The 72,089-nt window shown below is 32.6% G+C and overlaps 1 protein-coding gene and 1 long non-coding RNA gene across 4 annotated transcripts in view; one reads left to right on the top strand and one right to left on the bottom strand.

Moving 5' to 3' along the window:
- The first annotated feature begins 1,124 nt into the window (after positions 1-1,124).
- On the top strand, positions 1,125-41,892 carry LOC117108985 (PHD finger protein 21A-like). 3 transcript variants are annotated; one of them, XM_033251200.1, is made up of 13 exons: positions 1,127-1,274; positions 4,060-4,092; positions 7,194-7,259; positions 13,309-13,365; positions 14,561-14,651; positions 17,443-17,645; positions 24,693-24,815; positions 25,150-25,293; positions 25,855-25,912; positions 30,621-30,682; positions 32,591-32,734; positions 35,593-35,763; positions 36,009-41,892. In XM_033251200.1, exons 1-13 carry the CDS (start codon positions 1,212-1,214, stop codon positions 36,207-36,209), a joined length of 1,416 nt encoding a protein of 471 aa, XP_033107091.1. In that variant the 5' UTR covers positions 1,127-1,211; the 3' UTR covers positions 36,210-41,892. The 3 variants fall into 3 exon arrangements, with proteins under 3 accessions (XP_033107090.1, XP_033107091.1, XP_033107093.1); XM_033251202.1 differs by lacking the exon at positions 32,591-32,734 and having other exon boundaries at positions 1,128-1,274; XM_033251199.1 differs by lacking the exons at positions 30,621-30,682; positions 32,591-32,734; positions 35,593-35,763; positions 36,009-41,892 and adding an exon at positions 28,557-30,620 and having other exon boundaries at positions 1,125-1,274.
- A 12,762-nt stretch (positions 41,893-54,654) lies between these two features.
- LOC117108944 overlaps positions 54,655-72,089 on the bottom strand; it is a 73,459-nt gene continuing 56,024 nt past the window's right edge. Inside the window, exons 5-7 of the long non-coding RNA XR_004445438.1 lie at positions 67,731-67,766; positions 62,232-62,424; positions 54,655-61,871 (exon numbers count right to left, since the gene is read on the bottom strand). This is a non-coding gene — a long non-coding RNA (uncharacterized LOC117108944). The remainder of the gene's footprint in view (positions 61,872-62,231; positions 62,425-67,730; positions 67,767-72,089) is intronic.

Below are 72,089 nucleotides of genomic sequence, written 5' to 3' on the forward strand. Positions count from 1 at the left end.
TTGATTATTGTAGTTTTAATTTTTTTTTAAACTGCTGTATTTTTCTAGATATTAATGTGCAATAGTTAATTCAATTCTTTGTTTCTGTAGTGTATGAAATGTTTGTATAAATGTTCTAATTTTTTTTAATTGTACTTTTTTCCTTTATATAGGCCTATACTTGTGAATTTGTACTTAAAGCATAATTGTATTTTTACATATAGGCCTACATTTTAGATTGCAATTAAAGGTGTTAGAATTGATTTTACGCAAGGCCCCGCGCCGCGAGCATGTGTAAGACCTACCGTATAATCTAAGCCCAAATTAAATGAAAACAGCAAAATATCATGTTTTTAAATATAAAATGATGATCAAAAAAATATTATTGTGATTAGTAAAAAAATATGAGTAATTTTACGGCGCAGCGACAAAAAGAATAGGCCTATTCAAGATACGCAACTCTCAGAACAACGTGCCAGAGCCAGGCCTGGGCCGGGTCAGTCCCACCAAATTTCAGGATCTTTTAGGCCTAAAACAGGAAAATTACAGAAGGTTCTCGAACTCAAGTATAACGTATAAACAAATCCAGACCGCGAGCAAAATCTACCTCAATCGAAAATATTTTAAAATTTAAATTAATCAACCAGAAACATAAAGCAAACTTCCAGAGAAATTGGCGTGTGAAAATCACGTTCACGAACAGCCGATCCCGAGCTCAGTCTGCGAAGCTGGTCCTGGTGGCGCTAGAAGTAGTGATTTGTACTACTTCGAAGAAACTCAAAACGTCTTAAAATTATAAATTTTCTACAAACAGAAGTTTGATGAATACCTATACATAATTGTATATAATTATATTAGTAATAGCAACCCTACACTATGAAGTTACAAACATTTTAACATCCGGGGGATCCAGAAAGAGAGGAACAAAACGAACAAAGTGGCGAATGTTATAATTGGAATAATTAAGTTCATCCGCCGGAAAAAGTAGGAGCAAAATTTCTTTATACTGAGAGTATTATTTGTTACTTTTCACCATAATTGAAAACATATATATTTTGTATTACATATATATGTTGTTTATTTGTATCAACAAGAAAAAAACGATATTTCAGTACATTTTCTTATCACAAATTAATACGCTGATGCCACTGTGCTGCGGTGATTTACCACTTTCCGTTGTTTAGAGTAGGGACCGAACGGGCCAGTTTCATGAAACCGACAGATTTTATGAAATGGCGAATCCAGAGCTTGCTAAATTACAAGCCCAGTTAAGGAAAGAAATACAGAGTCATCAGGTATGTGGATGTTTTTGATAATTTCCATGAATTGTATTTTTTGCATCAATTTACATTTATTAACTGGCCGATTTGAGTTTCTCATCGACGGTGTGTTAGCGCCCCCATCTTTCTTTTAAAGGGACAACAAGGAGAGTTTCTGCGCGAAGCAACAACCTCCAGGGTAAGCTACTTCCAAAAGAGAAGGGCTGGGGTGTTGACTGATTACAGACTAAAATTTTAATTGATGATCTTTTATTATTTCCTTCCTTATACCATAATATTACCCTAAGATCATGCTTATTATTTATTCAACCTATTAGAGTCGGTTGTATTGCTATTTGATATACGCAGGCTACAAAAACTTTCAAGTTTTAGCCTGCCGCGATTGACCACGATTGATTACTGACGAAAAAGAATACGTTGGACCTCTCAACACACGAGTGCAGTTATTTATTTTTTTTTTGTATGGCAGCCATCAAAGTAAAGGTTACTTGACTGAAATGTATAAATTAAAAAGTTCACATTTCTGGCCTGTATACTTAGATAGTTAATTCATATTCATATTATATTTTCTATTGAAAGAGCATTACCTGCAGAGTTTTAAGCTAAGGGTAGTATGGGCTTGGGAATGAAAGTTGTAGATTTGCGTGCACAGTCCGCATGCCAAAAAAGCTACCGCACAAAAATTTTAATCATTTTGCAGGAAAAGAGCTGTTCAAGATGTTCCACTCATCATGTACTGCTCTATCTTCTATTTATTATCTGTTTCTCATCTATACTTTTTGATCTCTATTTACATAATAAAAGAGTATAATAGTTTACAATATTTCTAAAGGCCAAACTATAAATAACTTTCCTAAAATTACATATGATCCACTTCTTAAATAAAAGATGTCTTTTAGTGTATATTTATGACTGATTGTAGGCCTAGGCCTAGCATTTATATAAGTAATGAATAATGAAAAAATGCCTCATGTTTTTAATATTTTTTGGACGCAAATCTACAACTTTCATTCCTGTGGTCTAATTCTTTTTATGTGCTTATTATTTCGACTGCTAGTGGTACATTTAATTAATTGATAAATTGTTTTCACAGTGAACCTAACATCGCTATCGTTATACTTTCCGTGCCCACCGTAAAAACTGTCATCGTAAAAATGTGGAACAAAGCATTCGAAAAGGCTCAAATCAAAGACTAATGGATTAACACATAATTCAGTAATTAGCACTTCTATGACTGTTAGCAAGGTTTAAAATTAACTCTGCCCTCCTCCAAGTTGGACCATACCAATTCGGTCCCCTTTACCAACTCGTCACACATAAACTTCAAAAATATTATTGTTATTCTTATGATTGTCATTCTATTAATTAATATTTTATGTCACTATAAATATGAGATGCCATTACAGTAACATCTCCAAATTACAAACCTCCCAATTACGAACTCTCAATTTTACAAACACAATTTGTGACGACGACGTCATTACGAATGATCGTTTTTAACTACAAAAACACTTAATATTTTATTTAAGTCTTCAAAAATAATAAATGTTATATCAGCTAAAAAATAAAACATTTGAACCAATAACGTAACATAAAACTTGAGTTTAAAGCAAGAAATATTGATCATTTTCAGCAGAGATACAGTACATTTGAGCTGTGCATGCTTGTTCAGGCATACTGTACATTAAGTCTCACTTTTTGTTCAATAGGGGCGCTATTCGCGTGGATTCGCGATTTTTATGAAAAGAATAGTAACACTCGTTTTGGCCATTATTTGATCAAGTTTTTATTCGGAAATCACTTCAAATGAATAATTCATAGTGAGCACAGGTAATTTTGGCTTCCGTAAAGGATTGCTTTGTTGCAGGAAACAGTAAAATTGAAGTAATTTTTTCGTGACAAAATTTTGCTCCCATTGCAAAGCTTATGCCTACCTAGCCCTGTACTTGGTGCCATAGGCCTAGGCCTACCCCCACCACACTGAGGTGCTATGAAAATTTGAACTCTAAATTACATATTTTCTCAATTACAAACTCTGTTTGGACGGAGGGGTACGTAATTCGGAGATACTGTATTTGTTTTTAGACTACCAGTGAAGATTGCATTCCACCACTTGCAGAAGTGCACAGCGATACCTGCTTATTGCTGTTGCTGTTATTATTATTATTATTCTAGCCGTACCACAGTATACCCTAATGATTGAGATGCTGCAAAAATTCCCTGCATCACAAAATTTATCAGTGACGTTTCCAGAGTGTCGAACTTAACTGACCAATAAGAAGAGGGTCAGGAGTGTGCGTCACTCACAAGCACAAGTGTTGCCCCACAAACGCTTGTGTCTGCGTATGTTTTTACACTGCCGTCTTATGGGACATTAGAAACGTTAGGGAGCTTTTGATTGCACAGTGACGGTAGAACGTAACGTCACTAAAAGTAATATGTGCATGCGAGAACGTTAAGTTCTCGTCACATGGATTCTAGGAAGCATTTTGGCAAAATCTGTAAGGAATGTACAGTAGTCACGCATGAGTGATTCCGTTATAGCGTCGCCTTTGTCGAACAAATTGAAAGCTCACTAATATTTAAGGGGCGGGGCTTATAGATAAGGTCTTATGGACGTTATTCAGACGGAGGGGGTAGATATTTGAGAGATCAAGAATTGTAATTGTTTTCTGGGAAGTGAATACTGGTGATTGATTTATTATTTTGAATGAATGATTGTATACATCTTGTTGACCTTTCATTGAACTATGTTGGTTGAAGGATTAATAAAATTGCATCCATATTCTGTATTTTTCAGTATTTGGTTTCGAGAATCAAGCGAGAGCCATTTGTAAGTATAATCAACTTGTTCTTTCGTAAGCACAATTCATGACCTTAAATATAATTTATCTCTATCAAATAATTATCTTTGGAGCTTGCATCCTCGTCAAACAGTGTACCGTGTATGCATGGTTAATAGGAATCATAATTTCAAGACACTTTTGGTGGTAGTAATCAATGTGAAAAGTGGAGAGGGAGTGGTGGAAGCGTTTTTTCTAGTTTTTAAAAGAACAGCAACATTATGAACTCCTAAATATGAACAATATTTATCAGCTACTGGAAGATGTTCAGAGGCACTCAAACTACAAGGGTTTATTTTCAATTTCCTTTTGCAAAGGTCATCTGATTAAGATGCCGTGATAGCCACTGACCATTTCACGTGAAAAACTCTCGCTTTCTCTGTCTAATTATCATGGCAATGTCGTCATTGTCATCTTAGACCATATTACAGTAGCCTATAAAGGGCCCCTTTACTACAACACTAAAGTAAAATCAATAACAAATTTAAAGAGTAAGCTTGTTTGACTTAACTGGTGAAATTTGCCATATGTTATTTTCTGATTATCAATGCTGCTATTATGCAAAATATAAATTTTTATTCACATTATTACTGTTGATTTTCTTTTTCTTTTTATTTTTTTGTGGTTGGTTTCACTATGCGCAGCAAAATAAAAATATTTTAAGGAAGTTTATGTAACCAGTTCTCCCAGAAGGGATTCCTTCCAACTTGGAACCCCTGGATACCACTTTAATACAATACTTTTGATTAACTAAAAGATTGTAATGTTCTATTAGAACCTCTGTAAAATGACTGAATTCTTTGCTATTAAAACATTTGTGGGAAACAATAATTTCTTAGTTTTTATTTCCTTGTTACAAAGTAGGAGAGGGCAAAGCCAAAGGGGAACAATGTTTTTGTATTGTAGTGTACAGGTAGTCGCACATCAATCAACATGACAATAACATTTAATTAAAAAAAAAAAAACTAACATTTAATTAAACAAAAAAGAACTACTACAGTAGGTTAATTTTGTTAAGTGCTCACAAGATTGTGTGTTTTATGATTTTTTTCCCCTTTTTAAAATTATAATCAGATAAAAAAGAACTACATTAAAGTAGGCGAAAAGGAAAAAAACAGAACTACTACTTTAAAATATAGGGAAAATGCTAAGGTATATACAGTAATTAACTGTATAGCCTATATTATAATGCTAAAGAATAATAATATAAATATGATCAGAAAAAAAATTCAGTAACACCTCTCAATTACGTAACTCTCCGTCCGAACAAAGTTCGTAAATGAGAAAATTTGTAATTTAGAGAGTTAGAATTTTCGTAGCATCTCACTGTGGTGAGAGTAGGCCTATGCTACAAAGTATAGGGCTAGGCGGGCTTAAGCTTTGCAATGGGAGCAAAATTTCATCATGAAAATTTACTTGGATTTTACTGTTTTCTGCAAAAAATAATACTTTACAGAAGCCAAAATTACATGTGCTCACTGTGAAATATTCATTTGAAGTGATTTCGAATGAAAACATGACCAAATAATGAACAAAACTATAGATTATTCTTTTCATAAAGATCACAAATCCATGCGAATAGCGCTCCATGAACAAAAAGTGAGATTTACTGTACAGCAAAGATTTTTCACAATTTCTGCATGCAACGGAGTGTAGGGCGTCCTCCCGCAAATTACAATTGCTTTTGAACGTTGATATCTACGACGTGTAACAACTAGGAAGCCCTCTCTCAATTACAATTACTTTTATGCTTCTTTTACTGAATTGTGGAGAACATTAGCTACAAGTAATTATAAGATACAGTACTTGCGTAGTACAATATGCCTGAGCAAGCATGCACAGCTTAAATGTAATAAATCACTGCTGAAAACAATTGATATTTCTTGCTTACAACTGAAGTTTTATGTCACTTTATTGGTTTTAATTGTTATCATTATTAGCTGATGTAATATTTTATATTATTTTTGAAGACTTTTAAATACATTTGTTTTTGTAGTTAAAAACGATCATCCATGATGACATCATCGCCGCAAATTGAATTTGTAAAATCGAGAGTTCGTAAAAGGGAAGTTCGTAATTGGAAGATGTTACTGTAGTAGGCGAAATGATAAAACAAGAGATAAAATAATGAAAATAATTGGTATTTGAAATTCAGATCAGATTTCTGGGGGGAAGGGGGAGGGGGATTTGTCCAAAAGCAGGAATTACTCAAGGACAAGATTCGTTAAACATTAAATGGAACCAACTGGAAAAATTGAAATGAGAAAATATTATGTATTCTAGTTTTTTTAATAGTTAGTGTACAATATGTTACAAAGGAGTCATGGAAATACTTGCTTCCACAGATGGCAGATTTCAGTGTTTCTTCTACCAGATGGTACACGATAGCCATTAATGATGGTAGTGATTATTTAGTAGAGTGTTGTTTATTATGCATTTTCAGTTTCAAGAGGAGTACAAAAGTTTTTAATTTAAAATTTAATACTATGCAAACTTTTAGTAAATATTTAAAAAAAATATTTATGATTGTGGATTGCAGTTGGTGGCAGTGGATTGGTTGTAGTTCATTTCTTGTTTTATTCAAACAATATCATCAAATTTGACATGGCAGCATTACACTGAATTGCATCAATTGCACAGTAAAAATATGGTAATAATAAGTAAAATCTTAGAAACAAGAGAAAATTTGAAAACCAATTACAAACCTACAATCAATAAAAAGGTACAATCGTTACTGTAAACATTGACATTCTTAAAAATTATGCATGCTTTTGGGCAAGGCATATTTTACTCATTGTCTCGATCCAGGAGTTTAGTTGGGCTGGGTAACTAGTAGGACCTCCATGGTATGATCCAATACCAAGCGCTGATTCTCTACTATGGAAAGGTGCTTCTGAGGGAATTGAGGATGGTTTCCAGGTGTTTGATCTAGTGACTAGAGATGGTATGGTAATGCACAGTGCTTAGAAGTACTTTATTGCAGTATCCTGTAATACTCTATGGCATTTTCTATTTTTGTACTTAAATTTAATATTCTTTAGATAATCAATGATTTTGACCAGAAAAGCAAATTCTCTTCCTATCCATGTAGAATGCTGAGCTGCGAAAGCAACTGAATGAACAACAGTTGAAAATACAAGCTTTGAGTGACAAACAGGTGAGTTTTTTCTTTTGATTAACATTAATATTAGGCTAACCACAATATTTTGTCATATATCATGTTATGCAATTATGCGATTGATAGTGACAAAATGTATATATTATCCTCGGTTGGCCTTTCTACAGCCGTGGTAAATACATAGAGAATGTGTTAGAAAACTATGGTAGGATTTTAAAGACACTTTAATTGCGTGCAATACCAGTCAAGAACAATGGTGCCAGCGGGGAGACGGGGAAAGCTTAAGTCTCCCACAGGACAGGTCAAGCCCCCCCCCCCCCACTGGACAGAGCTCGTCTGGCAGTCAGACCATAAAAAATATATAAACAGGCCCGCACCAAGCCAATACGTGTCAGTCTGAGATTTCCATTTCCGGCCATCCAGAGGTTGCTATTCTTGAAAAAATTCTTATTTGGAAGGGGAACTCCCTCTTGCCCAACTCGGGCATACAATCTCGAGTCCCCTGTCGCACAGCTTAGGCCCTCCAGAAAATATATCCTAGAGCCGCCACTGCCCAAGAGGCATGATTCATAATAATGGAATCAAATTCGTTTTGTAGAACAGGTTTGTAAAAGTTTAAGGTGCCAAGCATGATTAGCTCCAGCTGTACCTTGGTTACCGTTTTGTGTTGGATTGATACAATTAAGAATATGATGATAATGCTCATTGTCGAAATTTTGAGTTTTTAAATCTGAAAATTTATAAAATATTTTTTAAGATTTATTTTATGTATTCAAATTTCTTGTCCTTTTTATTCCTGAAACCATTTCTGAAATAGAAACTAGTTAAAATGAATATTTTTCATATGGTGTTTAATTCATTATTAAAAATCTAGAGTTCCTACCTATGAAGTATTGAGATAATGGTGATCATCAAATAAACTTTAAAATAGGGGACATATTACAATAAGGACACCTGACACCCCATCTAGAATTTCACAGGTCTAATCTACCTGATCGTAATTTATGATGAGAAGGAGAATTAATTACTACATATACTTAGAGCTTTGTCCACACTATTGCATTTTTGTGGCCAGTTTGTTTGATTTTTGTCCTTATATGCAAGGTTGGCGCCAGCAGGGGGGGGGTGCCAGGGGCCTCCCCGTTGGGGAGCCCCTTGCCCCCGTTGGGCAAATCCTGCCGCCACCCCTGCTTATATGGGCATGATAAAGTCAAATATGGGCAAATCAAAGTATTTGTCGTATCTAAACTTGACTCGGTAGACAGAGTTTAATATAATTATTAGAAATTCTGTTGATTGCTGATACTGTATGTCTGATTTCTGTTTCCTTTGTACAGGTGTAGGGAAATTACTTTCATTATTCATAAGAATTTTTGGTGATCCATTGATTATATTTAGAAATTTAAGGCCGACTTCCATTGGAAAAACGGCATGTGGCTGCATTAGAAAAAAATGGATGTACTGTGTATTCTTTAAACACAGAAAGTGTACTTTACAGTATCATAAATTGAATAAAACATGTGTTTTTGGTTTTTTTTTTTGTGGGGAAAATATATGGTAGAGTATGTACGGTCTCATAAGATACGACATGAATTTATGTGAATACTATTCAAGATGGATCTATTTAGTAGCTTTTACTAAACACAGTATTTCAATTTAAAATGTAAGCTGTCTTTTAAGTGGTAGTCCAGTTTGATAGAAAGATCAATTATGGGAATATGTGAATACAAAGTGTCTAAACAAGAGAAAGTGCAGATGAGATGAAGAGTGAAATTAATGCACACTAAAATTTGTCTACAACTGTTTGAAATAGACAGATTAATAAGATAGCATTAGTAAAATAATATGAAGTCTAATTCAAATCTAATGTACAGTATTCCTAATGAATACTGTATAACAAATTATACCTCATAATATTTATCATCATTTTTTCATTTGATTTTTCTTTTTCTTTTAACATGTTGTCTGTAAGATTTATATGGGGAATTATGCTCTCATTGCAAAGGCATAGCATTAAAGTATAAGATCAGAGATCAAGGTAACGATGTACTGTATTTACCATTATTTTATTACCCAAGTTAAAAAGACAGTAATGTTGTAGAGTTCAGAATTTGCAACAGATTTAAGATGGTGATTCTAACTATTAAGCCACAAACGAGTGGACCTTAATGAGATACTGCCATTCCATGTTGTTTCAATATTAACTATTCTTTGTTCGATTGGGTGTGAAGTCCATGACTTGATTATCCCACTGCGTCTCAACCGGCATTATTCATCACATGATTTAAAATGAAAAGCAACAGATGAATAAACCAGTTCAAGAATGTAATCATATAAAGCAAGAATTATCTGGTACACTTTACAATGCATTTGCTCCAAGAAGGTGGAACCATAAAAACTTCACAAAATGGCTGCTTCACTGAACAGAGCTTAGTAGAAAAAATTGTTTTTGATATTCAACACACAATTGAAGAATATAGATTTGCTGCTGATTTTTCTTCGGCACATAATTTCATACCAGATTTACAATGCTACCCACAATACAAATTGCTTAAAGTGTTGGTAGTACCATCATCATGTGTGCTAATGTACATAAACACCGCAGTAGTGTTATATGCAACCATGGTATTAAACTAGAGTAACAAGTTAAGAGAAGTGACCTGAAGACTTTTTTCATAAGCTTTCTTAACATTTATGTATCAGTGTTCCTGTTGATATCCCTTGTCAGCTAACTTCAGGGAGACTATAACATAGTTGTAAAATATGCAAAGCAAAATAAATAATTTTTCCTTTAAATTATAATTTTGCAGGAGAATGTTTAGTAACATTATTGCTTGCCCACAGGATACCGTGCTGAACTTCGACACAGTATCTCTACTTCTTCATGTGGTACAGTAGATAGATATTGAAATAAAATTAAATCAAGTTTTATGTCAAATTCCCATACAGCGATGACAGCAGCAGAAAGGGCAAAAAGTTCTAGCACCCCAGTTGTACATGGCTAGTGAGACTAAAAACAGGGGGGAAATGTTATAAAAATTCTTTGGGCAAAAATCATCCCACAATTGCTTAAACTGGCCAAGATGGAGTCTTTGCCTTTGATTCCAGTGACTGTCCATAGTGGAATGCTGTTTTGTGGTGGAAGCAAGCAAATTCAATGTTTTTGATATTGTGGCTATGCATGTTTCCAGGCAATGAGAAGCCTAGATTTTCAAGGATTAAGGGCCTTGGATACTATTGTACACTGAAATGTTTTTATAACTTCTGTGTATTTCTGATGTAAACTTGACATTTATATGATCCTTCCATTTTGCTAAAAGCTAACTGAATAGTAGTGATGAAATTAATATTTAAGTCACAGAAAGAGAAACGGAAGGATGATATTAATTACTTAGTAACCAGATATATTTCCAGAGGTTTTTGTTAATCTTCACAAAGATAGCTGGCACCACATTCATCATATTTGTAAAGTAGGCCTTGGGTAGGCCTCAGAAGACATTCATACAGTGATAATATATGTAGTGTTTCTTATTTCTAGGTTTTCAGGTTGCTTTGACTTGTAAGAAAAGTTAAAAGGGTGGTACAGTATCCCCCTCCCCCCCCCCCCCCCCCCCCCCCCAAAAAAAAGAGGGATGTTTTTTATGCCATAATTTTGGTAGTTTACTTTTGTTTTTGTGGAAGTGGTGTGGGAATTTATATTGTAAAGGTTCGCATCAGCAAGCATCCCATACTTTGGAATAAAGTCATTTCTGGGAGACTGTATGGTGATACCCATGGACACTGACTTCCATGAGGAAAATGATAATAAAGGGGTATTTACAGTAGTAAAAATATGAATTTATTTATGGGAGATGGCTTATTTTTTTCTTGATTGGTTGTGGGAGTGCTGGAGGCCATCCAGATTCATGGGGATCCCTGTGACTTAGGGAGACTTGAGATCCCTCCATCAGTTAAATCAAAATCACATAATCAAAAACTGGTAATTCCCTCTTAATATATTCAAGAAAAATATTGGTACAAAAATTAATAGTGCCAGAGGCCATCTAGATTCACAGGGGAATCCCTGTGACTTAGGGAGACTTGAGATCCCTCCATCAGTTGAATCAAAATCACATATTCAAGAAAAATATTAATACAAAAATTAATTTTCAAAAAGTAACAGCTTAATAATAATATAACAGTTTGATAATAATTAATATGATATAAAATATAACAAATTATTGTATGTATATTGGAAAAGTGTAGTTTGATGTGAACTATAATACTTTTAATCTATTACTCACTCGGTTGCGTCGGGCAACAAGGAAAATAATCTGCGAAGGAGAGTAAACTATCTAATTATGACTTGCTCTCCCCTTGCACTTATGGAATGGCTTTGTGGCGATGTCATAATTGTGAACCCGCTGAAGCGTGATAAGAACAACACTACCCAAAAGTATATCAAACCTCGCTGTATAAGGACAAAGGAGAGCATCATTAGTATTGATTATAATTTGAATTTTGGGTTACAAGGCTTTTTACTCACTTAGTTGTTTCCTAGTCTGCTACTGCCAATTATTTTTTAATTTTTGAAGTATCTGTATATTTACATTATAAAACACTTATAAATAAATTAGAAAATTATTTTTTATAGCATTTTCATGTTATAAGAGACTGAATTAGTCACCAAACCAAAGCCGTTATAGTGGGTTTAACACCAAAACAAACAGCTAGGTGGCAGTTTTTTCACACAATAATAAGCCTCTGCTCGAGTATATGTTAACATTATTTAAACTTCTCAAACATTTGTACATTTTATCGTAAAATAACAATTTTTGAAAAAAAAAATATTTTCAATTATTTTTTTAATTAAATAGTTAATAGATATTGTTTGTATTATCTCAATCATGTTTTACTGTTTTGGAATCAATGTACCAGCAAACAACCCAAGGGTGATATTTAGCTTTAGCAAAACGAAAAAAAAAAACAAAAAAAAAAAACCTCGGCCCTCCCTCCTCACTTTTCCAGCCTAGATAGGGTGATAAACTAATAATATTTTTTATATGGTCTAATATCCACTTCTACAGTATTATATTAATTTTTGGGTCTGAACTTTATTATAAATTCATAAATAGTTTCTGAATTTAATCTGTATTTTAAGCAGATTTGATTTTCCTGTTGTATGTGTATAATACAATCGCTTTGTAACCGCAAGGAAAAGGGCTCTATATTATTCATAGTTGATCAAATAGTTTCATCTGGTTTTGTATCAATAAATTGCTTTATTTATTAAAAAATATATTAGACATTATTATTATTAAATAGATTATAAAATTTATAATCATGTTTTCAATTAGTTTGTGTATTAATCCTTTAAAAAAATTAATATTTATATTGCTTCCTTATTCTTTAGTTGGGATTGCATTGTCATTTCCTAACAGTTTGGCAATTCTTTTCCTAATGTTTTTTTTCCCTTTATTAAGATTCAGTTTCAATACTGGGTACCCACCACTTACCAATAAATAGTAAAATGCAATTTTATTATGTTGAAAATGTATATAAAACCAATTAATGTAATGCTTACAGATATGTTATAATTATGGATTTGTAATTATTTTCTAATTGATTTTGCTTTAGTTAAGCATCGTGTTTGTCTAACTAACTTTGAAAGTTCACATTCACCTTCATTCGATACCAATATGCAATATAAAAGTAATCATTCCAGTACGCTTCATTTATACTAGCTTGTAGATTAATTATCATTAATTTATTCTTTTGAATATTTTCATTCAGAAAAACCAAGGGACCATGACCATTCTGTTTGCAATGATACAAATACTATTATTTGTTTGAATACCACATCACCCATTTTACCACACTTGGACTATGCACTTTTGACTTGATCCCTTAAAGTTTGTTTTCTTATATCCTGTAGCAATTATGCATTTCTGATGAGATCCCTCAGTTGGAAGATGCTGCGATGGAGTTATGGGTACTGTAATTGGGAGTTTATAATAATTACTAATAGTTGATCTATTGATATTAGTTGTAAGGTGTCTATTTTTGCTGATGAATTTAAAGTTGTTTTTAATTTATGTGTCTTTTGCAGAAATGGGTCGTGCAGGACCTGCGAAATGAGCTTGTGAAACACGAGGAAGCTTCAGTTGTAAGTAATCCGGGCAAAATAAATGAATAAAATTATGAAGATTGAATATATAATCAAAAATAATACTAATAGTAATTGAGTTATATATCACAAGAATACTATAATGTTGTAGTACCAGATAGAAATAATGAAAATTAATGTGATTTATTGTGTGCTGCATGTACTGTACATACCCAAATAGGTACACAAGGCTCAGTATAATTATGATAATTGTGGAAATCGAAGAAAGGGGTAGATAAATTTGTTAGTGTCTGTGTAGTGTTTGGTTGAACTAGGAAACTTAAGGTCACGTGTTGAGCAAACTGTTAAGGTAGAAAAACAACAAAAATACATATACATCAAAGTTTAATCAAATTAAGTGAATTCTCAATGGTTCATGACACAACGGTAGTAGAGCCGAGGGCTTGTTCTGAGGTGGAATCTACCGGAACCCAGCATACTTCTATCAAGAGTGCCTGGGTGTGACAGCGACGTTTCAACAGCAGCGGGTAGAGCCCTTTTCTGGACACCTGTACCGATTGTGCACATGCATTTCAGAAATCTTTTTAGTTTAAATAGTCAAAATTATTTACTACAGTACTTGTTGTTATTTGTTGTAAAGCGCTTTGAGACTTTTTCCTGGGAGTGCACTATAAAAGAATAGAGTAGTTGTTGTTGTAATTAAAACCCCCTCAGTGATATAATTACAATATTGATTTGCTCATTTTCAAAGAACGGATATGGTATCAACTTTAAATCAAAAGATGTTCCCAGTAATTTATACCAAGTTTAGTCAATGCAGAATTTGATTACTGGCTGATTTAATTTGTCTATACAAATAATATAACAAATTGTTTATATTGATTAATTGAAAAATATTATAAAATTAATAGGAATGCTAATATTCAATTTTTATTAGTTTTACCTTCATACAGTGATCAAAGATAAAGAAAATAACATACACATTTTATATTACATTGTACAATTGAACTTGCCTAAGTCAAATAAAAAATGACATTGAAAAATTGTTTGAATTAGATAAAATGCGACTTCATATCATTAATTAATGGAAAACACAATAATTATTCGAGTTAAGCAATGCAAACTTAGGCGAGTTTAACTGTAGTCCCTCACAATACAGTATTCGCATTTTTCATCAAATTTAAAAGAACATCCAATGATCCATGTTTAATAGTTAATACTTTTCGTTTCACAGAAAATGGGAGCTCCTACTGTACATCCTTCTAGGCCACTAACATCTAGGAGTAATAACCAGCAACAGACTGTACAGGTGCCAAAACTAACAGGTAAGCTACAATTGCAACCCGTCGGTCATCTCGGATTTCCAAAACTTAAAGGAATTTCTCAATGGGTGTCATAATTGTGGCCAACAATTTCATACGTTTATTAAACTTTACTGATAATTTAAAAAATGCATTTAGCTGTTCATATTTTTGTTATACCTTTAATGGGAAATTCTTAAAGGGCACTTATATACCAGAAATGTATCAGTTGTGATGTCGAGTTCAGTGGCTAAAAGGTAAGGCAGGAGCACCGCTAACTACAGCCTTAAAAAAGGCGCTGGTTTCAGCCACTTCAGGAGGTCCAGTGTATCCATCTGGCTCGTGTGCACTTTAAAGAACCCATTACATCTTTCGGAGGAATAGAGGGTTTCAGCACAATGACTCTGTGAGTTGTGGGTTATTTTCCTACCTTTACCTCGTCAGGCAAGCTATAATTTAATAATAATAAATAATAATTTATTCACTGATATTGTGCAAATTCCATTAAAGATGTTGAAATGCGCATTACAATAAAATAGACAAGAATGCAAGTTTACAATTTAAAAGAGGAAGTAAAAATTATGGGAAGCTAAAATTCAACAACATACTAAAAGTCAATCAAATTGCATCACAATAAAAGTTAAATAATAAATTTCAAATTGGCAAGGAACATCACACGTAAATTTCACGGTAATCAGATCTCCAACAAGGTGTTAAAAATATCAATTAAAAGAAATAATAAAAAGATGAATTTTGCTTGCTTTCCTGATTTCCATCAGTAGAGCATTCCATAGTTTAGGGGCTGGATGTTCAAAGCATGGTCACCTAAAGTGACTTTAGTGCAACAACTAGGTTAGCTCAAGATTGTGTTGTCCTTACAACAGCAACATTTCCAAGAGTTTTGCATTCAGGAAACAAAATTGCTTTTTTTTTTTTTGGTTTTTTATTGAGACTGAAATATAAACATATGTTTCATAAATATCAATAAGTAGGAATTTATGATACCACATGCCATTATAGTGTAGTCTCCATTCTACTTTTATGGTCCTGAAATTGCTGTAAGGTCACCTAAGTTTCAGTTCTGGGCATGTGCAGGTTAGCCCTGGGTGGGTCTAGACCAGACCTTGGTGAATTCAAATGTTCTAATGTTATTTACACTTTGCTAATTCTGATTTTATTTTTTTTTTTTTATTTTTTTTTTTTTTAGTTTTTGTGCAAACATAGAGCTATTGTATTTGGGATTTGGTTTGACAGTTCGCCCACTTCGGGTTCTTGTTGGCTGAATCTGTGTTGGTTTTTGTGGTAGTTCTTCACGAGCTTGAGTTTGCATTTGTGGTTTTGGGTTGTGTATCGGCTCTGTGTCCTGGAATTGTAATGGTATATAAAGAGCTTTTTGTATAGGCTTGTTTTCTGTTACAGGAAGCAGATATTTTCTGTTTCTTCTTATTTGCGTTTCACCGGTATCGACCATATATGATCTTGGCTGTTCCAGAATCTTGCTGATCGTTCCCAGGCGATCATGTCCTTTCTGTGTTCTTATTCGAACTGTCTGGTTTTGTTGTAGCGGTGGGAGCGCGCTTGCCTGTGCTTTTTTGTCATAGTAGCGCTTTGTGCAAATTCCATTAAAGATGTTGAAATGTGCAGTGCATTACAATAAAATAGACAAGAATACAAATTTACAATTTAAAAGAGGAAGTAAAAATTATGGGAAGCTAAAATTCAACAACATACTAAAAGTCAATCAAATTGCATCACAATAAAAGTTAAATAATAAAATTCAAATTGGCAAGGAACATCACACGTAAATTTCACGGTAATCAGATCTCCAACAAGGTGTTAAAAATATCAATTAAAAGAAATAATAAAAAGATGAATTTTTCTTGCTTTCCTGATTTCCATTAGTAGAGCATTCCATACAGTAGTTTAGGGGCTGGATGTTCAAAGCATGGTCACCTAAAGTGACTTTAGTGCAACAACTAGGTTAGCTCAAGATTGTGTTGTCCTTACAACAGCAACATTTCCAAGAGTTTTGCATTCAGGAAACAAAATTGCTTTTTTTTTTTTTGGTTTTTTATTGAGACTGAAATATAAACATATGTTTCATAAATATCAATAAGTAGGAATTTATGATACCACATGCCATTATAGTGTAGTCTCCATTCTACTTATGGTTCTGAAATTGCTGTAAGGTCACCTAAGTTTCAGTTCTGGGCATGTGCAGGTTAGCCCTGGATGGGTCTAGACCAGACCTTGGTGAATTCAAATGTTCTAATGTTATTTACACTTTGCTAATTCTGATTTAGTTGTACATTTAAAGTTTGTAAAATATTAGTGTTCAGAAGTTGTCCAGATTACTATCCCTAAACAAGTTTCTGAGAAAGCTGAAATTGAAAACTGTTAATAGTTTTTAGAATGTTTAACATCATCAAGTGGTTGTAATTTTAAATGCACCCTTAGATATTATGCACTACAGTGCACCTTCCTATTCAAGAACCCTCTAATTCAAAGACCACTTTTTCAAAGAACGAATTACAATCTTCCATATTTTAACGCAAAGTAAACCCTCAATTTGGTGCCCGAACCCCACGACCACCTCAGTTTTTCAGGTCATAAGGTGGTCTTGAATTTTAAGCTAAACAGATTTTGCCCTTGCTTATGTCACTTTCGACTATAGATTATCTACGCCTCTACAATAATTGGCGCATGTGTAGTAGAACAGAGATAATTTAATACACCAAATGCAAGGTAGAATACAATTTTCTTTTTATATATTTATAAAATACTAACTACAATTATTTTTTCTCTACATCTTTAGGCTCATTTAAACTGGTGTCACCTTCGCCTAGTAGTGGTCAACGTTCAAGCCATCATACGTCCAGCAGTCACCATACATCTCACTATTCAAACCCGTCCAGAATGTCCATCATGACGAACAGCCCCATTAAGGTACCTACGTTCACAACAGTCAGGCTGTCGTCTGGTAGTAATAAGAGGGCATCAAGTCCAACAGTTATTCAGGTGAGTTGCAACGTCGATTTTGTCTTATCACTCGTGGTACCATGTTTCTATACCACCTAAAGTATAGTTTACTACAACAAAGAATATAAAAAGTGAAGAGGCCAAAGACTATTTCGAAAATGTAGTATGTGCATTTATACTGGATGGAATTCGCCATACACACACTGTGCTCTGGTTGTCTAATAGCATTGTGCCTACGTAAGATGTTAACAGCATCCATATCTAAAAATGTATCCCTATTATAACTGTCGCCCTTTATGAAGGAATTGTATCATGGAAAACAAACCGTGCTAGGTACTACTGGGTAATTAAAAAGAATCAGAAAGAAGCGAGCATCCTCTCGTAGCTGCGTATAAGGGCCTATTGTTTGCTTACTCTCAAAACAAGCATACTATGCCCTTTATCTTGTCTATACTTGAAGTGGTTTGGCAAAGTAGAAATGATTTGGTTTCCCAACTTCATGGTCACTGTTTCAATCCTTCGCTGTGCATTGCACTTGTGTCCTTGAGCAAGGTACTTAGCTACATTGCTTCAATCCACCCAGCTGTATCAATGTGAGTAACCTGCGGTGGACTAGCATCCCACCAAGGGGGAGCATCACACTCGTCTGCTTCACGTTACAGAAACTTGGGGTAAGCTCCAGCCCCTATGGGCCCAGCAAGGATTTACTTGCTTGTTAGTTAAAGCTAGTGATCACCACTGTAGTAGGTGTTATTTATGTTCGTGGTTCTATTCTATTAAGCTCTCAATGAAATTACAGGTTCTACCCATATACCAAGTGTGAAGAGATGTTTAACCTGGTGGTCTTGTGTTTAACAGTGGTTCATGTTATATAAGAATTAAAATAAAGTTGAATTAAAATATTCAAGTAAAGGACATAACAGCTAGTGTGACTGAATTTTGGAGATGTGGTAGGTATTTAAAAAGGTCGACAAGAATCCACTCGGGCTGCGTTCAACAATCAGCGGACAATGTTGCATCTCAAGCAATCACACAGAGCGGAAGTGTATTTGTTGGGCCAACAAATTTGCATACAGCCAGCTATGAAACCAAAAGGTTTTTTAATTTTGCGAATGAACTTAATTCTAGAATGCTTATGTGGTTGTGGTGGTTGAGCAGTATGGGTTATAACAGACTTTTACAGGTTATAGCAGACCTTTTTGGAAAGATGATTAAGCACTGTACAACATATTCCATGTGCAAATTCAACAACACTACTCTATGTTTAAAAAGGACAGAGAAGTATCAGCTGATGTACCTCACACATTGCCACCAAGGGTAGTGCTGAACTTACAGATGCATGGGTCCCCAGGGACTAAAACCTAATTTAATTGTTAATGAAATACCAACCAAGGAATTACTTTACCTAAAAGTAAAAATTATCAAAAAACCCTCTACGTATAAACAGGCATACATTGTTTTACCAATCTGACAAGAGCCTGTTGGTTATGGATTTCAGATGACTAGAGATGATTATTAGATGAGAGTGTATTGATCAACAGAATAAAAATATGTTATGTGTACATTACAAAAATATCAAGAAAACAATTACAACATTAAAAAACTAAATTGTATTATTAAAGACATACTCATAATATGCTAAAACATACCATCACAGTTTTATTTTTTGATTGTTAGTTTGCTCATTCTAAAAATTGTTGAATTATTCAATTATCCATATTGGTAATGTGATCACAGGATGCACAACATTCCTTAAAATGATGATTAGGAAATTCCACTGTAGAGGTTGCCCTCCTTAATTATCACATTACTCTGTCGATAAATGTTTGGTAATGTTTTTTGAATTGATATCACTGTTCTCCCGATGCCAGTTTAGATGTCATCAATTTATACCGGTAATAATAAATAGCCAACCAGTAAAAATTATGTGTTAGTTAAAGAAACAACTTTACTAAGCCTTGCATTGGAGAACACTGGATATGAAGATGAATATTAATGATTGTGGATTATATTTTGTTCATTATATGTACATAAAAAATTCAGTATACATAATACATCCAGTGTAGCTCAGTGGTTAAGATGCTTGCCTTCTAATGCCAGAGTCCTAGGTTCAGGACTTTTCCTCATAACTAAATACAACTCCACTCCCTAAGCCTCAATAAGAGACTTAATTTATAAAGCATCATTCCATCTTATAAGTGACGAGTACTTGTTGGATGTGAAGGTTAAAAAAATTAATTACAAAAACAAAAAAAAACAAGCAAACAGTAACTAATACTGAATGTATATGATTTGGTCAAACTGAAATTTAACCAGTTTTATGACATATACTGTAAAGTTTATGAAAGAACAAAAAAAAAACAAAAAAACAGCAGGCTGTCCAAGAAAAGGATAATGGAGCAGTGGTAGATTTAGCATACTGTACATTTGGATGGGAGTTAAAACAGGAATCTGACAAACTGTTGGGAAACCAGCTCAGTTGCTAGGTCCCATTGGTCAGTGTCCATGCGTCAAAACGTTCTGGCCACACCACTCTCTCTCCTGGTTATGTTTTTAAATATTAAAAAAAAAAGGAAAAAAAAAGAGACAAGCTATTAAATTCAGTCTACTGCTTTACAAATAAGAGTATTAGTGTTAAGTCAAGATCCTGTTTATATTGAGTATGTTTATTTTGGTTGCTATTTGCAACTGTGAATATTAATAATCAGGTCTAAATTTAAATGATGTAGTTGAGTATTGTAATCACACATGTGAATATGAATGTGAATTTGTGAAATATATCAAAATGGAGTACATGATGTGAGCCACCAGGTGTAATTCATACTGTTTAAAAATGAGTCTGTCTGAGGCAACATTTTTGCATTACAATAGTCATTGCTACCTACTCAATTTCTTTGTGGTTTATACAATAACTGTACATTTGTGTGTATATAATTAATTTTATTGTGTGTTAACTAATGATAGTTGCTCTATAACTGACCCAAAATTTCAAGTGCCTCTTAAGACAAAGTAGTTCAGTTTGTATAAAAATCAAAATAATCAATCAAAATTGATAATTATCAATTAATAATTGAATATCATGATGAGCTATAGATTTTAAATATATTATGAAATACTTAATTAAAAATATTCATATTCATGGTGACAGTTTAGATTTCATGTACTTAATTAAATGAATATTCATCATTTAGTGTAAAATTTTCATTGAATATTTAATCATTATGAATATTCATAATATAATATCTACATATGTTGATATCATTTGAACATCAAGACTAGTTTCTCAAGGTTGTACTATATTAATATATCCGTTCGATGTTATGACAAAAAACAGCCAAACAACTGCTGCAGAAATAATGTTGATGCATGATGTTCAACTATTCTCAACTATAACATTTTAAATTAATAGAACACCAGTGATGTTTTTTTTTTTAACATTTTCATGAGAATTATAGTCATCATTATCATCTTCATAAATGTTACAGTCGTCTCCTTCTTGATTGTTGTATTGTCACAATCATCATGATTTACTGTATAATGTACAGAACAATTATATAACATAGTTACTACAGAATGATTTCATGTGTTGCACCAGTAAAGAATATAATAGAAATTGTATAAACTTATAACTAATTAACATGATGTTATAAATGTTGTCACTGGCATATGGCTGGCTATATGTTTGCGGTAATTATGATTTATGACGATGATGATAAAATTGATGATATCAAATGATATAAATCAAAAAATCAAGTCACCATAGAAAAAATTTTATTTTTTAGTCACAAACATTTTAATAGTTATATATAATATTTTTTTAAGCTCAGTCAAAGATGTATTGTCCCTTAAAAATGACAAAAAAAAATCATTAAAAAAAAACAATTTTAAAGTTAATGTGCTCAAATTATTAACTTGAGCATTAAATTCTTGAATTTAATAAAAAAAATGTTTACCCTGGTTTTTAACCTGTATAATTATAACAAAAATAACTAGACTTACTATGTCTGTTTAAACAACAGAACATGTAGGGCTTTTCCCCATTGCTTTAATGAGAAGTGAAGTTAAAAGTGAACAAAAAGAAAAGTCGTTAAAAGGTATAAAGTAAGAAAAAAACAAAAAAAATAAAAACAAAAAACCAAGTTCACTGCGACGTTATTAGTGAGACTTGAACTGTGGCTGCAATGGTAGTAGCGAGGTACATCGTGACTCGTAACCATTGCACGGCATAGAAAATAAATCAGAACAAAAACAATGGCTAAAACACTTACATTTTCTATGTTCAAGTTGTAATTTTTATGTTACATCAAAAAGTTTATTTCAAAGATGATTTTTTTTGGGTTTTTTTCCCCATATACTGGTACAGTGTGACATCATATGCTTAAGAAAGTGACAGAAAATGACAATTAATGATATAGTGTACACAGAGCTTGTATGTGTATTGCAGCATAGTGTGCATGACATGTACATTGATATGAATTGATAAATTATACTGTAGAGGGCACTATTCAGTGTGGTACAACATCATTTATGTACAGTACATGATTCAGTTGTAGTAGTATTTGTATTAATAACTACAGGTAGTTATTAAAATTAACCATATGAAGTTTCATTAAGTTTGAATATCTGTAAAGTATGGTACAGTATGTACAGATTTGAGTAGGTCTTAACAAAAGATCTTAAAAGTATCAATTCTATTTAATTTTTTTTATTGAAATAATTTTAGAATATATTAATCAATTTATTTTACTTGCAAATTATATATTAATTTTGTTTTGCATCATTAAGTCACAATGCATGGACATTAAAAATATACATTGCCTTGTATAAGACTAGTAAAATAGAAACAAGCTAATTAACGTTATTAATTTTGTATAGTTTATATAAATTTCATATTCATATCTATAGAAACAATCCACTTAAAAATATAACATGCTCATGCTAAATTTAGCCAGATTTATTATATTTAGCTGAAAAATTAGTGAACGGTGGGAAATAGGCAAATAACATTGTGAATTAAAGTGATGACGTCGTTGACTTATAATATTAATAGCAGCTATAAGTCCTTAATTAATATTGTTAAGTATTTTTATTTTTTATTAAATGAGAATGTCCTATTTTTGGTTGACATGTGAGTAAAGTGCAATTTTGTATTGTTAATATGTATTTCTGTAAATTTATTTTTTGATAATCTATGATATATGATAATTAGAAGCCTGTGTACTGTGGAGTGCTCTATACATATCAGATAACATTAATGTTGCAATGTCAAGAATTATGATGAGAACAGTTCTATGCTGCGTACAAATGTATTTTTAATGTTAGAAGTTTAGTAGAACAAATTGATATCGTAGATGGAAATATATGCATTTGCACATTGTAACATTAATTTTTATGTGAAGAGCTAACGTGAGTTTGTCAGATATGCAGAGTAATAAAGTATAGTAAGATTTTACTTTAGCATTTACAATGACAGACTAGATATTCCACGCTTGCTTTTAAAGCATGGAAATTGGTGGCAAGCCTCCCTAGTGTAATCGTGACATTATCAACATCATTTGTAATATCGTGTACATCATCCAATATAGAACTGTGTTCTCGGCTTATACTAACACACATATACACACACACACCTAATGACATCAAGTGTGACATTTACACATATCTGCTTAATTATCTGGTTCATTTGGACAAAGAGAAGCGAGCGGAATGTATCGTCGGACAGGTTACTCAGCAGACAAATACCGCTTGGATTCTATTTCTGTAATCCGATAGACGAGGGAGTTCTCTCCGTCTGAGGAGGAAGGAGCAAGTCACCTTGTTGAAGGAGTGCATTACCTTGTTGTGGATGCATGCAACATTGCTATCACCGTTTCTCTAAGTGTATTGGGAATTAAAGCCGTGCACAATCAGTGGAGTTCTACCTGTAATGTCTGAAATTTTACGAAGACTATATGCATGATGAACAGAGTATAGTATGATTGCAACTGGCTAGTCGTCTTGCCTCCAACGAGAATGCTTAGATAATGAAGCTCCTTGCAGTATGTTAGATATTCCGATGTTAGTTGTTAAATATTACCATTGTCTGTAATGTATAGTAGCTTTATGTTATATAACTATAATTTTGTGGCTCTTCACCTGTACTTCCTACTATAATTTCCTACCGTATTTATGTACAATACCTCAAGTAAATTTTACCCACTGTTTTTGACAATTTTTTTTTATCAGTTTTACCAAATCTTATTGCAGTATTACCATGTTTATTAGTCCTGGTGACTGAATATCCAGGGATTGCAATATTTAAGGGATTATTTTTTTGAATAGTATTCATTCATGGGTATAGTTTTATTGGGTATATGTAATGGTCAGATTAGATAAGATAATATTTATTTGTCCAAAAATTGCTTTGGAAATTTAATTTCCATTGTCACAAGAAAATCGATGGGTTGTTCAATAAGATGTTTCAACAAAACTGATAGTACTGATAACCATTTAATTACCAATTATGCTAAAATACTAAAACACAAAGTAACTATTTTCAGTTTGAATTTAAAAAAAAAAACAGAAAAAAATGTGTATTTGGCACATTATTCTATTGCAAAAATTTCAATTAGTTTTCTATTTTCATTTCCCTTATCCAGGATAATTGACCAGGTGCTAATTAATGTGGTAGTGCTGTACATGTTTTTTTGGGATATTGATGTGTCCACTAGATTTTGTGTTTGAGATGTGCAAGTCAAATATTTGAATGCATGATGGGAAGGAAATTCATGAAAATGATTCATGAAATCATTAGTGCTTCTCATGTAACTGAAATTGTATGGATTATTAAGAAATGACAGTTAAGCGAAAGAAGAAGCAGGGTGCCTGCAGGTGTATGTTGTAATGTTAGTAAAAGATGGCCAACTATATGAAAAAATGTATAATGATGTTTCTTGTTCTTTAGTTCAAGAGGTTATCATCACCTATAGATTTTACATCTGTAGAAATCATCATATCATATATCTCACCAATAAGATTGCAAATACAGAAATTATAAACAAAATTATCCTGATATTTTTTATGTTTTATTCTTCATAATTTTTACAGGATCCTTACAAGTCGGTGGCATCTAATCTACATACTGCAAAGAAGATACTGCGACAGCAACAACAGCAACAACAAGCGGCACAAGAAGCTTCAACAAAGAAAGCAGACACTCCAGAGTCCCAGGTAGTATTTTATTATACTATTTGCACAGTATAAACAGTGCATTATATTGTAAACAGATAATTGTATGTTAATTTATGCCACCTTTTATCATGTTATCAATATGACTTCGTTAAGCCAAGACATGATTAAGTATCTAATTTTTTAGTGATTTAAATTAAAAAGATTTTAAAATGCGTGGTTTACAATGAAGGCAAATTAAACATAAATCCTCCTTCATATTAGCACTTTATTATGTGGCCTGATGTTTTGACTTTTTTTAAGGATGCAGTAGATTGTATACAATAATGAATTCTTACTAGTACGCACACATTTTAATATGATTGGAACTTTTCAGAAGATTGATTTTATGGCTGCATTGGACTTGATTACTCCCCTGATGGCCGAAAAACTGCAAAGAAAACGCTCAGAACGAAAAAGACGTACCACAGCAAACCCACAGTTCAGCAATTATGCCAAATATGAGCAAGGGGTTGTTTTAGTAAGTGATTCATCTGTCCTGTTTTCATACATTTTATGAATTATTGTTATGAAATGAAATGAAAACTTGCATTTTTTCTTTAGTTTTGTGGGACCAACTTAGCCACATAGCTTAGGTAGTAGAGAGAAAAATTATGATATACAGCTATTGGGATCAAATGTCAATGAGGATAATACATTTACCATAGTGTTCACTGATAAGTTTGACTACAGTATCAAACAAACTCCAAAGAAATTAATACAAGCCTTTGTGATTCTATATTTTGAACTTTCTTTCTTCCTAAATCATAAATTTATATGCATGAAAGTATTTTTATCATCTTAATTAGCCAGGTACATACTTACAATTTTGTTTGTCTGACATCACAGACTAAGTTTGATCAGACTAATATAGTATATGTTTGTTTCTTTAAATCCATTGTCTTTTCCCATGTTTTTTGGATGTCAAACAATGACCTACTTATCAGTGTCTAATATCTGGCTACATGAAAGAATACTCTCATGATTAAGTTTTTGTATGCTTTTATGTATTTTTTCATTATATATATTTGTTTTTTATTAGCGCCGTAAGTCAGATGGTTTAGTAGAGAATGGCATGCCAACTGACAAAAGAAGACGTGGTGAGTATTTAAGTTGTCAGAGAAGCAAGACTTGTGATTTGTTAACTACCAAAAATATGGCTTGAACAGTGAGAAAATTTAACTTAAAATATGTGAAAGAGAAAAAAAATGATTGAATATATATGAGTCATGCTTGTAGGAATACATACATACAAGAGTTGTATGCTTACTAATCTGGTAGAAAATAACATGCCAGATCATGCCCTATGACCTTCTCACTATTACTATGGTCACTGGATAAAGCTGGTTTTCACTAGGCAAATTTATTTGTGTGAATCGAAACTTTCGGTTTGCTACCTGACCTGTGATTGGTTGTGGTTGAAACAGTTTCAACTACTGATTTTGCTGAAGCGAAAAACTCTGATAGAAATGTGAATGCGCATGCACATGAAACGACACTTCCAATTTGTGCGAATAAATTTGCCTACTGTAAAACCGGCTTCAAACGCCTATTGGCTCCCTTTACCAAGTACCCATTTATGGCGGAAAGGACACCGTAGTAAAGTGTCCTTGCAAAGGGCACAACATAAATTAATGGTAAGAATTTTGACCTATGACTTTGAGGTTGTGAGCCACCTTCGCACCAATCGCTGCCATACATGAATGGATGTTAAAGTCACATGTCTTGCTTAAAGGTACACTCGCATTAAACGTGATTTGTAACCTTAGTGTTGTAATGTTCGTGTGAATGCTCCTTTAATCCAACAGTTCTGAGTTTTTTTATTCCATGATAATTGAAATGGCAAATAATTGAAATTTCTTTTTATATTTTATGTATTACTGTCGATATAATTAGTGTTGTGTGCATGGCTGTTTATCACATGTTGCCCCTCAGCCGAACTAAAATTAGAAAAGCATGACACTGGGCGTGTTTCTGCAGAATAAATTTAATGGTTAAATTCCTTGGGAACGCGTTTCTAGTGAAAAGTGCAACTAATAAAAACATAGTAATGAGAGCATTGGCAGGTGGGCGGAGCTTACAATGGCGATCACCAACGGAAGTTGAAGTTGACCTTACTTCCTTCGAGCTACAGTGCATGCTGCGAAAGAAGTAAACAACACACCGCGAAAGTATGAAAAAATTATGGTAAAGCCTGTCATCCTGTTGGTTTATTTTTTTTCTTTGCGGACGAGCGATCAAACCAACGAAGAGATCAATTTGGGTCATGGCGCATTGCAGCTGAAAAGTGAACCACAAAACGTGTTTTCTGAACGCATATCCTATAACGAATACGTGTTAAAACATGTGTTTTTAGAACGCATTCGTAACCATGTTTTTTGGCCCGTCCCTGCTGGGGGAAAAATTATGTTTTTTAATAACCGTTTAAAAACGTGTTTTTTTGCTCAGCAGAATCAGGTGCTGTGAGTGACAGCTTATGATTGTCAATATGATTGGCAAGTTTTTATGGGGTGGGGGTGTCACTTTAAATAATTGAAAAACTCAGAACTGTTCCTTTTTAATTTCTCATAAATTTCTTTTCTGATTTTTGGTTGTTTTTACTTTCATTTGAAATTTATATTATTAGTTAAAATTGGATTTTTTAAAATTTTTTTATTTTTTTTTTTTTATGATAGATTTTCAGTTAGTGTTTTTGGGTTGTTCTTGTTACCAAAACTTTCAAAGTGTCCAGCGTCGCCAGTCGCACTTGTTGTTTGAATCTCTACATTATCTTAACTATTTATTGCACTTTTATCAGCACTAATAATTATGTTATTATTTATAGTGTTAACTACATAATATTGCTTTATTTATGTTTATTTTCATATGCAGTATCATTTGATACTAATTGTTTTTCCAATGTACAGTACCATGTACTAGAAGAAGAATTAGGTCCTGTATTTAATCTTAGTACATGCAGAGAAAATTAGGTTTTGTCAAGTATGCTTTCTCCTAAAATTATTGAGTATCGTTTCTCCAAAAGGATCAGGCTGGCCAGATGGTTCGCCTCTGTATAATTTAATTGTGTTTGCTATTGAGATTTGCGAATCACTGCAGTATAACTCGGGTATAACTGGTCATGAATTACGACAGAGTTACTTTTTCAGAACCTGTTATCGAATACATTCCACATCTTTATGTTACATACATTCACTAAAATTTGCTTGTTTTCACTAATTCACATGCTTATTAGCACTTAAATTATAAAACAACACTGTTTCTAGTTTAATTATTTGCTGCAACATTGTTTTCAGTTGAATTTAGGCAAAATTGTTTCTAGTTAAATTAGTTGACAATCTTTTTCAGTTAAAGTGTTTCCTGTATCATTATTTTCAGTATTGAGTTAATTATTGCTGGCAACAATGTTTCCAGTTTAATTGGTTTTACAACAGTTTTCCCAGTTGAATTTAACTTTGTAACATTGTTTCAGTTGAATTAGTTGTTGTTGTTGTATTTCAGTTCACCTAGTGTTTTATGGTTGCAATAATGTTTCCATTGAATTGGTTTCCAAAGTTGGATTACTTCGCAACATTGTTTCAAGTTGGATTAGTTGTTACAACATTGTTCTCAGTTCTGCAAGTATTTTATGGTTGCAATATGTTTCCAGTTAAAACACTTTGTTAGTGTTCTAAGTTTATTTTTAAGTTCCAAACTTTCTTGAAAGAAGCAGAAAGAACAAAATTGGTGGCTTATTGTTTTTGGCAGGGATGTACTGGAACATGTCTAGGTCTAGATATAGAGAAATTCGTCCTAAGCCATTGCAACCTCCATCCACTAGCATATTCAATCAGAAAACTGTTACTAGAGCTCCAGTAATCACTGTAGATCCTTCTCAGAGTGTTGTAGCCAATACTGATGAACTTTCAAGAAGCGACCACACTCTGTCAAATAAGTCAGCAAAACATATGGATTCCACTGATTCTCAGAGTAATGGTCAGGTTGTAATGAAGGAATTGTCTTATGATGTAACTATCAAGGAGGAACCACAGAAACATGCTCCAAACTTGTTGGATTCTACGCAGTCAATGCTGCTTGATCATTTCAACAAGTGTGAGTTAAAATCTAGTTGTGATACTGGTCAAGTAATGAAGCAAGAACTTCAGCCAGACTTCAAAACAAAGGTAGAAGACAGTATCTCACAGCAGCCACTACCAATGAAATACTCAAGAAGAACAGCCCGCATGAGTGCCAGCTACCGTGAGACTACAGACCCACAGAGTCCACAGGATGGGAAGAGGGCTCGCAGCTCATGGACAATTCAAGAGAAAGTTGCAGCTGTGGATAACTTCCGGAAACATCAGAACATCAAAGCTGTTATCAAGAAGTACAACTGTAGCAGGACATGTCTGTTTCGATGGAACAGATTATACGACACTTTGTTAAAACACAACTACGGAAGTAATGCGGGTGCTAGGAGGCTACCCAAGCCAAACCCCGGAGATCATGGTTTGCATGTTTACCAGCGACTTACTAGCCTGTATAGTAATGAAGATGAAGTGAAGAATTTCTTGATCAAAACAGTAGCCATGGAAGAAGCCACAAAGTTTGGTCTCACTGGCTTTCATCCAACTCGAGCCTGGATAAGGCAATGGAAAATGAAGTTTAAATTTTGATTTGTTTTCTAAGAAACATCAAACAACGTTAATGTTCACTTTTCTTCATGGTATAGAGCAGCTAACATTTTAAACATCAGTAGTATAGGAAATATAATTGTAGTCGAGTTAAGTTTTTCAGATCGGAATCTAAATACCGAACTAGAGCTTAAGACACAGAGTATTAGATGCTTGCTGAAACGAATTTGAAAGAACATAAATGATTAAGGGTGTGGAGAAAGATTGATTTGTAACCAACTTTGGTAGGGAAAAACTGTTATGAAATGTACATTTATATCATAATTGTCCCATTTTATTATATATTTTGTAATTTCATGTTTACTACAAACATTTTTGTAATTTCATACATTAGACTGAGATTAATAGCAAATAAGTTTTAATTGAATTTGGACAATTTTTGTTTTCATAGTAATAAAGATCATAGATTTTGAAATAGTATAAATGTATCTCTTGATTCCTGCACACGTTTCATTTTAATGCTGATCATTTTGCAGCTTTGCAATTTTGAAAAAGAATTAATTCAAATTGAATAGCTGTGTGGATTGCTTGTTAGTCCCTAATTAACCATTTTAAATATTAATGTTAAAAAATTGATTTTGAGAACATGTTGTGTGAAACATGTTTATGTGTATATAATTTGAATAACTAGTGTTTTGTCTGGACTAACCTAAAAAGTGATTTATATGTCACTATGCTATACATACTCAGGAGTCCTTGTAAATTTAATAAATTTTATATAAATTAATATTTAATAATGATATTTAGAAAAGTTGTTTTCATAGTTAAGATTTATATGTTCAAATTTTTAACAGTATTAAAAGTTTAAATTTTGGAACTATTTCATATTGTTGATGTTTGTCATGTGTTCAAAAGAAACATTTTAGGTTGTTTGCATACTGGTTCTGTACACTTAGCCATGGAATAAAGGTAAAAAGAATGTACATACATATCGATCGATTAAATAGATTCGTATATGACATTTTTTTATAATATAGATTATAGAATAAATTTATAAATTATATTTTTAATTTTTTTTTTTGAATATTAAAAACAAATTTCATATGCACTTGATGTAATATTTGGTAAAAGAATTAACTGTATGTATCATTTATGTTTGACAATTGCTAAAAGTTTCACATTTTCGCTTTTTTTGTAGGACGCCCACCAAAGAACCCGGACAGTCGGCCTCTGACCCCAGACAATAGTACTAGGCGAGATGTAAGTAAATTACTGAGGCATTTATCGCTTTTTGGTCTGGTGGAACGTTTACACTTTAAGTCCATCAATACTTCCCACTATTACAGTACATTGTAGTGGAGGTTTAGATTGGCTGTAAAGATTTTTGCAAATATTAGAATTTGTTTTATGCTCATATAGATGAGGCTTGTACCAATTTTACACAGACAAAGTTTTAGACGTGATGCATGATCAATTTTACACAGACGTCCCAAGATTTTCCTACTGAAATCACCAATGTCAATTCATACAAATAAATCAAGTCCTAGCTTAAGTCAATACAATTTGCATATATGTAGATAGTAAAGATATGCATGACACCATGCTCAGAGAACCTTATACTAACTAGATAAACATCTCCAGGTGAGCACAGCTCCCGTTTTGAGTAAAGTCGTGTATTGTTTGAAGGTTTACATGGTGAAGTAATAATATATTAAATGCTTGTTGTACACCACGTAGATAGTTCTGAAAACAACTGTCGTTTTTGCTGAGACACTCTCAACAAAAACAACAGTCCTTTTCAGAATTATGTGGTATAACACAAGCATTTAATATGAAGTCGTGTATTTTGTAATACAAAGACACTAATAAAATGGCCGCAACAGCCACCAGGGCTCAAGTCTGGCTGAGGTCCAGTTTTGGAATCAGTTTTTATGAGCCATACATAGTAAACCGTGTGCCATATTTCAGGTCCAGTTTTGGAATCAGTTTTTATGAGCCATACATAGTAAACCGTGTGCCATATTTCATACTGAATCACATTTTTGTACCAATTGCTTGAACAAAGTACAATAGTGGCAGGATGGCAAGTAATTAAAATGCTCAATATGTTTGTACAAAGCGGTTTTTTGCAGTGGAAATCGTTTGGTTTCCTAACATTGAGGTCAGGGTTTCAATCCTTCACTGTGCATGTGGCACGTGTCTATCCTTGAGCAAGGCTCTTTATATTGTTTCAGTCTACCCAGCTGTGCCATTTGGTATCAGCAAACTGCTGGGAGTAACCTGCGGTGGAAGAACATCCTACCCAAGGGGAGTATTGCACTCTCATGTGCTTCATGCTACAGAAACTGGGAAAACCTCCAGTCCTATTTGCCCTAGTGACTCAGCCAGGATTTTGACTTTTGATAAGCAGGAAGTAATGATATATTAATTACTTGAGATTTAGATTCTAGTATCTTATATATGTACGTGTGATGTGATGTTTTACCTTTTGTAATAGCGCTCTGTTTCATTAATTGCCATTAAATATATGTGTTACTAATAATACAGCATTAATAATCATCTGTGTGTCCGCTTTAATATCCCTCTTTATCCTTCCACTAAATGTGCCTCATTTATCATTTTTGTTTCATTCAATTTTCCAATTTATTTCCTTTAATGCATTTTTTTGTTTATGACCTGATTAAGTTTATTCTTTGAATTTCATCATGATTCTGGCTATGCCATCAGAAACTAATTATTTGTAGTGAGTATTCTAGGTCGTGACATAATTAGGTATGAATGAACCCCTACACTGTACTTCCTGGCACTGGAATACCTTTTACTGTAAACTATTCTTTTCTGAACTGTACAAAGGGGAAGTATTAGTTTGAGTGAAAAAGTGTTCCAAAAATAAAATAAAAGATACCAAAATGTGCATACAGTACAGACTACATGTACACCAACAAGTCCCTTTGGGTGATTGTACATGAACGATGCAAAAGGACCTGAACTTTGAACTTTTTTTTTGCAGTCCAAAATTATTTAAATTAAATTTTAAACGAATGAAAATAAATAATAAGTAATAATAAATCACAATTTTTAAAAAGATATTATTGCACACTTGCGTAGACATACAGTAGTTTAAAGCATATGCATGGAGTTACATTATATGCGTTGTTTTTTGTTCAGAGCCACGACGACTTGTGCGCTGTGTGTAAGCACACGGGAGAACTTCTCCTATGTGATTGCTGCAATCTGGTGTACCACCTTAGTTGTCTCCAGCCACCACTAGCAATTATACCATCTGGGTTTTGGATGTGTCCACAATGCAAGGTATACATTCTTGGTGTGTTTGGTCTTAGAGGTTTCGGACAGTTGCGGTTTTTTTTCCTTTTGCATTCATTTTTGTTTATCAAGCTTTTTAAGTTGGGTAGAACTCTTTTGCTTCAAATTAAGTTATTTGTATTGTAGAATTATGTTTTGATTGGTTAATTTTTGGTTACTTTTGTTTGCATGTTAACAATATCTCGTGTAATAGGGAGCTTTCGATCTGTGCGATGAGGCGATGCTAGAACGGAGTCACTCATGCGTGACCGTTCTACCTTGCGTCCTACGTTCTCTGCATACGTAGATTTTGCCAAATTGTGTTCAAGAATCTACTCGACGAGGTGACCTTAACGTTCTTGCATGCGCAGATGACTTTTAGTGACGTCATTACGTTATACGTCCTACCGTCGTCGTGCAATCGAAAGCTCCCTAATATGTCGTGTGTCAACTCTTGCATCCTGATTGGCTGTATGAAGACTCGTAGTCTGGCACATTAATAGAATTTCTGTGAAAGAGGTCATCAGAAACGATCAGACATTTCAACCAAATTTGTAATTCAACGAAATGAATACATCATTAAACATTGATTGAACATCTTATTACCGTATTAGAGTTATATACTGTCTGACGTAAAATTCGGTAAACAAATTATAAAAATATTACTCATTTAAAATTATCAAATATGTTATCAACTTTCCCATGAATTTCTTTATAAATTAGGTTTTCTCTGGTTTACAGATATTTTTCAAACTCCTATAAATTCATTACCAGAAATGTTTTAAAAGGGTCTTTGCAAAGAATTGTACCATTTGTTTTGGTGAAGAGAATGTTTTCAGTCTAATTTAAGAAAAGTATTTTATTTCTTCAGCTCCAATGAGCTTTTCCTATATAGCCCTTTATCTTGAATGACTTTTAGACTTGATTTTGATGTATTCTCATTAGAAAAAAAAAAACCTTATTGCATCTTACCAATTTATTATACAGTACAATGGGAAAGTTGAAATAAACTACTGTTTTTCAGATATGTAATCTATTTAGATGAAGAGTAGGTTTAGTATTATAAAGCACCTCGTTGAAAAAATCCCAATTTCCTGTAAGGAAAACCTGTAAATGGCACTTGCAAAGTTTGCATTGGGGTCACGCATCTCATGAGATTTAATGTATTAACCTAAGCCACATAAATTATTTCTTGTAATTGGCGAGACTTTTCTTATACCTTGGTTCGCGAACTTATTTTTTTAAACATCATCCAAGGAGGGCAGAAAAAATATTTAAAGTTTGCTTTTTCATTTATAAAAGAGGTTTAAAATAAAATAAAATTTTATTGGTGAATATTTAAATGCTATAAATTTATATAATTAGTAACAAATATACATATCTTGATTTTGGAGATTTCAAGGCAGCAGCGGGCATGATAAAAATAATAAAACAAACTTTCATTTTTTTCTGAAATTTCGGCAGCTGTTTGGCCGAAATTAAAATTTTTTTTTTTATTCAAAATCATTATTTGCAGGCGTCGGGTTCGCTGAATAAGGTATTACAAAAATCGTGTCTTGCATATTTAAATAATTAATAAAAAAATTAGTACTGTAAACTGACAAGATATATGTCAGTTGATGGAAAAGCGTTGGACATTGTTATAGTATAATTGCATTTTACAGTCTGTTTTTGTTTAGTGTTCAATTATATTGCTTTTGCCCACATCCCCTCCTTCAAATCAATCTACTAAACTACATTTTCCAATTGTTGTCACCTCTTTACTCTTTTTTTCAAAGAATCATTAAGAATGTGTGCCACAGATGATTGATGTCAAAGGGTAGACATTGTATCTGAACGTGCTGCTATTTATGTTGTGGTGAACAAAAAGTATGCCACTATGGGATGAGTTATCTATCACTACAAGATGAATTGTCTATTGTATTTAATAGTCATTGGTACAAATAATTATTAAAGCTCAAATTTAGACAACCTTGCTTGTGTTGCATGTTCTAACATTACATAGTAGTATAATATAAGCCTGCCTTGCTACTTACCACTGGGAAAAATAGAAATTATAACATAATGTTATGTGTATGAATTTGGTGGTGATTAGGTAAAAGTGTTGGGTGTGTAATAAGGCATGTGATGCATCGTATGGCTGTGTCATGCAAAACAACTCCTTAACTTGCTAGCAATTTTTATTTTTCTCATGCTTGTTTTGTTGAATGTTTTATGTTTTCTGGTTTTGCTTTTTTTTTTCTGAAATGAATGAATTCATTCATTCATTTGGGACATTTGATAAATTGTTTAAAATCATTTAATTTGTTTATTTTCACCAATTCATCATCATTTATGATTCTTGTTGCAGCTTTTTACACTTTGGATAACTTTAACTTCGGATAAATATTAAATGTGTAATGTTCAAACTAACTACTATGAATTGGCCTTAGTAGGAAGTGGTAGAATAATACATTGGTTCAGCAACAACCTTATTTGGTGGACTCGTGTGTCTTCTTACTGTTAATTGTTCAAACAAACGGTGGTGAAACTTTCCTGTCATTTGACTCTATTTCTACCCTCCTATATACTTCTGCACTTTTGGAGTCTTTAAGAGGTTGGCATTACCCACCAGAACCATTGCACATTAACAGAACATTGTGAATTTATTGTCAAATTAAAGATATACTGTATGTGGTAAAGTTTGAAAAACACCTGAATACTTAAAACCAAGAGCATATCATTTATGCAAATGAGAATAAACTCTGTATACTGTTCACTTTGTTAATCGCAGTTATTTGGGTTTTTTTTTTTTTTTTTTGGTATAAAAGAATTTGTTTACTAATCAATTAACAAATAACTCTTCATTTATATCTTGTATCTACTAGGCAAAGCATAGTCCAACCCAACCATGGAATGGCCAACTCAAAGCTATACATAATCAACATAAAGCTGCCAAGGAAGAGGAGAAAAAGCGCTTAATGCGAAAGTCTACAGAACTACAAAAAGAGAGGATTTCATTGGAAGATAAAGCTAGACAACTAAATGATGCAATAACAGTGAGTTTTAAGATTTGATGTGGATAGGGAACCAGCTCGCTCTCTTGACAAGACTAATTCATAAAACTCATTTGAAAAAAATTCTGAGTAATACAGTTTCATTCCCTTCATCTTAGATTGTTCCTACCATTAATGACGTTATCATTAAAATTGCCTTAGTTATTTTACAAGCAGTATACCATATGTCCATATATATTAGACTTTAGGTAATCATTCCTTTTTTTATTTTTGTGTTTACATTTTAGGATCAACTTAAAGCCAAACGAGAACTTAATGATTCATTCAAGAAGACTGAAGCCACTATTGAACAGCTCAAGAGTTTCCTGACACTTATTAATTCATCATCACCATCACCACCAGCAGAACCCAACGTGCAGTCTTCATCGCCATCAACAGCTTCGGCTGGTCCTCCACTTACTCCTCCAATAGGAGCACAATCCTCATGATGATAATACCTTTGCTTCTTCATTTTCTCTTTAAGATGCTTAATGTTTTGTCCATACTGGTTGAGGATTATTCTGTCCATAGAATAGGAATTCTTCTATCCATAAGGAATTGAATTTCTATCCGTAAAGAATAAGAATCATACCGTCAATAGAAATGTTATCCTGTCAATTAAGAATGAAAATCATTCTGACTTTAAGGGACTGGGAATCTTTCCATAAAAGTGGAGAATCTCTTTGTCTATAAGGAATGGTAATCATTAGGCCCGTAAGAAATGGGAATCATTCTGTCCAAAGAACTGGGAACTTTGAGCCTGTAAGGTATGGGAATCATTCGGTCCATTAGAAAATGGAGTCATTTTGCCCATAAGGAATAGGAATCATCCTGTACATAAAGAATGGAATCATTCAGTCTATAAGAACTGGGAACTTTTAGCCTTTAAGTGCAGAGAATCACTTTGTCCGTAAGGAATGGAGTCATTTTGTCCATAAAGAATGGGAATCATTCTCTCCATAAGAACTGGAAAACTTTTAGCCTGTAAGGGCAGAGAATCACTTTGTCTGCAAGGAATGGGAATCATATGGTCCATAAGAAAAAGGAGTCATTCTGTCCATAAGGAATAGGAATAATCGTGTCTGTAAAAAATGTGATTTGTTCTGTCCACAAGGGCTGAGAATCATTTTGTCTCTTCAGAGATCATTCTATCCTTATGGATTGACATCTGTTTTTAAGGGTGGAGAATTTTCTGTCCTTACGGATTTGGATTCATTCTATCCATACGGGTGAAGAAGTATTCCGGTTGTAGGAATTGAGAATCCTTTTGTTCATAAAAAATGAGAATCACTAATTTCAAGGTACGTTTAGTAAATTTCAGCTTATACTTGTAATAACTAAATGATTTTATTCACAGTAAATCATTTTATATCCCACAACATATTAGGCTGGATTTTTACAATCCTCTATTATATATGTGACCCCAGCTCACAAACAGGCTGTAAGCTCGTCCTCAGGCCAAAATGAGTTTTTGTTATAATGGCATAGAACATATCATTTACTTTAAAATGACAGTTAAATGAACTCAATCGGGTGTCTGGAAGCAAAGTTACGACCGTTTGAATAATTGTCATCTTATCAACTTTCTTAAATCAAGTTTTCAGAAAAATCCTTATATTTTCGGCAAGTTTCTATTCATTTTTCACTAGCTCCCATCCGAAAATGGCTAAATTTTATCTCTTACAGTTGGAATTTTAAACTGAAACTTCGGGAATAGTAAGATTAATAGTTATACTTTATTTATTACACAAAAACCCAATTCACACAATATTCACGTTCTACGCCCTATTCTTGGGTATCTACACTGTATTGTTTCTCAATACAGTGTAGTGCAAGTTTACAGTCCTTTTGGTGAGCTTGGGTCACATATACTATTTGTCCTTAGGACTGTGAATTGTTATGGATTACAAGCTCTATCTAAAATGTTTTGACATCGGAACGGCAATAAAACAAACAAGAAACTAAATTTGCAAAAAAAGCAATACGTTGTACCTGCATTAAGTACCAAAAATCCCATGAATGGGAATGGGTATTATACAGTATATATATTCATTAACCATTAAAATGGCCAGCTAATAATCCTGTTATGTTTCACCACTAACTTGAATATCTTTTTTTTTTTTTCAAATTAGTTTTTTAAAATGTTTTTAAAATACTGTACTAGCTTTTCTACTCAAATTACTACTTTGTTTATTGCCATTTTGACGTGCAATCCGCCCTGCATTATGGCAACTCATGTTGAAATTTTGTCCTTATTGTTTTCTGTGCAGTTCTGGATAGTGATCATGGAAAAGATTCCCGTTCCCCGCTCTCCCCCCCCCCCCCACCGTCCCGAAAATAATTAATTCATAGCAAATCATTGATTTATCATTGGATGTATCCAGTGGTAGTTTTTGTTTCAATGTTTTGAAAGTTTATATTTATAGTAATGAGAGTTAAAATACTTGTTGGTTTGTTATATGCATGTTGCTTTGCAGCCATTCAGAGTATTAGTTAATAATGGAGACAATTTGAACTAGCGAAAGATCCACTGATTAATCTCAGATACGATAGTATAATATATACTCCAAGTATCGAAATGCACGCCATCTTGTCGGGATTCAGTATTTCGACATTAATTATGTCATTATCAGGAATGATGATGACATAATTTATGTCGAATTATAGAACCCCGACATGACGGCGTGCATTTCGATACTTGGAGTATTATACTATATTAATTTGAACTACATGTAGTGGTTACACTTTTATCATAAGAATTAATATGTGCCCACAATAAAACATCACATGACAACTCAAGATTGCAAATGACAAAAATAATGCTTTATTAGAAACCCATGAAATTGGATTGATTACTTCAGATAAACCATGCAATGGTTTTGGTTCTCACTCTGTTGATTTCCGTTATTTAATAATTGCAGTCTCCCGAGTTTAGATTTAAAATGACATGAAAAGCGGAAGTAAATGAATAACTGAAGAGTTTGTAATTGATATTAAAAATAAATGAATAAATGCCCATAAGATATGTAATATCTATGTAATTGTTTATTATATTCATACCAACCTTGTATGAATTTTTTATAGTTAGATGCTAAATTGCAAATGTATAGGAAGGATTCCCATATCAGGCTTCATTATATATTAGCTGCTCTGCTTCGTGCCTCTAAAGGTAAAGTTCACACTAGCATATCCTCAAATGCAAAAGAACGTAGGCAAACGCAAGCTGCGACTGTTTCATTGTCTCATTTTTTCCCACTTACGGAAATGTTGGTATTGATGATTGCGTATGTCAGACTGCATTAACAGACTTTTTGCTTGTGCTAGTACGTGCCTAATTCAGGGTGTTCCCACAGAAAATAATCGTGGTGACTAATGTAGCGTTTATTGCATTTGCCTTAAAACGCATCTAAATTACTTCAGTGTGAACCATGCTTTAAACTAAGGTTGATGGCATGGTCAGTAATGTTGTGCTCTTGATTGTGTTTTTTATTTAAATTATTCACAAAAAATGATTATAGGCCTACAAAGGAGAATGTAGCTTGAATGCTTGAAGCCATTTGTACCAAAGATTGCTGAAAATATTTCTGAATGGCTTCAAAATTCTATAAAAATATGAACATATACATATCTCTAATAAAATATATTGTAACATTTTTTTATTGATTCCTCTAAATTTAATAGGAAAATATTTGCTTTGTTCTTGCAATTTAAATCTAATATGTTGGAATTATCTTTGTGTATTATTTATTTGCCTTTATGTACTTAGTTATTTAATTACATTAAAATTCTCAATTATTTAAATTATTTTCAAATATCTTTAAATGAAATCTTGAGATTAATATTATATTGATTTGCTGACGAAATTTTGAAATGCAAAGATATTTATCTATCAGAATTAAGGTTTGGTAGTTGAATAGAGTGTACACTCTATTAATGACATACAATTTAATGTTTATTACAGAATTGTATGCTAAACAGTGGCAGCGCCAGTGGGGATGTCTTGGGGATCAAGGCCCTTGTCGGGGAACCAACATTCTGTTGGAAAACACTTTGAGAGTACCCTATATCTAGAGATACCTATTCTTAAATTTGCTCTCTTCGGTCCCAAACATTGTGGGTTTGATGTTAGTGTGCACCCGTTGTCGGGAATTTTGAACCACCTTGGTAGGGGAGCTGGTGCTGCCACCAATGCTAATGTAAACTTGATTATGTTTGAAGGAGACTGCCTGTGTTATAAGCTAATCAACTTGAAAATAAGCTGTTCAATCTTGTCCAGGCTATCAAATTTTATTTGACCAAAACATGCCACATGCCTAGATATGGTAATTATAACATCACATCATGACCATATATAGGTACATCATGACTTATATATGGGCATACAACACATTTTAATCAGAGAAAGTTTGGACAGAGTTTATAGTTGGTATTACAGGTAGTATGTCTTCAAGCAGATGATTGTGCAGCTTAATTTGGAACAATCAGTGTTACCCAGGTTTTATTCAAAAGCCTACCTCATGATTTTCAACAACTTAACTTTATGTTTCTTCTGCTTTACTCTCTGTGCTGTTCATTATTAGATTACCTTTTCATCAGTGGGCGAAAGAATGTTAATATTGTCCGTTTGTGTTTTGTTTTAAAGAAATCAGGGTCGAAATACTAGTTTATAAAAAGTGCCTTTTCTGTTTACTTTAATATCCAGGGATTGGTGAATATTTTGTGGGGTTAATGTATATATTATAATCATGTTTATTTTTCCTTTTTCTTAGATATTTATTATTCTTTGTTAAATACACACCAGTTGACGGTGTTTAAAAAAATAGTTATATCTACATTGAGTGAGGAAGTTTTGTGAATTTTACAGATTATTTAGTAAATTGTTTAATTCTGTTTCCAAAGGTATTTATCAAATAGTATAGAATTGCAAAAGGTCCGACTGCCCTGATTTTGTATGCATGCAATGAAACGTTAACAACAATATTACCACGAGATAGGGGGCGCCCTATTAAAATTTGAACGTAGAGTTTGAAACGCGAACATGCACGTAGCATGCGTTCGATATGAACGCTATGTTCTTCTGAAAGATGCCATTTAGTTTGTGATAGTACTTTTTGAGATAGAATTGCGTTCCAAAGAAACCCTAAGAGTCGGAACTCTTGCAGTTCTCTACTCTGGTATTATTAAATGGCATTTGTTAACAGAATCTAATGCCAGTAATATGATCCACAAATGTATGGTAATATACATGTGGTTAAGTTGGGAGAATTTGAAAGGATTGAGAATCAGGAAGGCCGCTCTATTCAAAAATTGTTGATCATCCCTTTCACACAAATTTTAGCAGGGAGTGGGAAATTTTTGTTTTACCTCATTTCTAACAGTTACCCATGATACCTTGTATAACTTTGTGCTCTATTGTTTACATTCAGTTGATAGAGGGCGCTACTGCAACCACAATTCAATAGTGATTTTCCAAGCAGTCTAAATGGTTTAGGGACATTTGAAGGGATTGAAAATAGAATATCTTGTTTCTAAATTGAATATATGTTGAGGTAGGAGGGGATGGTCAACAACTTTTTACATGGCCTGATGCCAACAATGATTCTATAACTTATTTAGAAATAGTTTTTTTGAATGTATAAAAGTTTTGAGCTGATAGATTTGTTTCTGATCACTTTATTAAAATCTTCTTGAGCACACCAAAAATGATATTGTTAATAGTACTTTTAACTGTTGAATGTTTAATATAGCTTTGTTAATGATCGTTTTTCACAATTATTTCTTTTCATCTTTGCATAATTTGTAATTTGGTGCAATTTTTACATTTTTAAAAACAAGTAAATGTGAGATAGACAAAGATAGAAATAATGTTGATGTTCGCGGAGTTGTTCCCGATCTGAACGGTCTCTATAAACATGAGACATTATCTGTATATAGATATATGTTGTGTGATTGTCATTGATTTATTGAATAGCTTTTATATAACATGTTTTTGGTTCTTATACTTGTTAGAATACAGATTGTTTCCAGGTTTTTTTCTTGATAGATTTAGACGACACATTGTAAAGAACGAACAGATTGGAGTGATTGGTAACGTATTGTACAATAAAAAAATTACCCTAGCATCAATTAGAAGGTGTGTGTATATCTGGATTGTCATTCTTCTTGTCTCTATATATCCATTACCAATTACATGCACCAAGGCAGACAGTGATTAACAAATCGTCTCTTTGCAGTGACGGATCTGGGGGGGTGGGGGTAACCAATGGAGTGCTCACCGCCCGGCCAGCAGTAAAAAAATCTGTCCAAATGTTAAATCATTTATAAATAAGAAATTACAATCAGGAAAAAAAAGAAAGAAAAAGAAAAAAAATGATAGCCCAGAACGCCACAAATGTTATTTTCGGGCATCTAGAACACTAAAATTTTGCGGGGCATGCCCCTGGACTCCCTAGGACAGTGTTGTCTCGATCGGCCAACTTTTGGACATCTCTGGATCCGCCCCTGACAATGGAACTTATCCCCTGGATCTCCACTATAGCAAGTCATCCATCTTGGACCTTGCACTTCACACCACTGGAAATGTATCTCCCTGCCCTGGGAAGTACCATTGGAGGACTTAAATTGAACAAAACCATTGTTTGATTTTGAAATGATACGACAACCAAAAAGCAGAGGGAATTTTAGAAAAGAACACCATTTCTATAATGAAGAGGGCATACTGTTTGAAAATACTGTTTGGTTGGTGGCCCCAGCAATGGGATCTTTACGCACATATAGGAACAATTCCCAACAATATTATCACTCTCCATGGTAGAGAAAACTCGGACTAAAAACTTGGCAGGAATACAACTGGGTCATACCTCTCAATTAATGAAGACCTATCATAGCTAACTTATTTATTAGGTTAATAAAACCAAATCAAAATGCCGCTTTCAGCGCCACCTTCCCCACCTCATTATTGCTATAACGAAAGTAATGCAAACTAGGTTACTTTCCGAACTCGTAAATTAATCATAAATGTTTTGTGGTAATGTGATCATCGACATTGACAACTTTGTGTTCATTTCATATAGCTGCAGGGATTCAGTTGAGGTCATATGTTATATGTAGTTGCTACAATTAAAATACATGTTCAGGGCCAGTTAACGCGTTATCTATGTGAGAACATGACAGGTGGTGTGTAATCTTGAGTTCTGGGTGATAAAGCATGGAGCTGGAAAAACCTAAATTGTGTGTGTAAAGTCAGTTAATTCACACAATAACAAAGTAGATCTAAACATGTTAATTAAAACTTTTCAGTGGGCGATCCAGAGATGTCCAAAAGAGGGGGGGCCGAATGTTGGGCCGATCGAGACAACACCGTCTTAGGGGGTCCGCGAAATTTTTGTGCTCTAGACTCCCAAAAACAACATTTTTTTCCTTTTTTTTCTTTTTTTTTTACCTCCTAAAAGGGGGTGGGGGGTGGGTTAATTGAATTGGATTAAAAGAACATTCATAACTTAAAAAGGTTTGTTGTATCCAAAAAACACTCTTTAAAAATGTTCATAGTTAATAAAATTGGATTAAAAGGGACAGTCAAAACTTTGAAGTTCTAATTTCCAAATTTAACTGGATTAAAGAAACAGTTATACACCTATATTAGCAAGAGTACATAATTTCATCACCAAAACAGAAAAGGAAACTATGAATTTATCCAATTTTAATTAAGAAACTATGAATTTTTAATCTGCTAGATGTTCTTTTAATCCATTCTGATTGGAAACTGAAAACCTCTATATAGTTCTGACTCTTCCTAATTACAATACTAAGGTTCCTTTGCTTTTTAACCCATTTGCTGTTAAATCTTTAAGGCTTTTTGTAGTCAAAATCTGTAAATTTAAAGTTTTGATCACTATTATATTGTAAGATGATAATTTATTTAATTTATTTGATCCTTATAAACTATATTAATTATTTTATTGTTTTTATTGCAATTAATCTGACAAAGTATTTTACTCTACTTATATTACTTTATAACTGTTCATTTTATTATTATTATTATCATTATCATTATTATTATTATTATATTAACTATTAACTATTTTGTAATGATATGTTGAACCTTGAACCTACAGAATACAGAATTTTTATTTTTATTATTTTTAGTTTCTTCATTATAGCTATTGTTTTCACTCATATAAATTACATTAAATTTTATTAAGAAGCTGTATTGCTGTCAACCAAATATTTTTTTTTTTAATTTAATGTAATATTTAAAAAAAATATATATTCCTTGAACAAGGTGAAAGGTCATTCCAGATACAAAACTCCAAATAAGAAATAGCTAAAAAGAAGATAGATGACAAAATAAAATTGGGATTAGGAAAAACATAGGATTGAGGAAAACAATCAACTACAGGTAAAGACATTTATTATTAACAGTTATTACATGAATTTATATTTGAGCGCTGTTGAGTTATATAATTTTAAAAATCCTTAAAGAATCTTTTTTTCAGAAAGTGGAGAGCTGTATGTTTAACTCAACTGATAAGAAAGTATAATACATACTCCAAGTATTGAAATACACGCCATCGTGTTGGGATTCAATATTTCAACAATAATTATGTCATCATCAGGAATGATGACATAATTAATGTTGAAATATTGAATCTTAACTCAACTGATAATAGAAGTTGTTTGTTTTTGTTTTGTTTTTATATTTCTTGTAAGCAGATACATGTATGTACAGTATATATTCTATGAATATGACGCTAAAAGGGGGAAATGAGAAAAACTGAGAAAATTTTCCACATTATTCGTTAGTCCCCTGGCTTAGCCTAACTTTACTTCTTCAGGCCATCTTACCACAAGGACCATGTGTAGGGCCTCAGTGGGTGTAGGGCCTCAGTGGGTACAGGGTGATGATCCATGTCCGCTTTGGCATTTTTATGTTTTTGTTTTTTTTTTAGCATATTGGGTTTCCTGCGTTTGCGGCTCCCAAGCAATGATGCCAAATGAATAAATAAGTTAATTAAATAGATAAACAATAAACAAGATGAGTAATAGTAATGAAAAAAATGAATTAAATGCCTATGAAAAAAATAATAAAATAATGATGTAACACATTTCTATAGCACATATTAAAGGAAAAATAACATGTAGTAAATTCAACTTAGTTCTATAACAAACAAAAAAACCCAAAACCCTGCACCTATGCCCACATGGCTTTGAAACTCACCAAAAATATTTGTCCATGTTTTACCTGTGTATACCTCACCCTTCACTTCATATAGGCCGATATAATTATTCTTTTGTTCCACTACGGTAGTTCACAATGTAATATACAGTATATATATAGGCCCACAGTACTTAAATTTATGGTGGTTCATGGAAAATTTAGCACTTTACACAAATATAATATATGAAACCTCATTATTGTGGAACGTTGAATGCACTTATTTAGTTTAATTAGTGTTGAGACATTGTGATTGGTCTTAGCATGTAACATAACAACAAGGATTCCAATTTTACTACTTTGAATTGTTGCAGCTGTCTCTCTAGCATGGTTTTATATTAGTTGTCGATACGACCTCCTATCTGTGTGCTACATGGTGACGTGCGCATCCCATATCGGCACGTTCGTTAGTGTTGGCCCAAAAGATGCGTTTGCAACACTGGGTGTTAGTCTCCCTGATTAGCGCAACATCACCGTTAAGCCTCACCTGTTTCTACAAGTCAGCATTCGCCTTGGATTTCAATATCAATGTACATCTATTCCTTTATTTAGTATTACATTTTTGCACCACAGGTTCAAGGGTTATGCTGATGTAATCTAATGATGATTCTGTATTATCTTGAGTGTTGAGTATTTCTGCAAATATTTTGTTTTTGTTTTTACTTGCGTCCATAAAATATATTCCAGCAGGTTGAAAAGTAGGCCTAATGTTTAAGACTGGAAACATATACAATAATAATTTTACTTCCAAATAACATTTTTAAATTTTTGGTAGTTAATGTGGAAATTATTTGAAATATATATTAAAGGTCATCTCAGTTATTTAGACTCTCAGCTTGGCAACAATCTACATCACAGGGAAGAGGCGTCTACTGTGGGCATCATACCTGCGCACAGAACTATAAGACAGGTTGTTGTAGGCCTATTGAAGACGTCTGTATAAAAAAAAACGAGAGCTATTAAAACAGGTGGAAACTACCTATGTATTTAAACATTGATTTATATATCTGGGCACTTAATGCGTCATACGACGAATCAAACTCCGCTGCCTGTTAGCGCTAGACAACGCGACACTGTCTGCTGACTGTCGGTGGCAGTCTGAATGGATTGTCATTAAAAACGATCAATTGTGCATCATGGAGATTGCATTCTCCATAGAATTGCTTCAGCCGATGACCGTCGGGGGCAGTGAGTTCCCCCTTTAAATCACATTAAAAGTTATGAAATACAGTAAATGAATTTTGCAATAAAACAGTAGATGTGCCATGATTCAAACTTAATAGCTTATGTTAAAACAAAATATACAATAACATAATCTTTGCATGTCATTTGCATCAATATCCATTTGATAGTGGTCAGAATTTTTAATTTGGTAACTTTTTTTACAAGCTTACAATTAAGAACTCCCATGAATAAACAATTGGATATGATAGGCTAATTCATTGAACAAATATTTTCATTTGGTTGTACCTATAGATATCTAATAACCAATTAAATCACTTCCAACCGAGAGCAGGCCTATTCTCTGCATGTTATTTGTAGTTATCCATCATGTAATCTTTTATCTTTTCATCATTTATATCTATTTTGTTTCGTGTTTAGGCCTGTTTTTATTATTATTTTTTTTAAAATAAAATAAATACATAAACAATAAAATACTTAAAGAAGCAATCAATGTTCAGAGGCAACTTAAGCAAAATGTTTTCTAAAGTAGCTGCATGTATTTACAGGAAAAAGATACTCTGATAATTTATATTAACTGTACTATGGTAAATTATCAAGTAGACGCTTCAACACTTTTTTGGAGGCTGTGCTTATTCAAGGTATGCGTTATGCGTGAGCAGTGCTATTACTAATTATTGTACCTACGTGGGTTTTTTGCTAAAAAGGACTAAGCCCGATTTATACAATCAGGATGCGACACACCCTAAACCTCTCCATTCCAACATTCCCCTCCCTACCAGTCCTCTCTCCTGCCTGACCCCACCCCATCAAGTGTTTCCTGTTTAATAGAAACATCAGATGACTGAGGCCTGAAATAAGAAATTTGAAATAATATCCCCTCTCTTTCCCCCAAACTTTGCCTTAATTATTATAGTATTGAAAACATCACCACCTGTAGGGCTTTAATGATCTGTTGAAATTCTAGATTAATATACATAGTATCTTTACTACATGTGGCTTAGCTAACTGTTGGCAGGCAAAGGCCTGTGGGATACCAGTAGTTCAAATGCCATAACGCAGCTCTGTTCAGGTACTATCTACAGATGAATATCAACAACGTTTCATGTTGTCCATATTTAATTTTTATGGACACCATCCTAGTCAGTGTTTATTGTATCTTATGTCAAATATGTCAATAAATAAATAATAATATACTAAATAATTAAGATGTTGATGGGTGATTGCTTTCTTATTACCTCCGTAATTTGTGTATTTGCTGCTGTCGGTCTGTCAGAAAGAGATGATTAAATTTTGTGAAGAAATGGACAAAGTCAAGGTCACAGAAATTGGTATTTTTTACCCCTAGCATAAAAGAAAATAATGGAATGGCCCATCCATGGCCTGTGTATTGTTTGGTTATTCAGGTACAAGACGAAAAACAATGCCAGGCCTCTCCGATTGAGGGATAAAGCTCTATTATTCTAAAACTCACGATACTGTCTTTATCCATGGAGTTATAAAAAGAATTATAAGTCCATGCATTATCTGTTTGAACTATATGAATCTGCCCCTTGTAATGAACTTCATACCCATTAATATGGTGACATTTTCAGAAACAAGAAGTACATAATAACATGAAAGGACAACGAATGCAATAGAGTAAAATCTAGTTTATATCTGGCAGCTAAAGAAGGGCCCTGAACATGAATAATGTATTCAATAATGTAATTCAATCACCCCTTAACATGAATAATGTAATTCAATCACCCCTTAACATGAGTAAATAATGTATAAAATTCCCTTTGAGAAAACGATCGAAGCATATGATATATGTAAAAGTCATGTATGTGTTCAAATATAGATTTTTAATGTTAAATTCTCATGAATTGGATTAATGACAGCATTAAATGGAACATATAGTAAGCCATATAATTTTTTTTTTACATTTTTAGTATTTTACACTTTGATTCAAAATCATAGAAATATGGTCCAGTCTATAATTCTGAATATTTTGAAATATCATAACCATTTCCCCCACACCCTCAATGGCGGCAAATTAGTTCCACTAATTAAAAGTGGGTTAAAAATTACCATTAATCATTAGAATAGGGAATTAGTTCTGCATCTCAATTTTCACATCACCCTGGCCAAAACCGTCCTACGCCACTGAAGTTTAACAAATAAACCAAAGAATCTCCTCTTGTTTATAATTTTAGGTGGAAGAGGAGGAGAAGGTGTAATTTATATTTTAAGAAATGTTTGTCTTTTCTGTTTAATTAACTTTTTGCATGTTTTCAATATGTTCGGTTTCAGAATTGGCTGGTCTCTGTTTGAGAGTGTGATTACTTGGTTGATTTTTTGTAAGGGTGTGGTTTTTTTGTGTTTGTATTAATGATTATGACAATTTTGATAATATTTATAATAATAATAATAAAAATAAAAATAATTGAACTATTTTAATCAAAGTTTTGTCCAAGGAAGAAGATTTTCCATTGTATTTTATGAATGGAACAAAAGTTTGATTTGATTTGATTTTTTTTATTTGATTGAATAAAGAACTATGATAGTTGTATGTAAATACAAAAGACATTTTCGATCTTCATTTTTCATTGCTAAAATATAGTAAGCAAACCAGATAAAATAAAGTAAAAAAACAGCTAAAATACTGTAAACACACCAGCTAAAATAAACTAAACAAAACAGCTAAAATACAGTAAACAAACCAGCTAAAATGCAGAAACAAACCAGCTAAAATACAGTAAACAAACCAGCTAAGATACAGTAAGACAAACCAGCTACTGTAGTATATACTAAACAAACCATGTAATAATAATACTAAACAAACCAGCTAAAATGCAGTAAACAAACCAGCTAAAATACAGTAAACAAACCAGCTAAAATACAGTAAAAAAACCCAGCTAAAATACAGTAAACAAACCAGCTAAAATACAGTAAACAAACCAGCTAAGATACAGAAACAAACCAGCTAATATATACTAAACAAACCATGTAATAATAATACTAAACAAACTTAACTAAAATGCAGTAAACAAACCAGCTAAAATGCAGTAAACAAACCAGCTAAAATACAGTAAAAAAAAACCAGCTAAAATACAGTAAACAAACCAGCTAAAATACAGTAAACAAACCAGCTAAAATAGAATAAACAAACCAGCTAAAAATACAGTAAACAAACCAGCTAAAAATACAGTAAACAAACCAGCTAAAATACAGTAAACAAACCAGCTAAATACAGCAAACAAACCAGCTAAAATACAGTAAACAAACCAGCTAAAATACAGTAAACAAACCAGCTAAAATACAGTAAACAAACCAGCTAAATACAGAAACAAACCAGCTAAAATACAGTAAACAAACCAGCTAAAATACAGTAAACAAACCAGCTAAAACACAGTAAACAAACCAGCTAAAACACAGTAAACAGACCAGCTAAAATACAGTAAACAAACCAGCTAAATACAGAAACAAACCAGCTAAAATACAGTAAACAAACCAGCTAAAATACAGTAAACAAACCAGCTAAAACACAGTAAACAAACCAGCTAAAACACAGTAAACAAACCAGCTAAAATACAGTAATACAAATGCAATATCTTGACAGCTCAAAATGTCTAAATGTCACCATCGCCAAAGTTGAATGTTCTGTGGTTCATTTCATTTTGTTAAAACAATGAGGAAGAATGGAAACAAACAATTCATTGAAATAGAGTTGTGGAGCATGTCATTCCTGGAAAAATATTAGGTTTACTATTCATAAAAATGTTGAACAATTTACATTGAACTAGAATAAGGAATTCATTCGTTATTAATTATGATTGTTATTTTCATAGAATTAGTATCCTTTTATCATCTTATTCACAAATTAATTTAACATATCAAATATTATTAGCAACGCCATTAACAGAGCTTATATAGTCCATATTCTAAAGGCCCGATGCACTTCTCACAATTAGAATAGATTAAACATTATTACACTACAGTAGTTGAGTATGTAATATTTCAATTACGGTATTCTTATTGTTCAACTTTCCAGAAAAGACATATTTTATATTTTGTAATGTGACATCCTCCAACAACACTTAGAGCAATGGTGTGTATAGTTCAGTGGCGGACCCAGGAATTTGAAATAGAAGGGGCCCAGGGTGGGGTGAATGGGGGTATACACCACCTCCGCTCCACCATTATGGCACCTACATGGCCAGGAATGGCGCTCTCCAACTCCCCTTAAATTTGAATATAATTTTCTTTTTTTTTAAAATCATTGTGAACAATTTAGGGGGGGCAGCTGTCCCCCTTCTCCTTTGAATCTGCTAATAGTTTTAAAGTATTTAGTCTTTTTCGAAAGATAGAAACCTTTCATTTTTCTGGATACCCAATCAATGTGACAATTTTCCTTTGGTTACAGTGAAACTTTTAAATTACAAATACAAAACATACTTTAAATGAAAATACTGTAAGATATATTTGATGGTAGATTATTCCAAAGTTTTTCTACCAGATTAATTTTTTCATTTTGGCAAGACCAGAGTGTTTTTAGATTTGCTTCTTGTATGTTGTGATAATCATCAACAGGAACCAGTGGCGGATCTGGGGGTGGGGGGTGAATAGGGTGGCTAGCCACCCCCCCCCCCCTTTCCAGAAAAGACATATTTTATATTTTGTAATGTGACATCCTCCAACAACACTTAGAGCAATGGTGTGTATAGTTCAGTGGCGGACCCAGGAATTTGAAATAGAAGGGGCCCAGGGTGGGGTGAATGGGGGTATACACCACCTCCGCTCCACCATTATGGCACCTACATGGCCAGGAATGGCGCTCTCCAACTCCCCTTAAATTTGAATATAATTTTCTTTTTTTTTTAAATCATTGTGAACAATTTGGGGGGGGGGCAGGTGTTCCCCTTCTCCTTTGAATCTGCTAATAGTTTTAAAGTATTTAGTCTTTTTCGAAAGATAGAAACCTTTCATTTTTCTGGATACCTAATCAATGTGACAATTTTCCTTTGGGTACAGTGAAACTTTTAAATTACAAATACAAAACATACTTTAAATGAAAATACTGTAAGATATATTTGATGGTAGATTATTCCAAAGTTTTTCTACCCGATTAATTTTTTCATTTTGGCAAGACCAGAGTGTTTTTAGATTTGCTTCTTGTATGTTGTGATAATCATCAACAGGAACCAGTGGCGAATCTGGGGGTGGGGGGTGAATAGGGTGGCTAGCCACCCCCCTTTGGCGACTGTAAAAAAAAATGGTCACTCATCTCGTGTGTGTGCTTCTCATGTTACATGTAGTAGGCTAGTCTCATAAAACAAACACTTTCTATTTAAAACTTAACTTCTTTTTCAGATGTCATCCAAGAGCATCTAGCCATCTACCAATTCCAAAAAATCTCAAATGGAAGGGGACACCCCTCCCAAATCCCATGATCAAGGGGGACAGGGGACACGTCTCCAAATATTTTTAGGGGGGTGGGGGTTGGTTGGTTGGTAATGATTTCATAAGTCAAGAAGATGCCTGCAAATTGTTGAAATGAACTGCGTAAATGACCCGGGTTTTAACAAAAATGTGCTGTACAACCGGTACTCTATATCTGCCCACACACATCTGAATTAGTTATATAATACACAACTCATGTGCATGTGCCTTTTATAATTTGAGAATTATGGGAAAAGCGTGTAATAATAATAATAATAATAATAATAAGATTGGTTTTCGGCATATGTAGTAGGTAAAGTAAATTAAAAATACATCAAAGACAATTGAGTTTTATTTTCAATGGAACATCACAGTGATTAATTAGATCGATGATGATGAATTTTATTACTATATATAAAAGAGTGTCATTTCCAGCAATTTAGAGGTACTACAGTATTTCCCAAAATGTTCCCACCTGAGCTTTTAACTATGGTGTGGACTTAATGGCTTTGAAGTAGGTAGGCCTAAAGTAAATACCTCAAAGACAATGGTTTGAATATTTATTTTCTATAGTACATCACACATGTTAATTAGATAGTTGTGGTTGCCGAAAATTGCTGATAAAACATAATGAGAAATTTGTTGGGGCCTCATTTTGACTATGTATTGGTGAGATGTGATGACCAGGGGCCCAAGCCTCCCGGAACTCAAGGGAGCCTCTCGGAAGTAGAGACAGCATCCCGCAAAATAAAATTAAATGTTATGAAAGCTAGTAAGTTTAAAATTGAAATGTTCTTTTCAGTCAAAATCCACATTTAAAAAATATCTTACTGATAGATTTTTCTACCACACTTTTAATTGCATTTCTGGGGAAATATAGCAATTTATTCTTGATTAAGTTATCACAACTTTATATTTCCCTATCATTATTTCCATTACGAATTCTAAATCATTTTACGTTGATCCATGCACAGCTGCTCTGTCGGTGACCTTTTGACCTTCCATCAACATCAACTTTAGAAATATTGCACCGAAATCAGTAATACATTGTTCTATTTACTGTAATTGATATGTTTTAATTCTGAGAAATTTCGGTCTTCTCTTTATCAACCTAATTCCTGGCAATCATTTAAACACGATGGTTTATTCCCTGATGGCTTGTAGTGGCATTGTAGCTTAGTAATATGATGCTTGCTTTCCAATCCAGGGTCCTGGGTTCAAATCACATCCTGAACAGTGGCGTATCTAGGAGCCTTAAAATGTGGAGGTGGGGGGGCTAATGGAGGAGCACGATGGTCATGTAGGGGGACTCGATGATTATGTGAGGGGGTGCTAACTTGCAAAATAAGGTAATTTTAGGTGATTTTTAACTACTTGAGCGTGATTTAAGGGGAAGGCGTATATTTTGAGGGACGTGGGCCCCACGCACCCCCCCCCCCCACACACGCCACTGATTCTAAAGCAGCATTCCCCTGGTGGCTCACAATGAGACTCCGTTTATGTTGAACTGCTCTCCCTTTGAGGAAGTATTCTTGGAGGTCAATACCCGGTCATCTAGAGGTGCTTTAAAAATCTTTAAAATTGCTCCCTCCCGTTGGGGATTTTGGTCATCTCATCAGGGGATTTCCCTCGATCAGGGATCTAAGAACCCTCAAATCGCTGGCACTTAATTTCAATTGCGTCATTACCTACATTGTTATCCATTTGTAAGATCTATGAAAACGTATGATTCATCTACTAACTAAATTGGATGTGAGCATTTTGAGCATGCATAAAACAATAATTAAAAATCCAAATTTAATTATAATGTATTTAGGTTATCATCAAAATTATGTTTGGGTTTCATACTAACCCCTTGTTCAGTGCTTTCCTATATAAAGCAAATTTAATGATTTATAATTATATTGCAAAGCTGTGTGCTATGTTGTCAGCTCTCTTGTACTGTGCCAGATGAATCAACAACCCTGTACTGTGTAGACCCCCCTCTAGAGTATTAATTACGAGTTTGCATGCTGTGGAGATATGTCAGTGCTTGTGTGTGTGTGCGCCGAGTTGTCTTAATAACAAATGCCTTGCATTAAATATTCAAGGTGTAACCAATGTGCTGATAGATAGAAAAACCTCTATTCTTCATGTTCTTTCAATATGAATAAATTAAAAATAAGTAATAAGTTGAAAAAATTAATGGGAATATAACTAATCAACCTATATAAGGCAAGTATTGTTTTATACCTGGTTTTGCGAACTTATTTTTTTAAAGATCGTCAGAGGAGGGTGGAAAAAAAATAAAATTTTGTTTTCTAATAGTGTAAACAGTGTAGTAATGGGATGGTTAAATGCTTTAAATTTGTAAAATTAGGAAGATATATACATATCTTATTTTTCAAGGCAGCAGTGGGCATAATAAAAATTTTTTTTAACTTTTATTTTTTTCTGAAATTTCTAATTTTTTGTGGTAGAGGTGCTCTAATTGGCCAAAAATAAAATGAAATTTTTATTTGAAATCATTATTGGCGGGCAGTGGATTCGCTGAACAAGGTATAAAAAGTGAGGAAATATTGTTGTATATATCTGATGAAAGGTTAATAAAAATTTGATGGTTACAACATTTTATGTTCGCTGCTCGTATTCTTCAGTCACTCCCTTGAACTTTTTACCTGTATACCAGTAATTTATTCATTCCTATATTTAATAATTTGTTCTTTATACTGACAGGAACTTCCAGAAATTGTGTCCTATATTTCAAAGTGTTAAATTTTCCTTTAAAAAATTATAATATGCATTTATATCCAAAATAGCTTGAATAATTAATATTAATAATTTTGGTTTTGTGATAAGTTGACCTACAGTGTCCCAATGCAATTTCCATCACAGACTTATAGATTTGAAGTAACCTTGTTTAATATTGCAATCTATTAATGATCCATTTTCACTTCGTATGACCGAGTTTCCATATTCTGACCTCTGACATTACACAACAGGAGCTTGGCATACGTCTACCACATAATAATGAGGAAGATGTTACAAATGATAACCTACTACAGTACGGTAGAAAGAAAAAGCAAACACCAAAATAAAAAGGGTCATTCTCCCAACATATCAATTTTTATTAGCATTTATGATTGGTAAATGTTAGATGTAATTTAGATAACTTACATTCTACAATTTTTTTATAATCACAAGTATAGGGGCTCAGGAAAAAAGTCTATAAACATGTTTCGCCCGACATTATCATATTATTTACAAGTAATAAGAGTAAAAGATTCAACAATCCTATCTTATAATTTATATAAGGGAACTCTCCGTTTGTGGAATACCACACCAAGCTAGTATATGTTGAAACATTTTATTAAAACCTATAGAAAATTTCCAAACTTGCAATATCCTTCTCGCTACAAAGACTTAAGTGTATTAAAACATTTTCAATATTGCACTCAAATCTTATATTCATAATAGACTCATAAAAACTGAAATCATTATTTATATATTTGACTAAAATGTTTGTTTTTTCTGCATTCTACACCACAAATGAAGTATAAATAAGAAGATTGAATTCTACTTAAATCTAGAAAACTGATAACTTCAAAATCACCCCCGAAATGATTGGTTTATTATTGAAAACTATACTTAACATACAATATTGTACTAATAGTAGTGATGCATATAAAAGAATAAATTACTAAATGCCTTGGTGTAGATGTTAAGTGCTATGTTCAAAGTACTGCCGTAATACAAACGGACAGATACTTTTACACACTAATGGGTCCCAAGGATTGATTCAGGCAGATAATCTATTAACTTCACAGGATAATCCCATACATTTTCATTGGATTAATACAGTAATCATCAAGAAAAACCACAGCATAATATACAAATTGATTATTAAATCATTCAGAATAAACACTGATGCATTTCAATGCACTTATGATCACCGTGATCTGCAAATTGAGAAGTTGTGAAAAACATTCCAATACCTGGCCAAGACTTTGAATTTTAGAAACTTTCAGTTATTCACATAACCAAACTCGCACATATTATTGTAAATTGAATTACAATTGCGTACAACTGGTATACTTACGTAAACAACACTCATGCATTTGTAATGCAATTTACACTGGAACGTTTTTCACGTCATATTCACGAGTCGTGTTCACTGCGATCATAAATGCATTGGACCGCAGCATAATTGAAAGAACACAATACACAGTTTTGAAAGATCAAGAGAAATCCCAACTTCAGTAATTAAAAAAAAATCAATAAACAGCATAAACACATTCTATTAGCAAGCTATAGAGCTAATTACTTAAATAATATATAATTTTTAAATACTTTGACATAATGTTTCAAAGGAAAAAATAAACATTTTAAAAAGACAAAAAACAGTGATCAACACTAAATGTATTTTTAAAACAAATCACATACAAATTTTCAAGTAAATTAATTAATTTTAACATCAACTGTTGAAATTTTATATAGATATCATCAACATAAGTCTGAATGTCTAAGCAGGGCAGTATTGAGGTAAAAATAATTGCGCACACAAAAAGCATCTGAATTGTCTAATAGAAACCATTATATCATTTGTTGCAAAATGTACACATATGTCCCAATGTTATCCACACTATATTATCTGAAACTTCTTTGAAATGTTCAACTTAAATCAGATCTTCACACATTTATATATGAAAAACATGTCTTATTTATATCAAAGAAAAAACACATAGACATTTACGTTATACATAATTATACTTATTCATAATAATAATTATACTTTTGTAATTACAATTACAAAACATTATTAATCAAAATAATACAAAAAAAATTATGCTAACTAAATCTTCTGACTTTTTTCAGGTTTTTTTAACTTATTTGTACACACAATTTAGAAGTACAATAAAATTCTGGGGTTTTAATGAAGAAATTTTATAGCACTCATGATAAAGATGAATAATTCTAGAAGGATAATTTTTGGAGGAACACAGGAAGTCGAAAAATTGGTGGTTGACAAGAACAACAAACTAAAACATCAAATCCATCCATACTTCATTAAAAGTAACAAGTAGCTAAATCTAATCATGGTTTGAAACTGAATTGCAAGAACAAGAACAACAATGACATGGACAAAAAGAAGTAATTAATTTTAAATTTGGTTCCATTTCCAATTAAAATAATAATAAAGGTAGTAAATAATATGCAACTTTTTATTAATCATTTGTCGAAAATGATTTTCCTTACAACAGAATTATTTTGTATTGTTTTGTTTAAGTGATGTAGAGTTTTCAGGTATTTAATAAATGGTCCTGTTTTACTGGCCTAGCCTTTCTCTATGTAAACTTCAGGAACATTTCTAATTGGTTGAAATATGTAGTCATTCAAGTTACCCCTGATCTATGGTTATTACCTATGATTTCATTTTATGTGTTTAATGATAACCAATGTTAAGGAAAGTTTCAAGTTTTCTAGAAAACCAACATTCTAATTCTTTTAATTGGAAAGGTGGTTGCTCTAGCCTTTACGTGCCACATACATACACACAAGCGTGTACAGATCACGTGTGAAAATGAACTTTCCAACATCATGAGATATCTCCAATCAGCATAAAATGATGAAAACCAACCGCAGGGGAGATATAAAAATTTCTAGGGATATATGCCGTACGATACAGCTTGACTAATTTATGCTGCAACATAAATCCATAAAAATAACAGAACTTACACATTGTAGACGAGGCTCAGACTGAAAGCTCAAATCAAACAGGACATTTTAAATTTAAAGATATGAGTAGGATTCCTAATGAGGAGCCAATGTAATGATGATGTGTTCTACAGTTTTAAATTAATTACTCCTAATCATCCATGCTTGCCAAATCTTTACTGCGACTGTAAATGCAAAATGAATTTAGATGAAATTGCATTTTATAGGCATGCATCTGGCTTGTAACCCTCTATTCATTTAGATAACAAAATTTTGTAGCTGCTGTATAACTTTGATTATCCTTCAAATTGTCCATCTACGTATTATCTGTCTACTTCGACTGCGGTTTATGATGCATCTTAAAGAATTTCATCAACATATAGGTTATGATTTTAAAAAAAGATTTCTGATCTGCTAATGATAGAATATTTTCAGGTGGTGGAATGAAATCACCTACATGTTACAGGTGAATAGAAGTTTGGAATGAAATTACATCAATCACCCTAAAAATACAAATTAAATGTTTTTTGTAATTGTTTTTAAACAGAATTTTTTTTTTGTTTTTTGCAAAAGAAACATGTTTAGATTGTTAATTTGTTCAAATGCTATGTCATATATTAGGCTCAGGGGGTAAATAGTACTTAATAGAAACCTGAATTATAGTAAGCTGGTTTGAAATTTTAAAAAATAAATAAAATATGCTAAAAGACTAAAAATGTTTGCACAAAATATGAATATATACCACATTCAAACAAGTATTATCATGTCTGAAATAAATAATAAATAACAAGCAAAAATATATTATAAGTAGCAGAGGTAACAGAAATAGAGGCTTTCACAGATTTCAGGCATTTAAAATATTATTTAGAGAATCAGAGAAAATTCAGTGGGAAGTGAGGTGGGTTAGAGAAGGATAATTCATGTAATTATGAATGTTATTCTCATACCACAAGAGAAAAGGTTATACCTTGAGAATCCCATTTAAATCGTCTAACCATAACAACTAGAAAAAAAATATTTTTCCTTTTTTTTAACTGATGCTTTGATAACGCATGTTATTTTTACAACAGTGACTTATTAATATTCATAAACAATAGGTCAAGTCAATTACTTCTTTATAGATAATTGTAAATCCCTTTTCACAAACCTACACACAAAAATGCATAGAAGAATACATTGTACAACAGGGTTCCTATAACACTGTAAACTAACATAATATTCTAAATACAGTTTGGTATGATATCCAATATATTTACAAATTTCAGTATAAAATTGCATAGGTAAATGGAGAGAAGACGTTAGTAAAGAAAAATGGTTATCATTGATGTTATTTTATCTGTTTGATTATGATTTCTATATAACTGTTTTGCAAAATTCATTTGAGAGGATAGTGTTAGGGCTTTAAAATTCTGTTGTTACTTTGAATTTTATATTTTGAAAAATTCAAATCACAAACCAATGATAACCACACTCTTTACTAAGGCCTTGGGACCAAGAATCAAGATATTAAGAGAAACAAAAAAAAATATTTGCCCTGGATTCTATTAAACAATTGGTTGGGCTTTTGTGAATAAAACCCCAACATTGATTATACTGTACTGACATTGTAGTCATGTACAGTCCATATATGTTTCTTGATCATCTGACTAAACTTGCATACTAACTTTGTCGCTTTTTGCGATACTCGTACCGACACTCTCTCATTGTTTATCATAGACAATTCTTTGTATTTAACTGTGAACTTATATACCTCATCACCTTATTCATATGAACTTAATGAGAATATCCAAAACACACACATATATACACACACACACACACACAGAACTATATAAGTAGTTAACATAAATATGAAGGTTGTATGATCAGAGAATGTACTTACTTAATAACAGATGGGACAAGAAAGTCTTTTGCATTAGTTTAAGATAATAATAATTTCAATAATTTTTTTTTGAAATATTTAAAAAATTACAAATAAAAATTTAATCTTTATATTATTAGGCTTTGAATACTAAAGATTACTTTATTAAAATACTGTACCTTGTTAGGTTTTATTTTTATAAACTTTACCGCTTTAATTAAATGAATTTTCAATCGTGGCACGTTTTAGCCGATACAAATGCAAACACATATTTCGAAAAATATTCATATGGGAGAATATTATATTATAATTTAAATCATTGCATTTTAATATAGACAGGGTTAACTCAGTTATGTTTAGAAACAAAATAATATATATATACTTAATGAATGAAGCCTTAATAATAATAGTAATCAGAAATTGTATTTTCAACTAAAAAATGGAATGGAAGTTTTACAGTTTTTACTAATAAGATTTTGAAACTGGCAAGAATATATAAAATAATATTAACATTATTAAAAAACATTACAAATAAATGTATGGATAAAAGTGTTGTATACATCACATATAAAATACAATATATACTATGATATATATCTCACACAACACAGGGTGAAATATCTTATGGAATGAAATTCTAACTTTTTGTGCTTGATTATAATGTCAAAGAACAATGTCAAATTTCCCAATTATTAATATTATTATATGTTGTTTAAAGACACTATAATATGTGGCATTTGAAACCATGACTATACACTGCTAGCTTACTATACAGTGCAATGTTTATTTGAAACATTTATTTGTGATAAAATCATGCAATTATGTATTGGAATTTGCAGAAGCATCACATGAAACTCTTGACAAGAGCATCTCATCCAGTCAACATCATATTGTCATTATTGCTTTCGAATATTCATTAGATGTTACGCATGACTGCATTCCAATGTTGCTATGCCTATCAGCAGTCAACTAATTCAGTACAACACTCACCATTTAATGCTACGTTTCACTGAACACATATATTGTCACTGATTGCGATCTTTAGTATTCTATATCTGTACGGACGATCTAGTGTACATGACAGAATATGTGCTATATGATCTCTTAGAAATTCACGAATTGGTTAATCTCACGTTAGTCAATTAATTGAAAACCACCGGATTGCATGTATAGTGAACAAAATTATTAACAATTGTGATTCAAGATCAAGATAAGGAACATCACATAAACAACAAAACAAAAATATGTGATGGGAGAGGAGATACTTATGGAAAAACATTCACCTTTGCTCTTTTCAGTACTTAATCTATGAGCAAAATTTGGTTTCTATATTTGTTCTTGATATTTTTAATACATATATTTGGGAATTATAAATGGAGGATTAAATTAATACTTTAATGTTATATTATTTCATAATTAATAGAGATATGTCAAGCAATAGATATGCCAAGCAATCTATATCCCACTCAGTATCCTATACTATATATTGCTTTAAGACATGACCTTTATAACATTACATGAACTTTATAACATCACATGACCAATTTACATATTGATCAGAGAAAAAAATCAGACTGGTAACACTTTTTGAAATATTAAATATTAATATTGCAACATTGTTTACTGGATCAATTTGACCTTTTCTATTTATACATTGAAATTGTTTTGTAAAACGTTTGTATGCGGTTTTGTTGAACCTTATTATGGCCTCTAAAACGAATCTCCTCAGCAGGTTCACGTAGCATGTGTGATTCTATTCAAAAGAAGCTCTGTATGCACATAGTTAATTGTCGATTCTGTACTGCAAATAAAACTACTATATTTCCACAACCATGATATTTGCCGAGCCTATTATCTGTAATTTGTTACAATGCATGCTTCCAAATTTACTGAAAGTAAATTCTTGGGTACTGCACAGTATTTTTATAATAATTTGAATAAATTCTAATATATGATAAATAATTTTACGTGAGCAAATGTTCATTACTTGAAAATAATTTATAAATATACTTTATCTTATAATAAATGTAATGTGAAGTAATTTGTGTTTCCATATTTTTGTTAAAATCCCTCCAAAACAATTACGGACATACTATTCCACAGTGTTAACAAATTATACAGAATATATTTTGAAACAAAGGTTGAAAGCAAGTTTGGTTTTTTTGGTAATTTAGTTGCAGGGTACACATAAAGAATAAATAGTAAGAATATAGTCAATAAAGACTGATGCATAGTAACAGAAAATAATGATGTTTTTTATGACGTAAATGTCAAATTGGTTGCATGGGTGTAATAGGAAGTAAGCATCAACATCCGTTGATGTTGTATTATTCATTGACCGTTTTCCAGGATGCTTCAATTTCCGATGATGTTGCATCTGTCGACTGTTGCTTAGGCTACTTTTGTCCTTGAACCTGATTGTCTATTGTCCAGATCTGTGGCATCCTCAAATGTCTCGTCATTTATCCTTCAATCTTTTGATGAGTCAACCATCCTTAAATTTCATTTCATTTTATGTTACACATCAATTTGGTTTTGCTCTCCTTAAATCAATTATCTGTTGTGACTGGTATTTTTATCTCGTACACCTTTGACTCATAGGATCTTAATGTCCACCTAGTACTTAGAATGACACTTAACCTTCTTGTCTAAGACGACGCCAGTTGTTTTCTGCTTTGTCATTAGAGCGAACCTGTCGAATGTTCAGTACAACACACCTGTCAAATATTGTACAACCTGCAATAACAAAATTGTCATTACATCTTATTAATACTACACTTGTAAAAAAGCACTGCCAAGACCGAACCTAGCACTTTAACGGTAAGCTGAAGTACCCCAAAAAATATTCCCTCCCATACGTTCATGAATAGTGCATTATATATGACTTCAGGGCTCGTCACAGTGTAATGGCTAATAGAGTGTTTGTACATTTGTATTCGATTTGAGTGTTCATTCCAAACTTGAGCAGTAATGAATATGAGCTATTATACACAAATATATAATACTGTATTACTTGCTCTACAAAACCTTACAGATGATCAGTAAACATCTGTTTATCTCTTTATATTATGATGTTAGATAAATGGGCGTACATACTCTGAAAAGACGACAATATGGTGATATTACAAAAACATGGCGACCCATCGCCGGATCATTACATTCTCAACAGCCCAGCTGTTCAAGATAGATGATGGAATTTCTTGCAGAATAAGAGTAAAATGGGTTTGTGCTGAATTGAGTTGTTGCTGAGGTTGGTTGGTCTAACCATGAGAACGTTGCCATTTCCATCCTACAGAAATAAGAGAGAAAAAAAAGCACTAAGAGAAGGATTTGCTCCTTGGAACCCATAAATCAAAGGATATAATTTAGAAGATGCATAAATATGTCATAGGTTTAAAAAAAATATATATGTATTATTATATATTATACATGTCTTATATGCATATCCACATAGATAATATAATGAAGAAATACCTGTATATATAGATTATTAAAATCATTCAAAAATTAATGATTAGATATAGGTTATATGCATAAAAATAAATCAAATATATTTTGTTTATTTATAATATATACCTACAATAAATTCATACACATCATACCTATATTAAATTAAATATTAAGTAATATAAAATTAATATTTTCATATACACATATTGCCTTTATCAAGGTTATTGCAGTAAGACCGCAGAAGCTGTTGAAATAATTTGTTTACGAAATCAGGCGTTCCTTCAAGGTCACTGTGTATTTGTTCATTTCCACAAGTCCATTTTATCATTTTAAAGAACACGCCAGTGGAAATAACTGTCCGTTGGTATTACTGTGATAAATATACATAAATAATAATAATAATCAAATATTGGTAGAAACAGTGCATAAAATAAAAAACAATGATGTAAAAATCAACAAAAAACTTCATTATCAATTGTTTGCAAACATTTTTCCTGCAAACTCGAACCTGTGATTTCTTGGTATCAAGGCTAGTGTCATAACACTAGACAACAGAAGCCTGTTGGTATTGCCATAAAGTATCGAATGGCATCCTCCCATAGCCGTGTATTTAGGCATATCCTTTGTCTACGCATAAAACGAACAAAGTGCACCTTCATCTCTCCCTATACCCTCTGGTATCACATCTAATCCTGTCATATAATATACTTCCTCTAATATAAGGTTAAAGGTAGCTATGGCGCACGCCAGAAGTCCATCTTTACAGGGGTCCCAGGTTTGAAGAAGCACTTCCAGGAGATCTGTTGAAATTTCTTTCTAACAAATATAAGGCTACATTCAGACTTGGAGAATAAATTCATACACATCATACCTATATTAAATTAAATATTAAGTAATATCAAATTAATATTTTCATCTACACATATTGCCTTTATCAAGGTTATTGCAGTAAGACCGCAGAAGCTGTTGAAATAATTTGTTTACGAAATCAGGCGTTCCTTCAAGGTCACTGTGTATTTGTTCATTTCCACAAGTCCATTTTATCATTTTAAAGAACACGCCAGTGGAAATAACTGTCCGTTGGTATTACTGTGATAAATATACATAAATAATAATAATAATCAAATATTGGTAGAAACAGTGCATAAAATAAAAAACAATGATGTAAAAATCAACAAAAAACTTCATTATCAATTGTTTGCAAACATTTTTCCTGCAAACTCGAACCTGTGATTTCTTGGTATCAAGGCTAGTGTCATAACACTAGACAACAGAAGCCTGTTGGTATTGCCATAAAGTATCGAATGGCATCCTCCCATAGCCGTGTATTTAGGCATATCCTTTGTCTACGCATAAAACGAACAAAGTGCACCTTCATCTCTCCCTATACCCTCTGGTATCACATCTAATCCTGTCATATAATATACTTCCTCTAATATAAGGTTAAAGGTAGCTATGGCGCACGCCAGAAGTCCATCTTTACAGGGGTCCTAGGTTGGAAGAAGCACTTCCAGGAGATCTGTTGAAATTTCTTTCTAACAAATATAAGGCTACATTCAGACTTGGAGATAAGCCGGGCTTGAGTTAGGTCCGGCTAAACTTTGCCGGCCGTTCACACTAGCGGGATTAGCCACCCGAAATTTGCATAATTAATGTTCATTTATTTACTCAAAGTCAACACAAGACCCCCCCCCCCCCCCAGCGACCCCCCCGCAGCGATTAAAGCCTGGCTTTAAAAAGTTAAACATGGTGGCACGCCAGGCCTTTACTTGAGATAAGCTCCCTAGTTCAGACTTGCAGGTGGATAAACCAGGCAGGTTTATCCACCTAGTCTGAACTAGGCCTAATTTTATTTTGGTGTGCATGGTGATACCATATGGCACTTACTTCCAGGAAACAACTGTTTAAAGTAGTAAAAACATGCAAATACTGTGAAGTTACGCGAGATGGGTTATTTTCCGGGAACTCTTCTTGCTTGCGAGAGTGCAGTATAGCCTCCTGATATCCGGGAGAATCCCGCAACTTGCAGGAGACTTAGGATCTCCGTCTTTACGATGTTGTTCCTTTCTGAAGCACGGTTTCTGTGAGCTTATGAAGTCAGAATTTTACTAGAGTTGAATCAAAATTATGAAAATTTTTACATTAAACTCCATTCACCTTCATCTTGTCTTGTTGAATATTAATTTTGCAAGCAAAAATTATTAAGCTGCTTTACTGTCTGCTGCACTGCCTATAATGATTATCTAATAATACTTGCAATATAATTGAATAAACTCAAGCAATTCTTATAATGTTATGGATGCTTCAAACAAACCATTACCCTTGTTTACTCTAACAATACTTTGGAAAGTATTTTGTAAATCAGTCTGTAATGAATGGTGGTTGTGTATCAATAAAAATATATGGCATTGTTGGAAGGACAGAATCTGGCAAAATGGGTTGCGGTTAAGTTTACTAAAAAATCAATAAAAATATAAGCATTAATTTAATAAAAGGATAGAAGCTGGCAAAATGGGTTGGGGTTAAGTAAGTTTAAAAATGAAACAGCATTTTTTAAACAATGTTGACATGCACTGAACTTTGAAATGGTCATGCGCTGAACTTTGACATAGTCATGCGCACTTGAAATACTAGAGTGCTTCAATATTATAGTACTAATTATAAACATTTAATGTATTTAATGTCAAATTATGAATAATAGAATAAAAAAAGTATGAATAGTAATAATTGTAATATTACAATTTTGTTAATAACAACATAATAATGTGCATATAATATAATACAGTGTAGATTCCTAAACATATGTAAACACACCACAACATTTAAACCCGGGCTCCGGAGGAAAAATATTTTTTTTTAATGTTGTACGACTGATTTTTCTAAGACTAAAAAAGCATATTTGACAAAAAAACTTGGAAGCAGTTAATGAGATACAGATTTTGAATATTTAAAAACTGGTGGAAAAATGGGCGTAACCACCCTTTTTTCCACCTGTACAACGTAAAAAAAAAATGTTGTCCTCCTGAGCCTGGCTTTAAAAATCTATGAGAGCAAAACCAATACAAAACCAAATTACTGACAACCAAAACTAATATGAGAAGTTTGACAATAGGATTGCAACATCCAGTGTTCGTACTTGATGTACACATTATGATAAGGCCAAAAATAACACAGTGATCAATTCGTAAATTTTAAACAATATCTTCAACAAGTTAAACCAAACTATAATGTAGGGCAACTCCAAAATAAAGCTCACTTATTAAAATAATTTTAAAACTTTTAAAGATGATGATGATAATAATACAGAATGTATAATAGAGAATACTGCAGTGAAGGACTATAATATGAAGTAAAATCATAATTATCACACACATTACAATATTTTAGATTCATTTTACTTCAGTTACCTTTACAGTTAAGCTGCGAAAAATGACAATTAGTGATGATGATAATGATGTTGATGAAAATAGCAACAGATAGAAAAAAAAAATACAGTCAACTCTCCCAATACCGACCACCCAGAAAACCGGATTTCACGCAAAACCGGTCGTTTTTTAAAGTCCCAAAATCATTCCTATTCTTACCGTAATTAAATACTCCCAATTCCGAATTCCGGCAAAATTTAAAGTCCGGAACAATAAAATTACCTTCTGAAAACCGGACGGCCAGTTTAAAGCGATGATTTATTGACGAAATATGTTAAATAAATCATCGGAGACACATCGACTGACTCCAAATAACAACTATCAATCACAGAACAACACCACGTGTACGATCCTTAGTGATGTTCGTGTGACACGCCGATAGCGCATTAATTGTGTGATGCGCCGATAGCGCATTTAAAAGTTTATTGTTTTAACCGTCTTCTATTTAGGCCGGTTTTTAAATTGTTTACTTAATTATAGGTTAAAACAGTTGTAAATTACGTTTGTTTCTCATAATTTATAAAACGTTCGTAACTTTTTCACGATTATGTTTTTAATTTAATTTCATTTGCAATGGATTTTATTTGTTTTAATAAATTTGTAAAAATAAGTTCATAAGTTTTATTATGATTCTCATAATTAAAATAATTATTTCCTTAAGTTATGTTTTTAATTTATTTTCATCCGCAATAGATTTGATTTGTTTAGAATAAATTTTTAAGAATAAATTCATAAGTTTTCATTATGTTTCTCATAATTAAAATACGATCGTACCGTAATTAAGTTATGTTTTAAATTCATTTTCATTTGCAATAGATTTTATTTGTTTAATAAATTTATAAATTATGTTTCTCATAATTAAAATGAAATCGTTCGTAAAATTTCATTGAGTTATGGTTAATTGCAATAAGCCTAGATTTCATTTGTTTAATAAACTGATAAAAAAAAGTTCATAAGTGTGTTTTCTTTATTAAGGAACGTATCCTTTTCTCACATTTTGCATTCATTCTTACGCTAAGGCAAACCAAGCGGTCCCAACATAAGGCTATCGATTTCATAAAAACAATTGCGCATGACACTTTGACTGTCACCTCTGACTATTTTCTATTGGCTGACGCAGTTTAGGAGGCGTTGCATAAGTTAGCACTTATTTTTAGCATTCAGTGACCCACCAAGGGTATGCCAGCAGCATCATCGAAAACCAATCACATAACATAATCACATGTAACATAAATAATAGTAAATCTTATACGTGAACTGGTCTGTTTAGCTATGAATCAAAGATCCTATAACAAGATAGCATTCTCCGTGAATTCTGCGAGCAAATTCTGTACCAATGCAGTGTAGGGCGCCCTCTCGCAATTACATTTACTTTTCAACTTTGACATCTATGATCTTTGTGAAGTTCCATGATAACAACTAGGATGCCTTTTCTTATTTACAATTATTTTCTATTGCTTTCTACGTGAATGGACGCTTCTATTTTGTTACACATAAGCCGCAGAGCGTTATCTTGCTATTGTACAAGATCTTTGCTTTGAATGGAATGTATGAAGAAGCCTTAACACAGTTTTTTGCAGTTTTCAATTTTCTGAGAGATAGAGAAGGCCAATATATTTAATATATCCTCATATACAGTATAACTGCATAATATATAGCCTATAATATTAAAATCAAAAATATTAAAGTATAACAATTTTTTGGAAAAAATATATACTACCTTATATTATTGCGGCTTTTCCATATTCATCCACGACTGCAAATAGAGATATAGATTAATTAATAAATATATTAAAAGATTAGAAATATAAAAACATAGATTACATTTTTCAATTAGACATATTTTCTCATTTACTAATGAAAAAAATTAATTCACAAAATTCATTTTTTGTAAATATAGAGGGTGCTGTTTACAATGGTTTAGTATCACAAAAAGATTATCTTATAGCAATTAATTAATAGACTAGAAATATTTTTAAATAATCATAGATTTATAGTCATACTGCAATTCTCTTGAATACTTTAAAGTACAATATGGTTGGTAGTTTGCACTTCAGAGTAAAATAGAAAGGCACTAAATTTCTATATATTGTTTTTACAATTGTTTCTAATTAAAAATTCTTTAATCAAATCTATCAAGTTCCTTGGAAACACTTCGCAGCTGTGATCTACAGAAAGAAGAATCACCATAGTAAATTTGTGTCTTATGTAAGTGGCTTATTTATTTATAAAATGCAAGCCATAGGCGGCCAGGTAGACAGATCCTAAGTCTTCACATCTATTTGAAAGGAAAGTAGACTGCATGCTGGGGAAACCAAGCCACTGACGTCTTCACTTTGTATGTAGTACTATTATAATAGTACTATTTTAATGGTTTTACTAAACAGAAGTAGCAAGTTACTTGCATAATAAAACATTATTCTCTCTGGAAAAAAACATGCCAATTAATTGAACTCCCTATTTCTAATCTCCATAGTACCTTAGTTCATAGAGCACCATTTCATTCTGTAATTGGCAAGTGTTTCATTAAACCATGTCTTGAATTATTCATAAAGATACCGCTAATTACTCGAGCTTTTCCATTCCTCCTTTGGTTCCTTTATGTAATTAATTTGTTCCCGTAAAGTTTCATAAAGCAGCCACATTGTCTTACAAATTGTTCAGTTACTACTTACTTTCAACAAATGATTTGCATACAGCTGAGACTTACATTGCTCAAAATAAATTAAATTACAAAAACCTATTGTTTCTTTACACTGAGTAAAAACTTTTGTGAGTTAAATATATCTGGATTTAAATATAGCCATCAATCAAATTGTAGTAAACGATTTAAAAATGTGTGTATATCATGATCGAATTGTAAATGCCGGGCACCAGAAATGTGTTCGTCTGTTAGCTCACTTCCTATTGATCTATAGCTCCCCTAGCGGGGTCACTAGCCTGTATGTCTCAATCAATTATGATCCCATTTTAAATTTAATCAACGGAACACAATTGTAAGTTTCATTACGGATGTGCAAACAAGCTCGCCGTCTACTGGAACAACAAGAAGCTCAAAGAAACGACTATTAACTTAAATTATTGCAAATAAATAGAAATAATGGCTAATACCTCCTTACAACAAATCCGGCAATTGCAGTGTGCAATGCATGCTTCATCTATATTGGTTTTCTATCAAGTTTTATTGTATACATAACTGTATAAAGCCTCATTATCTTAAATATGTTTAGCTGACTGTAGCATTAACTTGTTACATTTGTAATATTTGTAAGATATATTGCGTTCATTAATGTTTTACTTATCAAGTATGGGTCTTGCTTGAAAAGCAGTAATGTTTGCCTTATATACCACATACTGTAATGCAAAGGCTATGTGTATCACCTACGAAACATATATAATCAGCTCCTTGGGGGCTATTCCTTAATGTTGCAGCCTGTAATCAGCAGATCGGCAGTGAAGCCTACCAGGCACCCATTTTACTCTTTGGTGAAGATCAAAGAACCATTAACAGCGACATGTGCTGCTTTTGGGCAATCCGGCCAATCAGTCATACTTTTTGTTCTTTTCTTTACGGGTGAAATAAATGATATATGATATGAAGAAACAAAATGCATAAGTGCCTTGCTAAGTGATCTGCTCAAAACCAGAACCTAAAACATTTTGATTGGAGGCCCTTGGCTTTACTGCTGTATGCACAATCAAATTATTCTATCATATCTACATTATAGACATATTGAGAACAACTTATCAAGGAACGATTTCCAAAGTGAAGGCACCACCCACCCCTCAAAAAGACAACTATAATTCCTAAATTTAAATTTCATCTGGGGTAAAAAAAAATACAATTAATAAATAATAATAGAATTGAGTCCCAACTGATTTTTGCTCACTTAGTATCAAGATTCACCAAACAATTTTCAGACAAATGGTCAGGGGAAAGCTGCAAGGCTTTCACCGGGCTGTCATAAAAAAGAATTTTCATATTATCTTTACTTCAAGTCATATTTTCATCCAAATGCAAACATTATATAGGGTATCAAAAATTTGATTATGTACATCAAAACTCTAAATTTTCACAAAGTCGTTTACATTATTTACTTAAATATTGGAAGTAGCCAGTGTTGCAACAGCGAGAAAACCAATATTTTTTTGTTTTCACAAGTGGAGTATTGGTTGAAATTAAAGATTGTCGCTTTCTTTAGTGTTGGTGATCACATGGTACACCCATATTGGATTTTAACTGGGTTTTCTCCTTGCAACGGTACTGCTTTTACTCTATGTTTGATGGATCAGTTCTGAACAATAATCCACAGAGTGCATACCTCTACCCTGTGCCTGAATTCCGAACAATATGTAGGCTGTGCATGATAGGCGATTCCTTTACTTTCTTATTATGTACCATTCCACTAAATTTTATGATGATCCATTTCTTAGATTTTGCATGGTCCTGCTAACAGACAGACAAAGGTGAATACATATACCTCCTGGGCTGAGGTAATTATGTCAAAATACTGAAGTAATGGTTCGATAATCAGTATTTTGAACAGTTCAAGTGCTGCTTCTGTTTCATAATTCCAATGCCACAGCAACTCATCCAGCTATATACTGTAGCTTTCTTAATGAAACAGTGACTTCAAAAGTGATGAACTTTGCTATGTACTATAGTCCTCAGAGACGTTTGGAGTTAATTCTGTTACATTTGATGTGGCCGTCATTTGTTAAATTGCTTTCTTCAATCATGTTGGGGTTTTGCTTAATCCTTCCGGTGTCAGTATGTGGCAGATATAATATGTAACATCCCCCACTGCCATGAATATCTATATTTCTGCATTCACTTTTCCTCCAGACAAGAATACATATCTTTGCAACACATTCTATCTTCAAAGGTGTTTGTCATTTTCCAATTTCATATCTTGGGTTCTGAATGGCATCCATGAGTACATCAGTATACATGATCAAAAGGTGTAGATAGAAACCTTTCTTTATTCTGGATACTTAATCAACTTTTACATTGTTCTTCCTTAAGGTACAGCAAAATGAAAATGTAATATTAAATCAAATTTTTGTTTAAGTTTAAGAGATAAATTAGGAATGAAACTTCTTAATCAAAGAATAATTCCAATACGTGGAGAAATCTTTAAACAAAAATTTTCATTGTGTATGTTCCAAGTGAAGAAACTATCAAAAGTAATGCCTAAATACTTAAAACTATCAACGCTATCAACCAAGTTACCATTTATTGACAAATAAATATATAGAAAACTTCAAAGATTGGATTTAGAAGGTACATAATAATAAACTATCATAATCATATTACACATAAAATTGCAAAAATTTAGAATAAAAACTTATACAATTTTTTATAATTTATATCTTAACAACAGCAAATGAACATATATATTTTGCAGGTGATGGTGATGATGATTATTTTGATTATATGCTAATGAGGATGTTACTGACATGAAAATGATGATGATGTTGCTAATAAGAACATTACCTACTTGACATACATTCAGGCTAAATCAATTTGGTTTTCCATGGGCAAATGATGTTCATTGATTCAGTGTTATGATTAACAGAAGGATAGTTTACACGTACCATAATGCTACGTTAATTGGTCTATGCAGATTAAAAAACACAAGCACTGAAATAATACACCAAAAAATGTACCCTCAAAAATTAAGTCACTTCTTTTCATTAACTCTATATTTGCTGAGACAATGTAAACATTAACTGCATATACGAGCAACATCTCCTTCTACCTTGCCACAATAATTTTCCAAATTTTCTAGCATGGATAGGAAAATTGTGCATTACATGTGGCAAAGACAAGCCAAACCAGTAAATCCTTGTAAAAAATCAATTTTTAGTAATTAATACAGTGTTTTATCATAAAATGAAAGTTATAAAATGCTAAAAGAATCATTTAAATCCGATACTTCGTTATAAAGTTACAGGAGTTTACACGTACTGCTGTTATGTGAGAAATCAGCCGTCAAAGTTTACGATTTTGGACAATTCTCATGCACAGACCATCAACAAATCGTTATAAAATGTTGTTTTAACGTGAAAAAAAACC

Source organism: Anneissia japonica, unplaced genomic scaffold (genome assembly GCF_011630105.1).
Source record: "Anneissia japonica isolate Jap-2015-1 unplaced genomic scaffold, ASM1163010v1 scaffold987_len1640505_cov201, whole genome shotgun sequence".
In the NCBI taxonomy this organism is placed as follows: Eukaryota; Metazoa; Echinodermata; class Crinoidea; order Comatulida; family Comatulidae; genus Anneissia; species Anneissia japonica.

Coding starts and splice junctions, on each gene's coding strand:
- LOC117108985 (XM_033251199.1), top strand. CDS start 1,212: ATGGCGAATCCAGAGCTTGCTAAATTACAAGCCCAGTTAAGGAAAGAA. Junction 1,275..4,059: donor AAGAAATACAGAGTCATCAG/GTATGTGGATGT, acceptor TGTATTTTTCAG/TATTTGGTTTCGAGAATCAA. Junction 25,913..28,556: donor AACTGACAAAAGAAGACGTG/GTGAGTATTTAA, acceptor TGTTTTTGGCAG/GGATGTACTGGAACATGTCT.